Below are 72,089 nucleotides of genomic sequence, written 5' to 3'. Positions count from 1 at the left end.
AAAACATTTATATGCCATGAACCTCCCCTATTCACTTACTTTCTGTCTTTCACACACACACACACACACACACACACACACACACACACACACACGCACACGCACACGCACACACGCCGTATACCCTTCCTAATACCTGAAGTGGCGGCAATGTCACCCCTTTCCAGGTCACCCACAACACACGCACGCACGCACGCACGCACGCACGCACGCACGCACGCACGCACGCACGCACGCACGCACACACACACACACACACACACACACACACACACACACACACACACACACACACACACACACACACACACACACACACACACACACACACACACACACACACACACAGAGACTCCTTCGTGTTGACCAGGTATCTCTTATCTTCTCTCTGCACGTTTCTGCTGCTGATATACTGATTGGAGTAAAGATCATAGGTACAGTGAAGGTTACTCATAAAATACCAATGTGACATTCACCAACACTCATTCTGCCCAGTACAAACCAAGTCTTCCACCAAGCGCCACTGGGATAGTTTTCTACCGTTGGTCGCTGGGAGCTGACTAGTACAACCACAGTCTTCTACTGTTGGCCACTGAAGTGTCTCTTACTCATTATGTCATTGCTCTAAGACTATTTGGTAGTATTTACTATTTATATGGCTAAAGTGTAGGCTAGTATTATATACATCTGATCATCATTCCTCCTTATTCTATGATAAGAAACTCCGGTAATGGGAGTGCAATAGATTATTTCAGCTGCTATACCCTCTGTCATCGGTTCTGCGGCTTCAAGGGCCGTGTACCAGTAAGCTCCAACACAACTACTTCCCCCAGACCAGTAGTTCCCAAACTGGGGTGCATGTTTGGGTCAACAATGGTTGACATTTTCCAAGGTTTTTCAGAAATATCTCAAACAGCACATCTACAAGTTCACAATGTCACAATGCGACAAGTTGTGAGACTATTATCAGCTATTTTTGCTATTCATCATACAAGAAGTATACGTGGTTAACATGTCTGAAAAAACAATGTGTGCGTGTATGTAATGCATATTTGTGTGTATGGGCATGTGTGGGACTCTCAGTTTTTAAGATTTTTTTTGGGGAATCATAATTGCCCCAGACAACTAGGTCTATGAACATTTCACACTAAAGGCCTGTTGCCTGATTACACGCACACATCTACACACACAATCACACAATGTTTGGATTTTTTTTGAAGATCTGGACAATGTTATAAATGTTTAGCCCAATGATGTGCCCACAATAGTGTTGCCAGGTTGAAAGTGGTTAAAGCAGTGCCGTCAAATCATGTACATGGAGACCTTAAGGTAAACAGGATTCCAGTCCAAACAAACATGGCACCAGCCATTTCACTAATTAGTCCCCCCAATTAGTGAAGGTGTGTTAAATAAGTGAAGCTGTAGAGTCTGGTTGCATAATGTATGGCATGTGATTCAACACCACTATTTCAGAGTAAATGAACATAAACCTCACAGCAACTAACAATGATGATGCTTGTTGTGTAGGCCTACTTACAGTTAATTGTGGGGTTAATTACCAACTAAGCAGCAACAACACAACAAACATTAACGGCAATGTAAACCAGCGGTGGAAAAGGTACTCACATGTTTTACTTCAGTAAAAGTATCAATACTGCAATGTAGATGCATACTCTGTTACAAGTAGAAGTCCCGTATTAAAAATGTACTTCATGAGTAAAAGTACAAAAGTAATGGCATCAAAATGTACTTAAAGTACCAAAAGCAGAAAGTACTCATTATGCAGAATGTCCCATTTCACAAGTTTTCAAATGTATAAAACTCTTTTGAAAATAGCAGATCTGCAAGCTCATAATACGTCGCATTGCATTGTGAGCTTGTAGATCGGCTATTTTCAAATGGCCGAAATATATATCGGGTAATGTATGTAGGGTAATGTTTTGTAATAATAATAAATATCTACAAAGTAACCAGTATCTAAAGTTTTCAAATAATTGTAGTGGAGTAAAAGTATAATATTTGCCTCTGAGATGTAGTGGAGTAGAAGTAAAAGTACTGAAAATAGGAAATACTCCAGTAAAGTAAAAATACCTCAAAATGTTACTTAAGTACAGTACTTGAATATTACTTAGTTACTTTACACCACTGATGTAAACTCAATCTCTTATTCATGGTCTAGTTATTTACACTTGAAACCATAGAGTGATTAAGTCATTTGACTGCTAGTTCAATTGTAATTTCAGTTGTCATTGAATTACTTAAGTCTATCAATTATTTGGTGTGTAATCGAGGACAGCTTAGTGCACTGTAGAACGAAAGGTTCTGCGGGCAGGCCTTGCTGTGGTCTGATAGGCTGTTTACAAAGCTACATTATGACGTTTACCTGCGTCAGTAATCCGGTGAAAGAGATATGAACAGCCTTTGGAACGGAGACCCACTGCATTAACCACATTAACCCTGGCGTCCATGTTTTGGGCATGTCAAGATATTCAAAAATGTTTGCTATTTGCCATAAAAGTATAGGGCTATAATAGGCAAATACAGCATGTATGTGTAATACTGTGTCTAGGCCTAATATTACACAATTTTTTGGGCAAGCCATTATAGGTGAAAACATATTTTAATACCCCAAAAATAGCTGATCTGCAAGTTCACACCGCGTTACGATGGGACGCATTGTGAGCTTGTAGATCTGCTATTTTTGCCGCGTGACACATCGTATGACAAAGTTTAAAATAATAGGGCTTAAGTGATAAACGTAATGCTTCAAACTAAGCATTTTCCTATAAGTAATCCTTCTGAAGGGACGAGTGAAAGTGGAGCTGGGGTCACCCTGTCCCGCAGTGTCCCGGGTCCCACATCAGAGCTGGGTAAATAAGGGCCCTGCAGAGATAAGCCGTGTTTAACAGACTCCTGTACTGTGCGCTGTGTATTGCAGAGTCACAGCGTTATCAAGGTAATGTTATCAGCTCACACACGTTATTAAACCACGCATTAATGGGAGGAGAGAAAGGGTCTAACGTAGAATAGGGTGGAAGGGCAGACATGTGGTTCAGGAAAGACAGGAAATGTTTCAGAGCCACAAAAGGCCTGTGAACAGAATGTTTGTTATTATCATCACCAAACCAGGCCTGCTTCAGTAGACAGCTAGAATGACGTCAGAAGGTTGAATGGAATTGGGTGCTCGGGTGCCATGCACAGGGACAAGGAGGGAAGCTAGGCAGGGAGGGTGATCTTTGTCAGTACACGTAGGCCTACGTCGTAGGATACAACAGCAATGGCAACACAGACAGCTGTGGGGAGACATGAATTGGCACAGAGAAAAAGGTGTACAAATAAATTACTCAAAAAATAAAATAAAAAAAGTATGTGGAAGGAATGAAATTGTGTACCAAATTAGTAAGTAAGAAGTAGCCTTGCGAACCAATGGTTCCAGAACCATGTGGCCCATACTGTAGGTCAGGAGCCTATCTCCTGTTTCTGTAGAGTGAGGCAGCTTGATTTTGTACAAGTACACTCGCTTGACATGACACTAGTTTGTCACAGGACTGTCTTGCCCTCAATCCAACCTTTGATGCTGAGTGCCAAGCAGTGAGGCATTGGGTAATATTTTTAGAGCCCTACTGTATATGACAACAAGTTAAATCACTTATTTGGAACACATGTTGCAAGATAAATCACAGGATTTGAGAAATATCAGAGGTGAAATTGTTGTCTTTCAAGGTTGATGTAGGCCTTATAGGGCATCACAGTTCCGCCCACTTCCTGGTGCCGGAAGTAAATACTCAATGCATTTTTCCCATTGACTTTTCCAAAAATATTTATATCAATTAATTTAAGCCTAGAATCAAGCCATAAACCATAAAACCTTTTTTTCTGTGATTTCTTTTATTTTATATTTAATGATATGATATACTATATTTAATAAATACCCTTTGTTTTGCCGTTTTTTCACAGAATCAAACGTTTTATGGTCATGATTCACCAGGATCCTGGATAGCTTGATTCTAGGCTTAAATTAATTGATATAAATATTTTTGGAAAAGTCAATGGGGAAAATGCATTGAGTATTTACTTCCGGCACCAGGAAGTGGGCAGGAACTGCGATGCCCTATAGTTTGTGTTTTCAATTTCTAAATTAGACTCTTAAAGTAACGCTATAATAAACCAAAACGATGCAGAGTTACACAAGAAATGAACAGACCTTTATTTCATTTTGAGACCATTGTCGCAGTAGGCTATTTCAACTTGTCCACTGGGTGGTGCCATAGTATCGCCCAATAGAAAAGCTCTGAAGTGGAGTATCTGTCATTGATTGATTGATGGCTTGAATACTTTATAAGCAGTTTGCTAAAGAAAACACAGGAAAGTACAGCTCAATACAAGGTCTATATGCTTAGATGATTTGAAACGCAAGAAAGTCTATGGATGGTTTCCATTGGGGTCTTTTCTTTGTACTCAATTCATCGAAATAAAGATTGTCCTCCCCGTCGGGGAATTGAACCCCGGTCTCCCGCGCGGCCGCCGGGGATTCTTTAGCTAAACGGCCCTAAACGCTTTCCTATTCATTCTCTATGGTAGTGCTAAACCACTACGGACGTAATGCCATTTCTGGCCACAACGTGGGTGTCAATGCGCTGTGGCGCTGTTCCATTGACTCGGATGGGCCCCGTCCCCGCCCCCTCCCTCGTCTCTGAGTTTCTCGAACGGCGGCCATTGATGTTTACATGGAGGATGTATCGCTGCCTGTTAATGTTTACACCACATACAGTACAGCAGATGGAGAGACGGAGCGGAGGAGATGGGGAGCAGCAGCAACAGACAGGCCAAATGTATTTTCTTGACAACAGAAACTTCACTGAAGACATGTAACATAGTGTGTTTAAATTGACACATTGTTTTATTTGGACGGATGCTAATTGGATTAGCGTGTTAGCATCGTTGTAAACAGACGCGTTATGGCTCCGTGGGGCATGAATAGATCACCTTCTGACTCGCCAAAGGAAACGTTTTAATGCTTTGCTGTCTTGGTGATTTGGTGAATATAGTGGATTCGTTTTTAGATCGATCGGGGATTTGTTAATAGTGTACTGGGCTGACTGTACACAACACATGGGTCGGACGCTGCATAGCAACCAGCATAGCAACCAACAGTCCATATTAGACAGACAAATAACTAGAAAAAGTGCTCCTCGGAGCACAACTCTCCGCTGTTGGGAATGTTCTATCTGTATAAGTGTCCTATCCGTCCTGTCTGTATAAGTGTCCTATCCCTCCTGTCTGTATAAGTGTCCTATCCGTCCTGTCTATGTAAGTGTCCTATCCGTCCTGTCTGTGTAAGTGTCCTATCCGTCCTGTCTGTGTAATTGTCCTATCCAATTGTTACAGTATCCGCCATTTCTCAACCATTTCGTGATTGTTCCTGTCTTACCTCACTCTTACCAGACTTGTGTTGGGAATGTTGGGAATGTTCTAATTCTTATGTTCTAACTGTCCTATCCATCCTGTCTGTATAAGTGTCCGATCCGTCCTGTCTGTATAAGTGTCCTATCCGTCTGTATAAGTGTCCTATCCGTCTTGTCTGTATAAGTGTCCTATCCGTCCTGTCTATGTAAGTGTCCTATCCCTCCTGTCTGTGTAAGTGTCCTATCCCTCCTGTCTGTATAAGTGTCCTATCCGTCCTGTCTGTATACTGTAGGTGTCCTATCCGTCCTGTCTGTATACTGTAAGTGTCCTATCCGTCCTGTCTGTGTAAGTGTCATATCCCTCCTGTCTATGTAAGTGTCCTATCCGTCCTGTCTGTGTAAGTGTTCTATCCGTCCTGTCTGTATAAGTGTCCTATCCGTCCTGTCTGTATAAGTGTCCTATCCGTCCTGTCTGTATAAGTGTCCTATCCGTCCTGTCTGTGTACTGTAAGTGTCCTATCCGTCTGTGTAAGTGTCATATCCCTCCTGTCTATATAAGTGTCCTATCTGTCCTATCTGCCAATTATGTATCAGCCATGCAGCCATTTCGTGATGGTTCCTGTCTTACCTCACTTTGACAGTGGCAAGACACTGTCAAAGTGATGCCATGTATTTATACAGTATTTCACCGTATTGTCACGTGTCACGTGAGGCGTGACCAATCGGTGTGTCATATTTAGAAAGTGAAAACAAAACTCTCCTACGGAGAGTAAAAACAAAACTCTCCTACGGAGAGTAATAATAATAATGATTCATAGGACTTAATCATTGATCAGTTACTACTCCTCAGACCCTACAAAAGACTCGATGTTATGTTAATAATGGTCTGATTTGTTGAAAATAGCTGATCAACAAGCTCGTAGATCGACTAGTTTCAAATAGCCCATGTAAATAGTGGTTATAGCTGATGTTGATGCTATATTAAAAAAACACACCTGTGTGAAGGTAGCGGCGCCTTTGATATATTTTGTCATAGATATGTGTTTCTACTAGAGAAACAATATTAAATCTCTGTAAATTTATTTCAAGGCTTCCAGTGGCACTAAATAGTGCCTTTGGAAGCGAATCACCAAATGCATTCCAAGGTAAGTGGCAAAAACTGATCTGTCATAGCTGATAGAGTGGGTACCTAAAAAATAAACTTTGTGTGTGCGTGTGTATAAATGTGGTACCAGAAAGATATGTATGTGTTATGAAATAATCTATACAATTTATAAGCCGTACCCAGAGTGTTTATGTTCCGGACTTTTACAGTTTATATAAACCATCTAATTTTGTATTCATGATATAATATTGATGTCATGAATAGTTCCCTTGCCTGACCAATCAGAACGTTGACGGGCCTGACCAATCAGAACGTTGACGGAAAAGCCAGGTATAGAGCAGGACCATCGCCGTTAAAAATACATACAAAAAAGAAGGGGGAAAAGCATGAGAAAATAAAAATATATACAAAAAAAAACATGAGAAAATAAAAATATATACAAAAAAAAACATGAGGAAATAAAAAATAAACCTTGACAACATAGTGATGTCATGAATAGTCCCCTTGCCTGACAAATCAGAACCTTGACGGGCCTGACCAATCAGAACCTTGACGGGCCTGACCAATCAGAACCTTGACTGGCCTGACCAATCAGAACCTTGACGGGCCTGACCAATCATAACGTTGACGAGCCTGACCAATCAGAACGTTGACGGACCTGACCAATCAGAACCTTGGCGAGCCTGACCAATCAGAACGTTGACGGACCTGACCAATCAGAACCTTGGCGAGCCTGACCAATCAGAACGTTGACGCAAAAGTCAGGTATAGAGGGCTAATATCCGCTCTATACCTAAAGGTATAGAGCGGCTAGCGCCGCTAAAAAACAAAACAAAAGTCTGGGGTCCCCGGACCCCAGTCTGAGACTCACTGTGCTATTGTATATTGTGGTTATACTGTATGTCAATCAGTAAACACTGGAGTTGGTGCTTTCATGAAATTAACAATAGCACTCAATTCATTGATTCACAGTACCGGAATGCACTTTTAATTTTAATACATAAAGCAGATAGTGTGCTAATCTTTAGCACACTCATGGTTGCATCACACTGCAACCACACTGTGGTTACGTTTTTATTCACAATGCAACGTTATTGTGCTCCTATATCATGGTGTAGTCAACACAGTGGATTAATATTTTGATCGACCTGGGATGTTAAAATTGTGCAAAACTGTGTTCAATAAATTGCCTCTTCTGCTACATTAATAATAAGGTTATAATTGTTATTGAGACTCCTAGAGCATGTTGACATGGATAGCTCAGTGTCTAATAGCATCTGTGTTATAATTAATGGGTGATGAGAATGATGTCATACTGCACACTGTATGACATCATTCTCGTATAGATGCACTCTTTTGGGACATTTAGGCCACTATAGCCTCTCCCTTGAACAGGGGAGATATTTGAAGATGTAGTAATACTTTCAACTGCCTTTGACACTGTAATGGGCTTTAGACTGATAGATATTCACCCTATGTTTTCAAATGTTTAATGTTGATCTGTGGTGTAACAGCTGTATTCACACATGCAACTAAAGACATGGTGTTCTCAAAGCAAACCAGGCACTGGTAGTAGTACTTCCACTGGATACAGGGTGCGACTCCCTGCGGTGCCCTGCTCTGTCACCTTTGTCTTGTATGTTTAAATTAAATGTAAATTTCACTGTTCACATTACCAAATCTGAAACGTGATTGATTGATTGATTGATTGATTGAAAATGTTATTAGCCGTTTGCATAGAAAAGGTACAGTTTCATGACAGTACAGTTCACTGGTACAAGGTCAACTAAAAGGACACTCAAGAAAGCTGTTAGGCTTATTTTAAATTGGGATCCCTTTTTTAACTCATATAACATTGAATGACATACTCAGCCTCCTCCCTCAGCTCAGCCTCCCTCCTCTCCTTCACTCCAGCTCTACCAGTTTCCTGCTTTCCCTCCTGCTACTAAAGAAGAGGTGACTCCAAGTAGTGCATCAGAGCCTCTCACAGAGCCAGGTAAACGTAATGCAAGTATTTACAAAGTAGTTCAAAAACATTGTGACATTCCTGTTAAAACAAAGGCAACTTAGAAAATGTAATAATTTGTTAGCCTTTATATTTTTGCAAGGATTTATTTATTTATTTATATATATATATTTCTTTTTTCTTTAAAAATGTGCTTGATCAGATATAGGCTTTAATAATTAGTTTCATTACTTATTTTACTCTCTTGTAGAAACTACTTGAATGCCACCCCCGCTGCCCTTGCAGGCATCACCGAGCAGTGCCCGCACTGGACCAGTGAAGACTGGTGGGAGAGTGTTTGTGTTGGACCATAAGCGTTGGACATCCCCTATGAAGGAGGCCATCAACAACCTGCTAAACAAATATCATGGACAGAAGGACATGCTGACACGCGTGGACCAGGAATATGCTGCTGCTGTTAATAACTCTGCAACTGACCCAAACAGCATGCTCCACCCAACAACGAAACACCACATTTCGCAGTATGTGAAGTACAAGGCCAAGCTACTGAACACCAGCTCCTCTCTAAACACCAGCCCAGAGAATCTCCAGGAGAGACAGCAGCTATGGCACTCTTTGACAGAGGGGAGTGAGACCATAAGTGTGCCTGTGGTTTCCATGGCACCAGCGGTTGTCAATCCACCTGAACCTGCTGCAGCCACAGCTTTGACAGAGGCGTCCATTGAAGGCATTGTGATAGGCATCATGGAGAGGCAGCAGCAGCACCAACAACAACAACAACAACAACAACAACAACAGCCAGGGCGCAAGAAACAAACAAAAACATGTCTGTCCTGCGGTCAGCCAAAGTCCATGTTCGAAAATGACGGCTCCTCCATCCACTACTTCTACCAGCAAGGCACTGTTCGCTATTTCTACTGCTCCACTAAGGTGTACAAGGCCTATGGTGCTGAGGGTCTAACAAATCCTAGAATGCCCTTTAAAGACTTTGTACAGACCAAATTCTTTCCGCAGGAACTGGAGAACACAAAGAAGAGGGTGGAGGAGAGAGGGCAAAAGAGGAAACGGTCAGACTCCCAGCAACCCACAGGGCGTTTGTGCCGTTTCTGCCACAAGGCACTGAAGCAGGGACCAAACAGTCCTCATGTGCACACAGGCTTCCCTGGTGTTGCGGGAAAGTACATATACTGTCCAGCCAAAGTCCTTTCCTTGTACAAAGACCAGGGCATGGACAAGGAGATGACCTGGAAAGATTTCGTCTGTGTTTTATGAAAAAGAAAAACAGAGGTGGGAGGTGGAAATGGGGAAATGAGTGGTCTATACCAGAATCCAGACTGGTATAGACCACTCTCTCTCCCAGCCCGTCCCCCTCACCCTCTCACATACTCAGCCCCCACTGACTCTGGACTAGCACAACCCCCCCCCCCCCCCCCCCCCCCCCTAGACTCACTCTCTCTCACACACACACACACACACACACACACACACACACACACACACACACACACACACACACACACACACACACACACACACACTCTTGTCTTTTGCAATCCTCCAAATTGCAGGCCACGGAGCACAAGTTTGTGAATGTGGCCCAGACTCCCAAACACAAGGACAATAAGCTGACAGTTATATCCCAAGGCCATAATACGTTCTACCAAAGGCTGATATTTCATAAGTTTGGATGTAAAACAAGTGTCCATATACAAATCAAATGGGCAGCCTATTTCAAAGATAGTAAGTAAGTACGTTTTTCTATTTTCATTAATGAACACAATATCTGGGGTATTTGGAATATCTTGCAGTGAATTGACATGTGTGTCATTTTGATCAAACCAGTCTAGTTTTACAGTGCCGTGTTTATACATTTTTGTTGTCCTTTCCTGTACTTCTCTGATCTTATCTGAGACTAGGTCCACCAGACGGTCGTGTCTGGCAATGTACAGTCCTTTATAGTGGGTGCATCCATTTAAGATGTGTGCGACTGTCTCTTTATCATGTGGGATTGGGTGTAGGATACAGTGTGGGTCATGTTCTGATGGGTACCAGGTTGCCAAGTTGGACTTGGTCGGCAGCACTTGTAAACGAGCACACACACACACACACACACACACACACACACACACACACACACACACACACACACACTTGAGCCAATGAAAAGTAGTAAAAAGTGCTCCGGTCAAAACCTCTTAACTCCACTTAAGTTCATTTTCCCCGAAAATGAAGATTTGGGAGTTAGAGGTTTCGATCCGATATACTGTATCCTACTTCTTTTTTTTTTATATATGTATTTTATTTATTTTATAATACTATTTCTCTTTGTTTCGTTGTTTTTTTTTTAAATAAAGACTTTGTATTGAGACACTTCCCTAAGGTTCAAGGTTCTTTATTGTTACATCTTACATACTTGTACACAGAGTAAAATGTCTTTGTGTTTTCCGAGCTCTATGTTCAACAGCAGTAGATAGCGAAGAGAGGATAATTCACATTATATATATCACCATATACATAATCTTACACACACACATTTACATTGACTGTTCTGTCCTGACATACAATGCAGATATTTGAGAACTGTTGAAAATACGGTATACTAGTTTGTTCTAATGTTAGTTATAAATTACCCAGACGTTGATGTTATTTGCCAGTATGTTATTTACTATCAAGTATACCTTTGATCCAAGATGATGTTTAACAATATTTGAGGCTACAGATTAACTACCATTAACCTTTAGCTAATTAGCTACTAAAATAGCTGATCACCAGGCTTGTAGATCAGCTATTTTCAAATAGCTGATGCATAAAGGGTCTATAGTGGCAAGCTAATGTTGATGCTACATTAAACAAAATATGTATAATAATAATCTGGGCACCCCAGTCTGAAAATCACTGTGATATTAGATATTTTGATTATAGGACAATCAGAAGTAGGTGCTGTCATGCAAGTAAGGACAGCACTGCACTCCATTTATTGATTCATAATACCTGAATTATCTTCCATGAGGGGGAATCGAACTAGGCTCTACTAATCCCAACCAAGAAAAGTGCAAAATTCTGATTGGGTGAAAAGGATGGCAAAACTGCCTGGCAGCAAAGACACACCATTTTTTCATTGGCTGTCCGTCTGTGCCAACTATCGCGGGCTGGCCCCCGCGTGACAGGCGGGGATACTGACCACTATACTAACGAGGATTGACATTTTCTCAAAAGACAGACAGAGACTCAGACAGACAGAGACTCAGACAGACAGACAGACAGACAGACAGACTGACTGACTGACTGACTGACTGACTGACTGACTTCTACTTACTACGTATCTATGATAGCATTTGTACTTGTTCCATGTAGTTCTCATCTTACTAAATAAAGTACATCAATCAAGTACATCAGTCTTTGGCAATTGTCATTGGACATCTGCCGGAAAGCCAGTACTTCTGTTGTACAAAAAAACAACAACATATAAAGTACTGACCTGGTAGCCCCGGATGTTAACTCGACATCAGGATATGTGTTTACTTTTAATCCCGTCTGAATCGAATTCTGTCGGAATTGTTCCCTGTATTCTAATGGACGGTAGTGACGGGGCGCACCCGGTGAAAGCCGGTATTACACTCAATGTAAACAGGAAGTAAACGAGGGGGAAATGGCGTTCAGGCACATACGGGATTAAAACACATTATTTTATTTAAAAATACGGACTAATACATTGCACAAATATTTCGAATGCCGATTTAACATCTGGGGGTAACAGGTTAAGCACCTTATATTTTGCATTTGTACATATTTGGAGAAATACGGACTTTACGCTTGGATGTCAAGTGATAATTGGGGGGGAGTAGTAAAGCCCACGACGATCATAGATAATATGCAAATGTCAAAATCGATGATAGTCATGATCCAAGGCCACGATAAATAGATAGATAGATAGATAGATAGATATAATTATTATCATAAACATTTTCTTACCAACCACAAGTTGGTCCGCGGCCCACGTGACACCGGTGCGTGTGACGCAGTTTTCTTGCGACTGTCAGTCGCTCACACAGACAGCCAGCCCCGGCCCCCATGTGTGTGAATGTCGGATTTAAACGCCTGTATCCAGCCTTTTAAGGTAAAAAAAAAAATGAATTAAATGTGCATCAGACAGTTATACAGTGTCTCTACGTTTAAAGTCAGACGCGTGGTGTTGCACGTGGAGCAGAGAGGACATGGTGACAGCAGGGTGTTTAATGGTAACAGCGACGCTTATTCATTCATACCTGACGACAAGGTCAGGATTGACCTGAGATGTGACACCTCAGGGTGCTGCTTCACGTCGCAGGATCAGGGTGATAGTTATATGCTTGTTTATGTGTTTGTTTAGGTCGGTTTGGCATGGTTTGTGGATAGATAACTGGATATAAATGTCTGTATCTGTCTGCTGGCTGTTGTGTAAGCATTTGCATTGTGAGTTACACAACAGCTAGCTATAGCCACAGTAGCCAGACCAATTATGAATGGGTCTGTCTGGTTGCATGAACATTTAAAGTGAATGTTTACCTTAAAAAATGCAATTAATGCATTTAAGTGTTCCTTAGAAAAACATGTCTGGCTCAGAGATTCTCAGGCTTTTTCATTTCAAGGACTCCTTGATATACCTTAGGCCAGTGGTTCTCAAACTTGTTCAGGTCAAGTACCCCTAAATGAATGTCTATTTGGCCGCGGACCCCCATCTGAAAATATGTTGTGCCAAGGACACCCCATCCGAGATTAAAGTTAAAAATGTAAAAAATATTCAAACATTTTCAAAGAATGTCAAGATTTTTTTGAAAATAGCTGATGTATGTAGGGCCCTGGTGGTCCCCGGACCCACTTTGAGAACCCCTGCATTAGACCACGGACCACCATAACTCTGAGAGCTTACAAATGGAACCAAATGGACCCGTAATTTGGTTCCATTTGTGCACTCTCAGAGTTACAGCAACATAAGGTTCCATTTGGTTCCTAACTATCCAATATTTATATGGGTACCCCCTGGAACCCGCTCAAGGACCCCTGGGGGTCCCCGTACCCCACTTTGAGAACCAATGCCTTAGGCCACAGACAGACCATCTCTGGGGACCCCAATCACTGTGCAATCCTTTGTGTTAATTAAACTCAAGAGTGTACAAATGGAACCAACTGGACCTCTAACCTTAGGCCACTCTCTTAACTATCAATCATATAGGCCACTCACATCAATCATATAGCTGGGGGGACTCCCTGGAACATCCTCAAGTGCACCTTGGTGTTGAGAACCACTGGTCTAGCTTATAGTCAATAGCCATGAATGAGCTCTTCAGCAGTAAACTAACATGGTCTGAACAACCAGCCACAGCAGACTTTTTAAATGGCAGCTAAAAATACAAATGTAAAAGTTGCTGCGATTCATAATTTAATAACACACTTTTCTTTGAAGGGCCAGGTCTTGTTATCTAGTATGAAATAAATCCATTACATTCGAAAGTTCTGGCATGAAACGTATGTTATGCAAAAATAAACTTGCCGCCGAGATGAATCCCTCCACAAATGCATTGAGTGTTCTATGGCTGTATATGGAATACATAAAATGAATAGCTAATCTAGGTTAGGCTTTGCCAGGTTGCGAGGTAGAAAACAAAAACGGCACTCTGTCTGTATATAATACAGAGTGCACGATTCACAGTAAGAAAGTAATAGCTAGCACTCCGAAGTCCTTCTGGTACTTTTAATTCATAGACGCACAGTCACAGTGCATACACGGACACGTTTCGGCGTCAAGCCTTCCTCAGCGTGTATTTCCTAGGTTTAGCACGGAGGCTGACAGCTTGCCAGACTTGAGCTCAACATCTCTATAATGTCTCTTTTCTCCATCACACAGGTGTTATTTGGGATGTGGAGTCTGACCTCTGGATTGTGAGAAGCCGTTACATTAAACCGTCTCCCCCTCCCCCCCTGCTCCCATCTCCCTCGTCACCTGTGCGGTCTCTCTCCCATCCGTCCTCTCCATGACCGGCCGACTTCTGGGTAGATGTACCCGCCTCCTCTCTCGGGCTCACGCCCACGCCGCAGCCACCGTCACGACCCCCCGCTTGCCCGCCGGCCCCCTCGCCGCCGGGCCTGCTGCGGCGGAGCTGCTGCTGAGGCCCCAGGCCTCCTTCTGGCCGCGGGCTCCGGGGAGGCCGCTGTGCGAGCGGGCGAGTGCCGCTGCTAGCCAGGGCGAGGAGGAGTTCCCGCTCTTTCCGAAACGCACGCGGTTGGACGACCTGGTGGAGAAGGCGACGGCCGTGGAAGACATCCTGCAGGCCTGGACAGACCTCGGCGGAGACGCCAACCACGCCGCTATCGCCATGACTAAACTGGCTCGGGTACAGGCGGCTAAGGGACATTATGGTCCTGGGACGCACGATCCAGATCTGCTGGCGGACCCGCGGCTGCGGGAAATGATGGCAACAGTAACGGGACAGGTAGCGGCTCGATATGACTTTGGGGCGTGTCATACAATACGTTGAATTTGTACTGTGCATGAAATACAATTTACCTTTTAGGTGTTTAGCAGACGCTCTTAATCCAGAGAAACTTTCAGCAAGCAAGGTAAACACAAGGTAATACATCAAATGCATAGAGATAGTAGGATCATAGGTAAACCAAGAACCTATTATCAAAAAGATTATAATCTGTACATTGAAACTATACACACTATAGGCTAGGATGCCATGTCTGTACATGACCTGCCATCTGTCTACATCAGTGGTTCTCAAACTTTTTTGGCTCAGGTCACCCCTGTAAATAACCTTTTCATCCACGGCACCCCTGAATTACATTGTTACTTACTTACTTATTGGATCCTCCATTTATGTCATATTACGGTACTTAGAAATGTAAATATTTCCGCCTAAGATACAGTACGTCATGAGGAAAACTTGAGAGAGTATCAATTTCCATTAGGGCAGGTTGAAAAATAATTCTATACTTGACGTTTAACCACTCTGGGTGGAACATTCGTCAAAAATAGCAGATCTACAAGCTCACAACGCATCGCGTTGCGATGCGTTGTGAGCTTGTAGATCGGCTATTTTTGACAAAGAGATTTGGTGTTGGTCCAAAAGTGATATGGATCAATTCCAAATCAAAACATTCTGAGGCACCCCTGGACTGGTGTCACGGCGCCCTAGGGTGCCACGGCAGACGGCACCCACTTTGAGAAACCCTGGTCTACTGTACATAACATGCTATCTAAATGACATTTTAGCCTTTGCATAAGCCTGCAAGGTCGTCAAGGCTAGGGCAAGTTCTACGGCAAGTGCTGTGGGCTAAGGTGGCGTCTGTAGAGGTGAGTCTTCAGAAATACGAAATATGCATTCCAAACAAACAAGGTTTGACCGGTATGGAAAGTAGAAGGGTATGAATTTGCCCTATGGTATGGAATTTGACCATACTGTGCTGCCTGGTAGAGCTTGTTGTTTTATTTAGCTTTTTTCTTTTTTTCTGCTGTACTTGGAAGTCCATTTTTATTTTAACGTTTTTTACATTATTGCAGTTTTGCACAATATGTTCTTAAAATACCTCTGTACAATGTGAAATATCTCCTACTATATTACATTCAAGAGTACCATAATAGCTGTTAATGCAGTTGTCATACAATTGCTTTCAATGCTTCAAATCATACCGTGATATACATTTTGTTCCACACCGCCCAGTCGTACTGTAGTTTTGACCTGACTTATATAAGTCCGATTTATACTTTGGTGCGTGATGGTTCTGCGCGTCTAAAATAGAGGCTCTTCGAGCTCACAATGGGTCAACGCAACACGCTGTGAGCTTGTAGATCTTTTTTTTTTTTTTTATAATTTTTATCCCTCGATTTTGTAACCCTTTTTTCACCCGGTGCCAATTTGCTAAAAAAGTATTATTTTACACTTTTTGTGAAAATGTGTGCAAATCTTTGAATATATATATTGTTTAAAGCAAACATTTGTAAATCAAATCTTTGCTTCTGGGGGGTCCCTGGAACATAATATTTTGAGATGGGGGTCGGCGGCTAAATACATATCATTTTGGGTGTCCTTGACATGAAAAAATGTGAGAACCACTGATATAGAAACATACGTTTTTCATAAAACTGTTTTAGGATACATTTGTAGAATCGGCTTCAGGTCTTAATGGGCTAAAGGGATAACACCAAAAAAGTCCTTGCGGTCTTGTTTCCATTGGGGTCCTTTGTATTCAGCTCATGATTGACATTTGCAGCCAAAAAGTTATATCTTCTCACTTTTACGTGTGTGTGTGTGTGTGTGTGTGTGTGTGTGTCTGTGTGGTGTGTCTCTGTGCGTGTGCGCTCACTCCTAGGTTGTGTCAGTGTGGAATGGCGCTCTGGTCAATGTGCTGCGGGCTCTCCGGACCCTCGGCGTTCCCTTCACCGCTTCGGTACTGAGCTCCGTCCAGACGGAGGTGCTGTGGCGCATCCGCAGACTGTCCACCAAAAACCTGGCCTTCCTGGTGGAGTGGGGAGCCGGGCAGAAAGGCCAGCACGAAGAGGTCTTAATGACCGCAGTGTTCAAACAGCTGGAACTACGCTGGATTGAGATCTTGGACGTCAAGACCGTTAGTTCGCTGATGTCCAAAGGAAAGCACATGTCACCCACCCTGATGGACAGGCTAGAGGACAAGGTAGTACATGTCGATGAGGGCAGATTGTTGCTGTTTCATATTGTGTTAAAGATGTTAGTTGTAAAGGTGTAAGTGATGTTTTTAAGGTGTGGCTCTGCAGTAGTCTAGCAATCTTAAAGATGTGTGTGTGTGTGTGTGTGTGTGTGTGTGTGTGTGTGTGTGTGTGTGTTGTCTGTAGCTAATCTCACAAACCACTGGACCGATCAGCACCATATTTCTTGTGCACACTGCCAGTAGGCCACGGAAGTTCATCCACATATGTGTTAGGGTTCTTTTTTTAATATTTAACTTAAATAGAGCACCGAAGTCTGACGTAATTTACACATCCTACCTGGGTCGCGGTTTCCCCACCCCGTTCTGAATTCCCATAGACGTATTTAATATCGCGTCAAACAAGAACTGTGTTCCAAAAATAAACAAATGACCCCGGCGGTTTGACTCTTATGGATATGAAGCATCAACTGACGGTGAGAAACCGCTAATGTTACTTCTGCCAAATTAGTCAAATTTTCGCCATAAACAGATTAAATATGAGTGACTGACAATCATAAACGATACAGAGCCTCCTCCCTGACAATATCGCAGAGACAGTTTGTTTATTTTCGGACCACAATTCCAAATCACAGAACCTCTCTCGTGATCTAAAAATGCTTCACCTTCTGTCCATGTTCCAGGCATTGGACTTCTGGTCTTCAACGTTTTCAGCCCAAGGACCCCCTAGCTGAGAGAGAGATGAAGCAGGGACCCTCTATATTGTATAAATTGTGTTTCAGATTAAACTTCTCTTTTTTCCCTCTACTCCTATACCTCTTAGCCGAAAATAGCAGATCTACAAGCTCACAACGCCTCGCAGCGCGAGGCGTTGTGAGCTTGTAGATCTGCTATTTTCGGCTAATGTTCCCCTCAGAATAGGGATGCTAGGGTTCAAGTGGTTGATGAAAAAAAAGAAATCCTCTCACACAAAGATTTGGCAGACCCCCTATAGTAGCTCTGAGGACCCCCTAGGGGTCCCAGACCCCCTGTTGAAGACCCCTGATCTAAATGCTTCACCTTCTGTCCATGTTCCAGGCACTGGAGCTGGCGGAGAGCTTTTCTGCAGAGGAGATCCGCAAGGTCTGTGTCTCCCTGGCCTCCCAGAGCCGCCGGTCTGTCCCCCTGCTCCGAGCGTTGTCCTATCACCTCCTGCAGAAACCCTCCTCTGAACTCGTCACGTCTCTGCTCCTGGACATGGCCTATGCCTATGGTAATGCCACTCGACTGTACTGCGATTGCCAGGCATACATTATGCACAGTGGTGTGTTCTACCGTGGTACGCTGTATACGCCGTATACGGCCTGCAGATTTTTTCCGGCGCCATCGTATACATCCAAAAACAGTTCGAAACGGCGTATCTGATTCGTTGATACGCAATGATACGCTGCACCCAGGAGTGGCTGGGCTGGGGGGCGCAGCAATACAAACAGCAAGAATGTGGTCTGACCGTCTGACTAGTCTTAACTATGAGGTGAAGGCTTATCATGTGTGTGGCTATTGTTCTTGAGGTGATAATTAATAGCTACTGGTGAAGGAATTCACACATTTCAATTCACTTCATTGAACGTAGGTCACTGAATTGAGTACTTAATTAGTATTCAAATTTCGTGTCATAGCACAGCAAAATCTTGAATCTTCAATACAGTTTGTGTCTTCAATGCCAAGTTAATACTATTCTGTAATAGATACAGGAATGCTTGCTGTTAACACTGCTATTATATCTGATAAGCCTAACCAGCATTTATTTATAACAATCCTTGCACTTCTATGGTAATAAAAACAAATTAAAATGCATCCAAGGCTAAAAGCAGCTCCGAAGTGGTTGACTTTCAGGGTGATTAACATTAGAAACAGTAGAAAATCAGTACAAAGCATATTGTAAGTGTATTCAGTGTTACTGTGAAACGGCCGAGTTTGTTGTGAGCTTGTAGATCTGCTATTTTTTGGCAAAGAGGTGTTTGGTGTAGAGGGGAAAAAAGAGCAGACCAAGTAAACAAAAAAAGTTGAATCTGAAACACAATGGTATACAATATAGAGGGGGTCCCTGATTCATCTCTCTCTCAGCTAGGGGGTCCTTGGCCTGAAAACGTTGAAGACCCCTGCTCTAACCACAAGGCCACTGAGTTGGTAACAGCTGTATTGTTTATTAGTATCCGCATTAGCTGCTACATGGCAGCAGTTACTCTTCCTGGGGTCCACAACATACAAATACAATAATAGAAACATAATAAAGACATCCACACTGACATCACACATTATTTACATAAGTAAATAGTTTTAACCTGCATAAAGCAGCATCACCAATCCCCTTTATCAAACCCATCATTTAATATACTGTATGTTTCACCAATATACATTTTTAAAGACATTTTTTTAAACACATAGAGCTAGTATTTCTTAAAGCAGCTATATGTAGTTTCGGGCTATCAGTGGCCACTTTGGACACAAATAACATGGCAGCCAACGTCTTTGACTTCATTACCCAAGAGTCTCTGCAAGCATGTCCGGCGAGGACGCGCTGTGATTGGCCAGTCTTAATCGCTTGCTGCCTTGGCAAATGCCAGGATGAAACTCATTGTCTGCCCTGAACATAGTAATACATTCAAGCCCCTAGCAGGGACCCCCCTGAGTCTATACATCTATGGAAGGATGATTGTTATTGCTTAAACATGTAACTTTATGATTTTGTGGGACATAATATGCTATATAGTTGTTAAAAAGGTATCTGGCATTTGATCTCTAATGTTTTCTTGTCCTTTTTCCCCCCAGGGAGGTTGAATTTCCACCACTCTCAGGTGTTTCAGCGGATCTCATCAGAGTTATTACCTAGAGTTCCTGCGATGAGTTCAGCTGACATCACGCGCTGTGCGAAATCGTTTGGCTACCTCAAATGGCTTCACTACCCACTGTTTGAGGCCTTCACCGAGGTCAGTCCAAGCACTAGGACCAACAATCAAGCCCTCTCTCAATTCCCACTAAGGCGGCAACTATCAATTATTTTCTCAGCGTTTATTCTATTTATTACTTTTTTGATAAATCAAATAATTGAGGCTAGTGTTTTTTTTTATCAATTAGGTGATGTGATATTTTATTCTTAGCCTTACAACGGTGTCAAGCAAATGGCGAAAATAGCAGATCTATAAGCTTACAACGTGTTGTGATGCGTTGTGAGCTTGTAAGATCAGCAATTTACTCTCATTTTAAGCAAAATTGTTGCCATCATGAAAAGAAAGATGACCTGTCACACCCCTTCCAGACTCACCTTGTGTAATAATTAAACGCTAAACAAGTCATGTTGCAAAGCTGAACATGTATTTACTATAATGTCAGCCTCACTGTGTGTGTGTGTGTGTGTGTGTGTGTGTGTGTGTGTGTGTCTCTCTCTCTTTCCACAGCACTATACAGACAACAGTGGCAGGTACAACACTTCTCAGCTGTGTAATCTGCTCATGACGTTGGCCCGGTTGGGGTTCCAGCCCACAAAGGCAGCAGAGTTCTATAAAGAGGTAAACTAAAACATTTTTTCCCCCATTAGTTGCAGTGGTTCTCAAACTTTTCTAGATCAGGGCTAACCTGAAAAGTGGTCAGATGGGTGGACTCTGCTCAACAATTTATGTGGCGCTTAAGTCGTATTTTAATGTTGCTTGGCTGTGGAGTTTTTTAAAGTTGTGTTTCGGTGTTGTGTTTCAGGTCCACAGGGCTCTGGATGTGTCTCTGTCAGGTCTGGAGCCCTTCCTGAAGACAGATGTGGTCTGGTCTATGTGTGTTCTACAACAGGCCAAGACCAGCCACTTCACCATGCTCACACAACACAAACATATAGCCAAAGTCACAGGTAAGCGCACGCACGCACACACATTTTCTATGGTCTCGATTTTTTTAGACCACAACACGTTGTTGTGTTGTAGATCGGCTATTTTTGGCTAAAGTTCTCCTCAGAAAAGGGATGCTAGGTTTCGAGTGGTTATGGTAAAAAGAAAAATCTTATCGCATAAAGATTTGGCGGACCCCCTGTAGTAACTCTACCCAAAAGAACTAAACAGTATGGAGAGACGAGGGTTTCTGCCCGGCTGGCGAACGAGAGCCCCGGGTTCAAGTCTGTAAAAGTTGTCTCTCTCTCGTTCAACCTGCAGGGGGCAGCCCGTCTCGGGTGGAGAACTATCGACTGAAGCTGCTTCACATCGCCGCCACCCTCCGGTTGGAGCACCCCCCCGAGTCCTGGGCGTCCTCGACCCCCCCGCTGTCCCTCCCCCTCCCCTCTGCCCTGGCCCCTGGCACCACGCTCTCCCCCCTGCAGAGCAGCCTGAGGATGACGCTCCATAATCTGGTGGGAGAGCAGAGCGAAGCACTTAGAACAGCGGTTGATACCGTATACGGGTGGACTATAGGTAAACACACACACACACACGCGCACACTCACAGTGGTGTAAAGTAACTAAGTACGTTTACTTAAGTACTGTACTTAACACTTGGGGTGCCAGAGTTTTATTATAAAAGTGTACGTTGAGTGCCTGGATTTTTAACAATTTTTGAACCTTTTTCAAGTAGTCACAAAATATTTTCAGTGATCACCGTCCTCACGGTGATCCCCTCATTACACACACAGAGGTCTCGTACAATCCGGGGAAAAACATTAAAAACATTTGGTAATCCGTTCCATAGTTGCAGCCAGTTGAAAATAGTCAAAAATACATTGTAAAAAAAAAAAAAGTACACAGGAGCAGAGATACAGGCTTTTGAAGTCATAAGTTAACCAGGAAGTGGATTAAAGTCTAAATCTTTGAAAAATCTTTTTTTTCTCTCCAAAAAACGTATATATACGGTTTTGGCACTCGACGTCAGTTTTTGAAAAGAAGTATATATACGGTTTTGGCACCCAATGTGTTAAGTACAATTTTGTGGTATTTTTACTTTAGTGGAGTATTTCCAATTTTCTATACTTTAACTTCTATTCCACTACATCTCTGAGGAAAATATTGTACTTTTACTCCACTACGATTATTTGCAAACTTTAGTTACTAGTTACTTTGTAGGTTTTGATTATTATTATTACAAAACATACATTACCCACTTCAGCCCTATTCTGTATACATTTCGGCCATTTGAAAATAGGCGATCTACAAGCTCCACAAGTGAGCTTGTAGATCTATTTTCAACAGATTAAAAAAAAATAATGTTTTTTTTAATACATTTTGAAAACTTGTGAAATATAGGACATTCTGCATAATGAGTACTTTCTACTTTTGGTGCTTCAAGTAAATTGTGATACTAATACTTTTGTACTTTTCCAAGTTTTTAATTTTGTAACAACGCACACACACGCACACGTACACTCACTCTCTCTTATGAGTACATAAGCACCAAAAAAAGACTGTATTTAATGGCTGTGTGTGTGTGTGTGTGTGTGTGTGTGTGTGTGTGTGCTTGTCCAATCAGATGGTGAGTTGGTGGTGGACTATGAAAACAAGGCCTATTATTGTAGCCTGTCCTCGTTGACGGCTCCTCACTTGGCACAAGGAGGAGGAGGAGGCGAGCCTTTACCTGCCGGAGCACGGAGGTGAGAGAGACTCACAGAGAATTAACTTTACATTTGTTTCTCCTAGGGTTTAGGGATCGTTTAGGATCTTAACGATTCCGGTTCATTAACTGTCCCTTTTAACGATTCCTATAGGGGTGTTCCAAATGGACACTTAGAGGTCTGTTACTCTTGAGAGTGTAACAATGGAACCAAATGGACCCATAAAAGGTCCATTTGGTTCCATTTGTACACTCTGAGTTATGGTGGTCCTTGAAATTAAAAAGTTGAGAACCACCAGTGTTGTAGTTGTGCAGCAGTGTTGATTTCGTCGACTAAAACTATGACGAAAAATGTTCGTCGACCACCTTTTTTCACTGCCGAAAACTACATAAAAACTAAATAAAAAGCTATGATGACTAAAACTAAGACTAAATATATTGACAATTTTGTCAACAAATAAAAACTAGACTAAAATGTTAGGGAGGTATTAGTGGAGAAGAGATCCAGTAGAACTAAGACATGTAATTTTATGCTTGGTTGCGCTCGGGTGTTGCGCTCTGAAAATAGCCGATCTACAAGCTCACAACGTTGTGAGCTTGTAGATCTGCTATTTTCAGCATTCAACCAAGTGTAAAATCAGCCATTACGACGCCACCACCGCCAAAATCCATTTTAGTCGACTAAATCAACTGTAGATTTAGTCGACTATAATCGTATGATATTTAGTCGACTGAAACTAGACAAAAAACTAAAACATTTCAGATGACTAAAATATGACAAAAACTTAATGGAATTTTATTCAAAAGACTATTGACTAAAACTAAATCAAAATTTGCTGTCAAAATCAACACTGTTGTGTAGCAGACATGAAGTCCACGCATACGTACCGGCTCCGACCGGAAAAGGAAACGCTTCCAAATGTGATTGAACCGATTCCAGTTCCTCAATGTTGGATCCGGTTCCTTCGGATCCCAACCCTTTAGGGGTGTGCCGATACACTAATTTCACGAAACGATACGATACGATATTTGGCTCACAACTTCGATACGATTTCGATACGATACGCACTTTTTTTATTATGAAAATAAATATGGGAGAAAAAAAGGAAATGCAAACAAATAATTCTGTTTTTGCATTATTCAGACATGCAAACTTGTAGCTTTTCAGCCGTTTTGAATCCAAATAGGGCAATAGTGTGACACCTGACCCGAAAAAAAACAACATGTTGTCACCCTTTTCACCTCGGGGCTGTTTGCATGCCTGATTATTTTGATTGGTATTTGATTGTTTTTTTTCAAAACGATATTTTTTTTTCCCAAAACGATACATATCGTCGCGAAAACGTATCGCGATATATCGCGGGACGATATATCGGCACACCCCTACTTGCAACTGCTTCCCTTCTGAATCCCTTTTCAAAGCTAAAGTTGTGATGTCATCATCTCAAGTACAGTACCATGACGTTTTCAACATCAAGGGCTGGACGATATGGATAAAATCAGATCTCGTAGTATTTTTGACCAAATACCTCTATCGATACTGTGACGATAATATCGTATTGACGATATGATATATATTTTCTTTTTAAATGTAACTGTTTTTGTTCAAAACAACAAAAAAGAAAGCCAAAACAGGCGAGCTACAAGCTCACAATGCCTCGTGATGCGTTGTGAGCTTGTAGATTGTCTTTGTTTGCCATCCGTGAAGTGTTTGGACATATTTGGACCAACAAATCCTGACATCTTATCTCTCTGAAAAACTGTACACTTCAGGGGTCTGTATTGTTGGCCATAAAACCTTTCCGTTTGATTTCCACACCAGAATAACGTTTCTCTTCTGAGTATTTTCCATTACCCCTAAACACGCTCATCTCTCCTCACCACATCCTCTTCTCACTAAGTGGTTACTCGTCTGGTATTCAGTTTTTCAGGATGTATTTCAGAGGGCCGTGTTGAGCGGACTGGAACTCAGAGAGGCAAGGAGAGAGGGATGGGCCATGTTGTTTCTCTCTCCCTCTAGTGGTGGCAGGGATGTCATCACATCCTAATCCATGGAAAACATGAGAGCATTCAGTGATGGAAGATGTATCATATTTTTTTGTACATTTTTAAGTAAAGGTATCAATACCACAATGTAAAAATATTCTGTAAAAAAAAAGTGAAAGTCCTGTATTGAAAATTGACTTCAGTAAAAGTACAAAAGTATTGGCCTAAAAGTGTACTTAAAGTACCAAAAGTAAAAGTACTCATGCAGAATTTCTCATTTCACAAGTTTTCAAATTATTTTCAAGTATATAGGTCTGAAAGTGGTTAATGTATCTTCGTAATAATAATCAAAATCTACAAAGTAACTAGTAACTAAAGTTTTCAAATAATTGGAAATACTCCAGGAAAGTAAAAAATCCAAAACACTTAGTTACTTTCCACCACTGAGTGTATTCATGTTTCAATTCCAACCAATCACTCGCTACACCTCATTGAGTTATCTAATAAACAGACCTTCAACCAGAGGGGAGAGAAACTAATGAATGAATTCCTTTCAATTCAATCATATTATAGTGTCAAATCACAACAAGTTGTGTCCAGACACTATACATATAGAGCAGAGACCCGACATCGTCCCACGCTGAGCAAGCAATTTATTTGCAACGGTTGTAATGAAAAACTCCCCCTTAACTGGAAGAAACGTCAGTCAGACCCAGACTCTTGAGGTGGGTGGCCATCTGCCTCAACCATGTCGGCAAGGGGAAAGAGAGAGAGAGAGAGAGACCAAGAGAAGGAGAGACACATGGATATCATCTCTGTCGGGTGGTCATATTTTCAGAGCGTGACACCTACAGTTCGTTCAACCAAGCATAAAATGACATGTCTTATTTCTACTCCGCTACTCCTCCCTAACTTCATAGTCTAGTTTTTATTTGCAGATGAAATTGTACATTTTTCTGTCATCATAGCTTAGGTTTCATATAGTTTTTATTTGGTTTCGTCAGTGAAAAAAGGTAGTCGACAAACTTTTTTCGTCATAGTTTTAGTCGAGGAAATTAACTCTGCTCCATGGTACATGATGAGTTGTGTGTTGGTTGTGTTTGCTCCATGGTACATGGTGAGTTGTGTGTTGGTTGTGTTTGCTCCATGGTACATGATGAGTTGTGTGTTGGTTGTGTTTGCTCCATGGTACATGGTGAGTTGTGTGTTGGTTGTGTTTGCTCCATGGTACATGATGAGTTGTGTGTTGGTTGTGTTTGCTCCATGGTACATGGTGAGTTGTGTGTTGGTTGTGTTTGCTCCATGGTACATGATGAGTTGTGTGTTGGTTGTGTTTGCTCCATGGTACATGATGAGTTGTGTGTTGGTTGTGTTTGCTCCATGGTACATGATGAGTTGTGTGTTGGTTGTGTTTGCTCCATGGTACATGGTGAGTTGTGTGTTGGTTGTGTTTGCTCCATGGTACATGGTGAGTTGTGTGTTGGTTGTGTTTGCTCCATGGTACATGATGAGTTGTGTGTTGGTTGTGTTTGCTCCATGGTACATGATGAGTTGTGTGTTGGTTGTGTTTTCAGACTAGCCTTTCTGGCCTGGGAGTTTCCCAACTTTGGCTCGAGGAGTAAAGAACTTCTTGGTCGATTCGTCATGAAGAGAAGACACCTGCAGCTGGCTGGCTTCATTATTGTGGAGGTAATATGACCACACACACACACACACACACCTCCCCCACACACACGTGCGTGACGCATGAATGCACCATAACCTTAACCACTATGTCCAACCATAAAGGATAAGGCCAGGCCCTCCTCTAGACTGAGTGGCAAAACATTGAGCAGCATGGAGCATTGGAGTTTGGAAGCGCTCGTTGTAAATCACTCAACGGTCCTGCTTACCACCTGTTTCTAAATGGCACATAATGCAGGAGGCAGCAGGACGTTGGGTTATTGAAAACGAGCGCTTCCAAAACCTGATACTTAGAAAAATAATCACCGGCACAGAATTTATTGACAAAAAGTAGCTACGTTGTATTTTTATGAAACAAAAACTTTGCATATAGAAAGAGGATAATTCAAGCTTTCTGTACAGCTGCCATGTTGGTGAGTTTAAGATTGTTTAATACAATCAGATAGGACCTTTCTGTTTGGATGTATTGGCTGTCAATGCCAGAAAGATTTTTTTTGCCACTCAGTAGGCGTTCCCGCATAACTTCTGGGTACGATGATGTCACACGCATAGGCTCTATATCATAAAATGCATCTCCTACTATATGCTCAGTCTTGCCAAAACAGATATAGGTCATATTCCTATAAGGTAGAACTGGGGTGGCAGTAGCTGAGTTGGCAGAGAGGCTGTCTGGGAATCGGAAAGTCACCGGTTGGCCCTGCGGTCTGCCCAATCTATAGGTTGAAGAACTTGAAGTGTCCCTGAGCAAGACACTTGAAACCCCTCACAGCCCCCCCCCCCCCTTGCTTTTGTCAACGTCATTCATCATAGTGTTGAACCTGGACAACCTGCAAGAACTCAATGAAGCGACGGTGTAAACATAGAGAATGTAAACAGGGCAATGCACATTGGAACAAGAGTTCAGTGCCGTTTCATAAAGCTGTTCCAGGAATATTTGTAATGCCCAGGTTCCTCCCGATGATGAATCATACTGACCAGAGCAACGGTACAGCTCTGGGACAGGTTTTACAGCTTTCTGGACAGCGATGGAGTTCCACGAATGTACAAATGTACAGATGTTCTTCTCTCATCCACTTGGGTATTATTACACATAAACAGACCCGGTACCCAAGGTTAAAAATAATCTGAACCGACCCAGACCCTGATGATAAAACATGGCCCCGAATATTCTCTTCTGGAGGTCTCTGGCACAACAACTTCTCAGATGGGCGTCCGCGGCCAAAAATACATGAATAAATGTGGTGGTCCTTGACATGAAAATGCTTGAGAGCCACTGCTCTAAAATGAGTGCACAGCATTGCCATCTAGTGTTGCAGCAGTGATAAGCCAGTCAACAGGTCTTAATAGAGCCTACGCAGAACTCTATAAATCACTCGCTGCGTCGTAGACAGCTACTATGTAGCTACAGCAACCTCTAGACACCTCCAGTCTGCACACAATAGAACCATGAAATGTGAGGACCACGTTCACTCTCCAAGCTTTTTCTCCTGTCCTTTTTTAATCCCCAGGAGGATAGGATGGAGGAAGGGCGGCACTACAAAAGCATACGCAGCGCACACACACACTACTTGGAAACCTAGACCCTGTCGGTTAAAGTGTCACTTTCCACTAACACTACACCTGACACACACACACACACACACACACACACACACACACACACACACACACACACACACACACACACACACACACACACACACACACACACACACACACACTCAGAGAGTGATTGATTGTAGTAACACAGGGAGACAAGCCACCCCGGCTGTTAGCTAATTGGTTCTCACTGAGAACGGGCTTCACCTTTCACTTCATCTCTTTGGGTTGACCTGTTTTATTCTTTTAAACATATTCTAAACAGGTTAAACTGAAGAGTACTTCAGTTTGACCAAAATGTCCTTCTCAGAGATAAATAACGTGTGTGTTTTATTTTCTTGTGTTTTATTTATTTTATGGGTAAAAACCACAATGTATGTACTATGTTCTTTGGAATAGAAATGGGGCGTTCGGGTGGTACGAGGTAAAGTCATCATCGCGCTTGGCCGAGCGTCTATACGAAGTTACGATCACATTTGGCCGCGTTCGAGAGGAGTGAAGGAGGATCCCGGGGAGGTTGATCCTGGCACCACAGAAATGTGTGTGTGGAGGGTTAATTAGCATTAGCAATGATTAAATTGGGAGACAAAATGGTTGAAAGTAATTGTCTACTCTAGAAGAAAAAGATCAAATCTAATCATTTGGTGAACTGATATCCAATTATCTTTAACAAAAAGCCAATATATTGATAGGCCGATCCATCAATAACATCTGTTTTTTAATTTATCTTTAGACAAAGGTGTTTGGCTTGTCTAATTATGTGCAGTGAAGCGGTCATGTCGCAGGTGGGCCCCCTGCACTGTCTCCATGTATGAGGGACACCCTCTTTCCTTGGTGTTTCGCCTTGATTGTGCTTAAACCCCAACATTTAACTTCCCCAAAACTATGGCTAAACCTAACCTTACCCCTAACCTCACAAACATTATGCTATAACCATAACCTTATAACCCTATAACCTCACAGAAATAATGCCTAAAAACCTAACCTCAAAACCCTGTCCGCCTGGGCCAAACACCTGGGAAAGACACCCTCCCCCTTGTATAAATAGAACAGTCAAAGACAGCTAGCTTAGCAACAGTAGCATTGTCTCATCTAGGCCAATCCAAGCTCTCCGGTCTCATCTAGGACAAGCTCCTTAAGAAGCGTTGGCACCATGCCTGATCAAATTAGATGCACACTTAATACTGTTGATACACTTTACTTGATCCCAATGGCAGTGTTTGCATACCGCTCTGTTTGTCATATCGTTGCTGTTGGGAAGAAACCTCTCATCTCCATATTTTAACCTTTTTTGTGTGTTTTTTTTTCGCAAATTAATGCCCTACTCAGTGGTGTAAAGTTACTAAGTACATTTACTCAAGTACTGTACTTTTTTACAGTACAATTTTGAGGTACTTTTACTTTACCAGAGTATTTCCAATTGTCTATCTATACTTCTACTTCTACTCCACTACATCTCAGAGGCAGATATTGTACTTTTAGTCCACTACAATTATTTGAGAACTTTAGTTACGAGTTACTTTTCAGATATAAATTATGATATTATAAAACATACATTAACCACTTAAGTCCTATTTTATACCTAGGCTATTTGAAAATAGCCGATCTACAAGCTCACAACGCGTCGTGATGCGACATGTTGTGAGCTTGTAGATCTGCTATTTTCAAACATTTTAGTACTGTTACTTTTGGTACTTTAAGTACATTTTGATACCAATACTTTTGTACTTACGGTATTGATACTTTTACTTAAGTAAAACATTTGAGTACTTTTTCCACCACTGGCCCTACTTGATCATACGACACTAGAGCATCACACAAAAGCATGACAAGTATCAGATCCAGGATTCTAATTCAAAAGTAGCAAAAGCAGCAGATCTACAAGCTCGAGCTCGTAGATCTGCTGCTTTTGAATTAGAATCCTGAAAAGTAACAGCGTTCCAATGGATCCCAATGTAGTTATTATTAAGCTAGTAGCTGTTGTTAATACTTCTCATTGGTTCAATATTAATAAACAACCCACACGCTTAACCACTGTCACCATTAATGTTTAGAAATAGTGAAAATAGCCGATTTACAAGCTGCGATGTGTGTGTGTGTGACTGTTGTAAGACGGAAGTAGGTCATTCATTCACGAACGAAACAAACAATTTAAACTATGGAGTAGGGCTGGTAAATGAATATTCAAATTTAGAATATTCCTCGAATATGGGGAAAATATTTATATTCTAATATGAAAATTAATATTTGAATAAAAAAGAAAGAAATATATATATATATATATATATATATATATATATATATATATATATTATATATATATATATATATTTTTTTTTTAATATGTTTATTTGACAGGGACGATACAATGTATCAAGTTATAAAAACAAACAAAATATATGTTTTATTGGATCCGAGCACTTGATACATTGTTTTTTGTATTGTCCCTGTCAAATAAACATAAAAATGTTTTTTATAATAATAATAATAATAATGATAATATTCCAATATATTTGAATATCTGCCAATTTTTAAGACCAATATTCGAATATAATTTCTGAGTAAAGTTACCAGCCCTATTATGGAGATGCAAGGGTTCTGCCCCGACAGCAACAAGATACTGCATTTGACCCGGTAACGTTGATTGTGTTTGTCATCTCGTGTCCGCGAGTGTAGCCTGACAGCATGAATCTGGCCCAGCACAGAGGACCTACATATCACACCGACACACAGGTGGATGGAAGGGTAATGGGCGCTCCACAGAGCACACGTTGGGTTCACTTAACACATTAAGACCAGGGAAAAGCATCCGTCGTTTTCGACATTTTTACCATTATTTTATACTTTGGCTGTTCAAAAATAGCAGATATACAAGCTCATAGCGCGGCACCGAGTGCCGCGCTATGAGCTTGTAGATCTGCTATTTTTTTTATTTGCAAATCATTGAATATATATATATTTTTTAAAGCGAACATTTGTAACTCAAATCTTTGCTTCTAGGGATTCTACAAATGTCTTCTAAATCCTTTTTTATTTTATTTTTTAATAATTTTTCTTTATCAGTGGTTCAATTTGAGTTACACATATTCGGTTTAAAAATGTATATATACACTGCTCAAAATAATAATGGGATCAAAGTGTTCCCTACATTTCTTTGAGCAGTATATATACTGTATATATTCGAAGATTTGCACTCATTTTCACGATTTTTCAAAAAATAACAGATCTACAAGCTCGTTCTGCTATTTTTTTAATAGCCAAAGAAATCTAAAAATGACACAGATGCGTTCCCGGGCTTGATGGCTTAATAATAGGAAGAAAAGAAAGGGGATAAAAATAGACACCTCTCCCCGTGCTCCTGTTCAGACTGGTCCTCCGTGGATGCAGACCTGATAAAACTAGGTCACTGAGTCTACTTGAGTCTCCTCACCGGCTGGAACAGCCTTTTATATACGCACGCGGATGGCCGCCTGGGAACCGGAATGTTCCTGGTTTCAATCTAGCTCTTCCTGGCTTCGTGTCAGAGAGCTCGGAAGTGTCCTTGAGCAAGGCACTTGAAACCTCATGAGCCTTGCATGTAGGGGTGTCAGAAAAAATCGATTCGAATACGAATCGCGATTCTGCTGTTGGACGATTCAGAATCGATTCTCATTTTCAAATAATCGATTTAAAAATATTTCTTTTTTTATAATTATTTTTTATAATTTTGTTTCCTTATCAACTAAACACACAAAGGTAAATCCAAGATCCCAATCTTGGATTTACCTTTGTGTGTTTAGTTGATAAAACCTTTACAATTATAAAAGCTATGTAAATGTACTCTGCTCTCTTGGCAGCATACTCGAGTAGATCCTGAAATCCTATCGTTTTGAATCGGAAAAAAACGTTTTTGAATCGGGAAAAAAATAGTTTTTGAATCGAGAATCGTTTGTTTTGAAAATTGGAATCGTGACCCCAAGAATCGGAATCGAATCGTGAGATAGCAGAAGATTCTCAGCCCTACTTGCATGGTTGGGTCGCCAAGTTGGTAGAGAGGCCGTCCCGGTAATCAGAAGGTCACCGGTTCGACCCTCGTTTCACCCACCTACCTATATGTCAAAGAAGTGTCCTTGAGCAAGACCCACACAACCCCTAACGGCTCCCCAATGAGCGCTCGTCAAAAAGCCACCTGAGCAAGCCATCTGCTGGATGAATGCAGAAACGTATAGTATACCATACAATTCTCCCCTTGCCTCCATCATTGGTGTGTATGTATGTGTGTGTGTGTGTGGCGATATTTGCTGTTCTACTGTATGGCTTATGCACTGAGAAACTCAATGTGCTTCACAGGAAAAAATGAAATCCATAGAGAAGAAGATACAGAAATAGTTTCTATAAGGCTGTAGGGACGTGTGCATATATGTGATAAGAATAGTTTCTCATTCCCTAGCAATTTTGGCACCCAGCACCCCAGCGCAGCTGCACTGTACTCCTCCCTGTTAATTTATATATTTGTAACTCGGAGAGGGTGCAATTGGTTTCATTTTGTGTAAGGGTGTAAGTGATATCTTTTGTTCATACGAGTGTTAAATGGCGCTATATTCCGATAGCAATCATTGCTATAGAGTGTTTGTTCAGTAACAGGGAATCTCGCTGTCTCTCCGTACCTTAAACGAAAAGTACATTCTAACGGTTGGAATACAAATTATATCCAATCCGAGGTTGAACGGCGAGCGACACTGTGTTTTATAAATCAGGCTTTACGGATTCAGTGTTACCGATAGGCCTGTCACAATTATTACATAATCGTCTAATCGCAATTCTTTTTGCATAATCGTCATAATCGTTTCCACGTTACCAAAATTCACAAATTTTCAAATATTAAAAATAGCAGAAATATCTACAAGCTTACAACGCGTCACTTTGTGACGCGTTGTAAGCTTGTAGATCAGCTATTTCTGCTACTATTACATGTATAAAATGATTAAATGTCTATCATTTCACTTTTTATATATTTAACTTATTTGTCATCTGCCCTGTGCAATTTTTGATTACGACACATAAAAGGCGAACAGAATTTTTTATTCCATGTGTTCCAATGTTCAATGCCAAACGCACAATTAAATCGTTAAGCACAATTATTTGAGGGACATTTAATCGTCAACTTAAATTTGTAATCGTGACAGCCCTAGTTACAGATGACGATGAAAAAAAGTGTTGTATTTAACGCTGACTGTGTAGTGTGTACAATCAGTGTGCAACACACAATTATGATTATGAAGACATCTCCCCAGTGTCCCATGACAAGGAGGAGAGTCAGGTGGGAAAGAACACCTCCCCGAAGCATTTAAACCTGTGGTTCCCAAACTCTTTAGCCCGAGACCCAAGTTTTGTCTTCCCGTGACCCAAACTAGTGGAAATAGCAGCTGTGAGCTTGTGGATCTGCTATTTTCACTACTTTTTTTTGGAGGAAATATTTGAAAATCTTTTTAAATAATAACTCAAAACAAAATGTAAAAAAATGAAAAATAAAGGGACATTTACTCGTGACCCCTAAAAATGGGTCCCGACCCAGTGTTTAGGAAACACTGATTATATCATGCAGATTATATAGTTGAGGCAGGTCAAACTCCAGAAATAATATAGCCCATACATGGGCAACTGGCGGGCCGTCGGCCACATGCGGCCCCCACCTTCACTTAAAGCGGCCCGGACGTTAATATCGGAATACTGATCTATTATTGATTTCAGCTGTTACAATTCCAAACATGCAAACATGTGTCCACAACCTTCATACTCATAATTAAATTAATCAGATGGAGACGCACAGCTCAATACACAGGAATTGCATCAGTCTATATTAGTAGCTTAATGACTAGTGTTACTATTCTACGGTCTTTTTTATGTCCAATGTATTTGTATTTAAGTTCATAAAGTATGTCCAATGTATTTGTATTTAAGTTCATAAAGTTAACATAAGTATAACTAATTTGAAATTAAATATAAATGTTACTTTTCAGGATAATAATTCAAAAATAGCCGATCTACAAGCTCAAAACGCGTCGCACTGCGACGCGTTTTGAGCTTGTAGATCGGCTATTTTTGTGTGACAGAATGGTAAAGTACGGCATTAATTTAAAGTTACAATACAGAGATAAGAGGTGTCTGCCCAACAGCATATGCAATGTGTGGCCCTCTGGAGTGAGTGTGGAAATATAGTGGCCCTCTCCATCATCAAAGTTGCATCACTGATATAGCCAAACATTTGCAGCCCTATGTGTGCAGTCATGGAGGATGCGGTCGGTCAGTGTTGGTCCAAACATCAGTGTTTCCTAAAGCCGATTCCTCTTTTTTTTTTTTGTGACCAACTTTTTTTTATTTTGTCTTTTTTAAAACAAGCTTTCAGAGGTGACAGACATTACATCACATTGCTGTGTGGGCAAGCAGTTCATACAGTTTCTACGATGACATACGAAAGTGTCTTTTCAGTACATAGATTGTCCGTCAGTATAGTCATGTACTGTATAGTCTGCCTGTTGGCTGTTGTGACAGTCGCTTCCTCTGATCCTGAGGCTGCTAAACAGCCCAGGTCGCTTCTTAATCCCCCTACCAGACCCCCGGGTTCGCACAGATATTATAGGAACGGTAAAACCATGATGTATACATGTAAATAATACAATATATATATATATATATATATATATTTTTTTTTTTAGATAATGCAATGAAATGAAGGACCAAAGTAAATAATACTTATGTTTGTTAGATACCCTCTAATCTTGTTACAGAGTGCATGGAAGGGAAAAACTAAAACCGATTCCTCTTTTTTTCTCGTCCTCTTCCAGGTGCCGTATTACGAGTGGATGGAGCTGAAGTCCGACTGGCAGAGGGTGGCGTACCTGAAGGACAAAATGGGCAAGGCCGTCGCCGAGGACATGGCCAAGTGATGACACACAGCACGCTTGTCGAACTGCAAGCTTTTCCACAAAAACAGGACTTTGGACACACACACACACACACACACACACACATACAGCATATACTCACAAACACCTACATGAAAACATAAAAATAAGCAGCACGGCTCTCTCCAGACTTCCAAGGCATCCAAAAAGCTATACATATCCTTCACCCTGGTTCCCTTGGCAACGTGCGTGGGGGGGCTTTCCCTGTTACCATGGAGATGTGGACAGAGAGCTCCGGAGCCAGAGAGGGAGAAATAAATAAGAGAACAGAAGGCAAGAAAAAAGTCCCTGAACAGAAAACCATCCGAACAAACAGTTCTGTTGCCAAGGAAATGTTCCCCGGGCGGCGGTCCCATTGTCACAGACAACCACCGGGGCCGAGGGGTGTTGAATGTAGATCAGTGGTGTCCAGTCATTAACTAACCACTACAGCAACTGATTTAATTCATTAGATCCTTTTCTCTCTGATTACCCAGGCCGCTTGCATGCATAAATCCCTTCAGCTTCAACCACTTCCAAAAATAGTACAGTAGCCGATCTTGTATGGCATTACTATTAAAAATGTAATTTTCAAATGTTTGAAAATTAAAAGGGAAATGAAAAATGTGGAAACGTGTCGCTTATAATGACACAAAATAGGTGACGCCATTTTGAAAGTGGTTAATTCTGTTCATTGTTATCCCAATTTAGCTGTTATTTAATCCCCCTATGTACATAATCCCTGTCATGCCAACCCCTTCTGTTTGGTCTGGGGTCAGTGTAGAGTCTGTAGACAACCACTCGGTCTATCCAGACAGGCTGAGACCATTTTCATTCAACATCGTGTACATCGAAAGTGCTGAAAAGCCCGCCGAAAATAAAGCAGATGTCCCGCCTCGCCCCACTTTGGTTTCGCCTTTGCGCTCACATACAAATCTACTGTATATCAACATTAGTTGAAGCCTAATCTAGCTTGCTGTGTAGCAGACACGGAAAATCACAAAATATATTTCAAAGATATTTTAAAATATATTTTGGTGAACGGAAATGACAATCGGAAGACTGCTTCCCGTGTTGAGCTTTTAGGGGCCATAATTACAGACTCTCTGTATCATTCAAAGATTGTGGAATAGAGTCATCAGGCTAGAGAGACTAACAGCCACATGTCTCCTCTGATACACATGGAGTCGGCCAGCCGCTTCTTTTCACTTGACGGTGAGGAATTTCCCTCGGAGGACGTAACGCATGCGGAGGAACACTTCCATTCCTCTCAGTTCCGCTCCATGCTAGTCTCGCGTGGCCAGACTGTTGCCTCCCACAATTGTCAAATGTTTCCGGTCATACAGTCTGGGACTCGGAAGCTCCGATCGTGATTAGAATATAAACCGGATCTGAAGCCTCCTCCCCACTTCCGTTTCGTCTTTACAGTCACGCAGATTTATCCTAATATAAATACAAATCATCTAAGTATATTTAGCTTATATTTTCGTGAACGGAAGTGCCGGTTTCCTCCCTCGGATTTGGGGAGGTGTAGTTCCAGACTCTATATAGCATTCAGAGATTGTGGAATAGTTGTCTGGCTATGCGAGACTAGCTCCATGCTGAACAGGCATCCCCAACAGACCTGTAGGAGTCACTAGTGCAGCGGAGTGGAGATCACCCTCCCCTGCTGGTGGCTTCCCACCAACCGTGTTGGGTCGGTGTATCCGGCCAAGTCGGCTGCTGCTGCTGCACACAGTAGGGAAATCGAAACCCTTGTAGGAACTTCACCCCGGCACCACCCAGACAACCCAACCTATGCATTTTATGCATGACGGAGTATAGTAATTACTCCTGTCTGTCTTGAGATCAACTTAAGTTGAGACGGGATGGGTGGAATGTTCAACAAATCCGAAGGCTGCGCTGAGGAGATGATTGCATGTTATAGGTTTAAAAAACATAAAGGTCACGTTCAGTGTTTGAACTCCTGGCACCCTTTCTAGACTCTCAGAGTTAGCGATCCGTCACCCGGGATTTTACTGTGCAGCTTAGGTTTTAATTAAGTGTTAATCAATGAAATCAGTTGGTGTTTGGTTGGAAATGAAAACCTGAACTCATTTGATTGGACACCACTGCCGTCGGGTTTGTGTGGTGTACTGTGTATTGAGCTATGTGTGTCTCTATCTGATTAATTTAATTATGAGTATGAAGGTTGTGGACTCACCTCGTAATGGAATAAAATATATTGACTCTTGTCCTCTTGGTCTATAAAATACTTTTGAAATTGTTTTTCAGTAAAATGATTGAATAGTTGTTTTTGTATGGAAGCAAATGTCAGTTGAAAGACTGTGTGTGTGTGTGTGTGTTTATCTCTAGTTGTCTGCCTGATCTTCTGTCCATGCTAGTGTGGTATTCCGTTACGGTCTGCTTTATTTCACACCTAATGACTAATAAAACATTCATTTGTTCCGCTGACACAGTGCTATGAGTGCCGAACCACAGTGTGTTTGAGTGTGTGTGGGTGTGTGTGCGTTGTGGGTGTGCGTGAGTGCGTGTCCTAATAGTGTTGTGTTACAGATCTGTGAAGGGAAGAGTGAACAGCTCCTTCCTCCATTAATGACTGCTGTGGGTATGAACACACACACACACACACACACACACACACACACAATGGAAAAGAGCAGAGAAGTGGCAACACACTCAAGACCTATTTATAGTCAGTTACATGACCGTGTCACCAGTTGTAACTAAGTACATTTACTCAAGTACTGCACTTAAGTACAATTTTTAGGTACTTTTACTTTACATAAGTATTTACATTTTTGAATACTTAATATTTATATTCCACCACATCTCAGGAGCAATTATTGCACTTTTTACTCCACTACAATTATTTGACAGCTTTAGTTACTTTGCAGATTTAGATTATTATTACAAAACCTATACATTAAGTGATTATGATGTATATTATACAGTACAGTAAACTACCCAGCAGCACATAAGCCTGACATTTAGTGATGAACACATTAATGCATTGATAAATACAATCCAATAATAACTTTTACTCAAGTAACATTTTGAGGGACTTTTACTTGTAACAGTATCTCTGAAGAGTGATATTGCTACTTTTACTAGTTATATAATCTGAGTACTTCCACCACTGAAAATACATTATTTTTGTCAACTAACATACCTGATGCACTGGATAAATTTGATTGAGTCCCTGCAGGAGGAGCAGAGGACACAGAAAAGGAAACAGACTGAAAAACAATCCATTGTCACCCTGATCAGACATCTTGCTAAGTGTGGAGAGACTGGAAACGAGGTGAGTTCATCACTCACAGTGGTGTAAAGTAACTAAGTACATTTACTCAAGTACTGTACTTAAGTACAATTTTGAGGTACTTTTACTTTACAGGAGTATTTCCAATTGTCTATGCTTTTTCTTCTACTCCACTCCATCTCAGAGGCAAATATTGTACTTTTACTCCACTACAATTATTTGAAAACTTTAGTTACTAGTCACTTTGCAGATATAAATTATTACAATATAAAACATACATTAACCTCTTTAGCCCTGTTTTATACCTAGGCTATTTGAAAATAGCAGATCTACAAGCTCACAACGCGTAGCATCGCAACGCGTTGTGAAGCTTGTAGATCTGCTATTTTCAAACATTTTAGTACTTTTACTTTTGGACTTTGTACTTTTACTCAAGTACATTTTGATTTACGGACTTTCACTTGTAACAGAGTTCTTCTACATTGCAGTATTGATACTTTTACTTAAGTAAAACATTTGAGTACTTTTTCCACCACTGCATATAACCACAGCATACGTACATGAAGTGTCGCTCTAGGGTTAAATAGCATATAGGGAACTAGTTAACACAGTGGTCTTCAACGTTTTTCAGGCCAAGGACCCCTTAGCTGAGATGAAGCAGGGACCAGGTTAATTTTTTTTGAGAAAGCCTTCCATGCAACTTGATAAGAGGCTTTCAAAGCTAGTTGAGAGATTTGAGACTAGCTTGGAAGTATTCCACATGCAGGGGAGAACCAAGGGGCCAGCTTCCAAGTTGTAAATTGAGGCTATATAGGAAGTGACAGTGACGTATGAATGGCCTGTAGTCTCGGTGTTTCACCCCTGCTGGTGTCAGAAGCAATTTGGCCCTATTCAAGCGGATGGGTTTTTGCCGAACTTTACACTTGATTTTATTGCCAGAATGAAATTAAACATTGTTATAAATACTATATGTAATTTATAACAATATCTAACATTGTCCATCACTTTGTAGCTTCATGTTATTGGCTTCCTTTGAAAAAGACTTGCAGCCTGTCACCTTGTCGCCGCTAGTGTGAACGCCGCATGAGGCCCGTGCAGGTGTAATTCTTGGCTGCCTCTGCCTCTGTTTTGGCTGGGTGTCCATGAACACAATACTGTAGGCTCTATGCACAGCAGCCATATTGGAAAGAAATTGGGCCTCTTCCTTACTTCCTTCACAGGTTTTTACCAATGATACTAATTAAGGCTCTGTTCCATATAGTGTAGCACAGTGGACCCCCATAACTCTGAGAGTGTACAAATGGAACCAAATGGACCCGTAAGGGTCCATTTGGTTCCATTTGTACACTCTCAGAGTTACACACCCGCAAGGGCCCATTTGAAACTCCCTCAAGGAACCATGAGGGTCCCTGGACCACACTTTGAGACCCACTGGTGTAGCAGAGTGTTTCCAGTGAGCCAACATGCACAATATCAGCACCCTGACTCTGTTAGACCAGAATGGAACAGAGCCTTCGTTAGTATCATTGGTAACACCTGTGCAGGAAGTATGGAAGAGGCCCAATTTCTTTCCAATATGGCTGCTGTGCATAGAGCCTATTGTCAGTGTCGGCAGGGGATTGTGTCCTTGTCGCGCTAGTGATCCCTGGGGGTGTGAGTGTGGGTCGGGGTAGTATGTCGCTCCGTGCAGGCCATGCTCTCCCAGTGATCTCGCCAGGTGAATCCATGTGTATCTGAGAACCACTTGTGTAGAAAACCACGACTTCTCCAAGTCCGGGGACCCCCAGGGGTCCATGGAAGGGTTCTAGGGCGTCTCCAGCAAAATGAGGAAATAGTTTTTCACCGGCTAGAAGTTACTGTAGCCCAATGAGAGAATGCATAAGGATGACTAACAAACGAAATACTTTGTGCCTCCCTGGCACAACGTATTTTCAAATGGGGATCTGTGGCCTAATGTGTATCAATGTGGGGGTCCTTCACATGAAAATGAGAACCACTGCTCTGCGTAGACTATGACATCAGTGGGGATTAGCGTTGACAGTCAGGGACCACAGTGTCCAAGGGGAATCGGCAATGACTATATTGAGGATGCAAAATAAACTAAGAGCTAAAAAAAACTAAATTTACAGTAAAAAGATGCGTTGATCTTTTTTTAGTGCTGACCCTGAGGTAGAAGACAGACAGACCTATATTTTTATGCATATAAAAATATAATATTTAAGAGGTATTTGGATGAGGAGGGGCCGTGTTAACCTATTGAGTCCTGGCATTCCCTTTTGCAATGTGGCCTGTCATGGGCCCGTTGGATTGACTGTTTTCGGATATAGTATCTACTAGTAGTAGGGTTGGTTTTATTTCGTTTTATCTCTGTTATTACTGCGGTTAACTTTATTGTTCTATTTTTATGGGTATTTTTAAACATGCAGTGGAAATATTTAAGTTGTGAATACAATTTGGAGAATTGTGAAAATTACCTGTGAAAAAATGGATAGGAGTTTATACATTTAGACTTCATCTACTTGTTTTCGGACGTTGTTGTTTTCTTCTGTTTTCTGTTTTGTATCTTATTTGTCTTTTTTAAAACACACACACACACACACACACACACACACACACACACACACACACACACACACACACACACACACACACACACACACACACACACACACACACACACACACACTATATGTATGTATCTCTGGTACAGGGTGTGTGAGTGTGCAGGAAGCCATATTGTTTTGTGTACCAGTTGGCAGGTAGTGAAACTGTCACCGTGGAAACCAGTGCTGATTCTACACAGAGAGATATTTTCTGCTGAGCTGGCATCCTTATCGTGGGAAGTTTGCACCTCCATTGCCATGGAAACTGCTGCCGCTGATTTCCTTTCTTGGCATGGCCGCCCTCTCCCTTCTCTGCCTCCATTTGTGACTGCCTCCTCCTCCTCCTCACTTCAGTTCAACCACGCCAACCCTATATACCAGGGGTCTTCAACCCCTAGGGGGTCCTCAGAGTTACTACAGGGGGGGCCGCCAAATCTTTGTGTGCTATGATTTAGTTTTTACCTTAACCACTTCAACCCCAGCATCCCTTTTCTGAGGAGAACTTGTGAGCTTGTAGATCTGCTGTTTTTGGCAAAGCGGTATAGGTGTAGAGGGAAAAACAAGTCTAATCTGAAACACAATTATACGATATAGAGGGGCTGTCTCAGCTAGGGGGTCCTTGGCCTGAAAACGTTGAAGACCCCTGTTCTATATACTGTATTTAGATGGCCGGAGTCCACCAAGTGTCCATTCTAGGCCCCCTCCTTTGTTCCCTCTACACCAGGGGTCTTCAACGTTTTCAGGCCAAGGACCCCCTAGCTGAGAGAGAGAGATGAAGAAGGGACCCCCTCTATATTGTATACAATTGTGTTTCAGATTAGACTTGTTTTTCCCTCTACACCTATACCGCTTTGCCAAAAAATATTTTTGGCCGAAGTTCTCCTCAGAAAAGGGATGCTAGTGTTGAAGTGGTTAAGGTAAAAACTAAATCATAGCACACAAAGATTTGGCGGCCCCCCCTGTAGTAACTCTGAGCAGGGGCGCCGATATTTGTCAGCTCTACTGGGTGCGCTACCTCTAACTTAAGATCATCATTGCCTCCACCGTTGGTGTGTGAAGGGTACTGCTTAGAACACGTAATTCGTGTTCTGCCGTTGCGGTGGATGTGACTGGATGAGTGTGAATTACATTGTAAAACACATTTGAGTAACGGAAAGACTAGAACAAAGCACTATATAGACGAATCCACAGGCGCGCTGCCTGTAGCTGCCTGTAGGCGGCCATTGCTGTGGTGTCGCGGCCGCGGAGCGTTGACACCGCAGCAATGGCTGCCTACAGGCAGCGCGTCTGTGGATTCGTGTATATAACAGGTGTTTATGAAAACCCTTCACAGCCACTTTGCTTTTTACAATGGCAATGTCAGGGAGAAACTATTTTAATAACTGTCCTGTGTTTCAAGCTTATTGAATTGTCATGGTGGACATGGGTAATGATGAACATGGCATGCATTAATATTTATGCATTAATATGCATTCATATTTTCTTGCCCCGTGCCCAGCGCTAGAACATTTTCGGTTTCTGGGCGGATATTTAACTTTTTTGGGGGGGGTTTTGTAACTTTAATTCGGTTTAATTACCTGCTAGGTGAAGACAAAGCCTGGAGCCGGCAAAACATAAACAAATGGGAGCGCCCCCCTCTCCCACTGGGTGCTCGTCATTTCGCCTGGGTGCTTTAGCCCCGAGGCACCCGCAGTATTGGCACCCTTGACTCTGAGGACCCCCCAGGGGTCCCGGACCCCCTGTTGAAGACCCCTGCTCTACACCAAATCTCTTGAAAATAGTCTTAAGAACACAACCAGGTTTAAATGGGTGACAGGGGGGGATCAATTCCTCTGCTTTTGATACCCCTCCACTGGTCCTTTATTTTTAATGGCCGGTGGCGATATGTTTTATCTTTGCCTCTGGTCAGACAGAATTCAATACATGGATTTCCTTGGGAAATGTAGACCGTCTGATATGTTTGATATCACCGTTTAATAAAAAAAATGTATGTAACCACATTAAAAAGATTCAAGTTTTCAAATTGTTTAAACACGTTGCGATAGAACGCTTTGTGAGCTTGTAGATTGGCTATTTTCACGATTTGTCGTAGAAAAGCTTTAGTAGTTAAGACACTGCCCCCGCCCTCTGGTTTTATTTCTTACGAATCGAGCACTGTGACTGCACACACAAGTACAAAAAATAAGAGAGAGAGAGAAAGAGAGAGTACTTATTGTGTTAGAAGAGACACAAGCACTTAACTCTATCTGTTTCCATCGTTTCCTCATGTCACTTAAATTTATGTTGATGGATCAATAAGCTACGATATGAGAGAGAGAGACGGCACATATCTCTGCTCTGTCTCCCTCTGTTTCCATCTGATCAGTTATACTTATACAGGGAACAGAGGAAGAGTGAAGAAGATGGTAAACAGTGAGTATTAATGATATTTTTTAGTTGAAATCAATGTTAAATAGCTCTATACAGTAAGTGTTTATTCAGTAACATGGATCTCTCCAGCTATATATATATATATATATATATATTACATTATAAAACATACATTAACCACTTTAGCCCTATTTTATACCTAGGCTATTTGAAAATAGCAGATCAGCGATGCGACGCGTTGTGAGCTTGTAGCTTGTAGAGCTTGTAGAACATTTTAATACTTTTACTTTTGGTACTTTAAGTACATTTTGATACCAATATTTTTGTTCTTTTACTCAAGTACATTTTTTATTCTGGACTTTTACTTGTAACAGAGTACTTTTACATTGCAGTATTGATACTTTTACTTAAGTACTGCCCACCACCACGAAGGAATCGAGGACTTGCCCCCTCTCTCGTTTACACTTTTCCTATCTTTTTATTTCCTTAATTCCACTTCAATGTTTTCCTTTCTGTCTCCTTGACCTGCTACAGTTACCGTTCACGACCTGGTGGGGGCAGCATTGAGAGAGCAGCACCAAGAAATCTGCTGACATCACACAGAGAGAGAGACAGAGAGAGAGAGAGAGAGAGAGAGAGATGAGAAGGAAGGGCGGAGGGAATCAGGAGCTGGGTAATCAGAGAGAATACTGCAGCTCCCTTTTAGATTACACACACACACACACACACACACACACACACACACACACACACACACACACACACACACACACACACACACACACACACACACACACACACACACACACACAGAGGAAGTGCATTGTGAGATCTGAACACACCGACCACAACAACAGCATCTCCACTGGTCTGAAAAAAGACTGACGCACGCTTGCTTCTCTCTCTCTCTCCCCCCTCTCCCTCTCTCTCTCCCTCTCTCTCTCCCTCTCTCTCTCTCTCCAACACACACATACAGGCAGACACGTGCTGCAGGGAAGGATCTAAGTGTTGGTTCGATGAGCATTAAGATACCCCTCCCTCTCTCTCTCTCTCTCTCTCTCTCTCTATCCCACACACACTCTCTCCCTCTCTCTCTCTCCCTGTCTCTCTCTTCTCAGTTCACCTTGGCTGTCCAGGCGGTAGCAGCAGCGTTGTGGTTTATTTGTTGCGTCAGAGACAGATCCAGGCACCGACATGCCAGGGGACAGCACTCACAGATCTGTCCCCACAGCCAGACGCTCGGAGCGGGGTGCCGAGGAGGTGCCGGGGCTTCCTGGACCAGGTAGGACCCCCCCCCACCCCCCCTTCCCCCAGGGAAACGACCGACGCAATGACCAGGGGAGGAAGGGAGAGAAGATTAAGGGGAGGATAACATTTGTGAGAGGAGAGGAGAAGAGAAGAGAATAGAAGAGAGGACAGGAGAAGAGAAGGGAAGGGAGGCGTAGTGTAAAGGGACGGCGGTGAAACAGGAGGAGAGATGGAGGAAAGGGGAGGAATTGAGTGAAAGTGAAGAGAACGATGACAAGGCAGGAATCAGGCGGAGGACGCATAGAGAGCGACAGAGAGAGAGAGAGTGAAAGTATATATACAGCAGACAGACTGTTTATCTGGACGCGTGCTTAAGCTGCCATGTGGAAAACAGACAGACAGACAGACAGACAGACAGGCTGAAAGACAAGCACACCTGGCTGGCAGGTAGTAGCCTGGCCCTGTCTGTCTGTCTGTCTGTCTGTCTGTGTGTCTCTCTGTCTGTGTGATGGTGAGTCTGTCTGTGTCTCTCTGTCTGTGTGATGGTGAGTGTTTAAGTTGCGTTGCGACCGCGTGTTCACTCCTATACATCGCATGTTGCACCCCCCCCCCCCAACCTGCTACTGCTGTCTCGTCGTCCTCCTCTCTCCACCCCTCCCCCCAGCAGCCTCCCCTGAGACCCCCCCCCCAACACACACACACACACACACACACACACACACACACACACACACACACACACACACACACACACACACACACACACACACACACACACACACGCAGACACACATCTCACACACACTCACACACATGATATCACACATCTCACACCCAATTAACCCTTCCAAGCAGCCCCCATCGTCCTACCATGAACTGTGTTTCTGGTTCCTAAACCGGACCCCCTCCTCCTTCCCTCCCTCCCTCCCTCCCTCCCCTCCTCCTCAGAACAGTAACCTTGTTTCCTTCCACCAAAACAGCCCCCCCCCCGTCCCCCCCAACCAGCAGCGGTGTGTGTTTTGTGGGGCAGTATTGTGTGGAAAGGCTCCTCCCTTCACAACCCCCCCCCGCGCACCATCCCAACATCAGCAGCAGTACCATGACACAGCAAGCTAACCATGCAGCAGTGTAGCACACACACACACACACACACACACACACACACACACACACACACACACACACACACACACACACACACACACACACACACACACACACACACACACACACACAGCCTTAGAGAAGCATCCTCCTCGTTAAGTGTTTACGTATTAGTGTGGTGCTGGTGCTTATGGGAAGCTTTGAGAGCAGGAAGGGATAGGCGAGCAGGAGATGGATGAGGAGATGATGGAGGGAGTCAGATGGTCTGTGGTTTCACATCGTTTTAACAGACATGGGTCAGAGAGAGAGAGAGGCAGCAGTTTAGCAGTGCTTTGTGACCCAAACGTGGTTTGTGAGAGCTTCTGAAATGGTGTGGAACAAACTCTACGTTTATATATCTTATACAACCATGTGATTTCAAACCAGAAGTAGTGATTCCAGTCACTCTATTGTATGGATGAAGCAGGTTTCAAAATCACAGCTTTAGCAGGTAAACAATGGCAAACAAAGGAGATTTTGCAGATATATCAAACGACTTTTACTGCCCATTTCTCCCACTCATGTTACACTGACAACGGTGACCTAGCGATTTTGTTGTTCTAGAGAACTTCTGTTAAGGCTAATATAACATGAATACAGCAATGTAACGTTCCTAAAGTTGTACTAGGTCTAGTTTTTTTTAAATGTATATACTGGCAGAATCTCCTTTGTTGTCATTGGTTTATGTTCGTATTTGTGTGCATTTATGTGTGATTTTGAGACTTGTTTCTCCATGCAATGACAGTTAATGGAATCTTGCTCACAGAGCACAGAAGAAGCAACAGATAAAGATGATCGACAATCATCATTACCAGCCAGTGGTGGAAGAAGTACTCAGATCTTGTACTTAGCAGTTCACCCATTTTCAACCAAATCTAATCATATAATAATTGGAAATGGCACCATTTCTGTCTACTCTGTCTCTGATATTAGGTGGGCTGTGGACAGTTCAGAAACCAATGACATCATTGATATGGATTATCAATTACTACAGCCTTTCTCTTCCTGAAAAGTTACCATGCTGAAATAGAAGTCATTGTTTCAATAAAAAATACATTAAAAAAAGTTTGAAAACCTTACCAAACCTGCCAACCAGGTTACCAAACCTGCCAACTGAGGATGTCTTTGGTAGCATAGGTGCTTGAGTACAAAGGTGTACTCAAGTACAGTAGCCTGCTGGAGCATACATCAGCCGAAGGTTCAAATTTGCTTTAATATGATGGGATCTTGGGTAATGTAAGAAAAGCAGTTGAAAGCGAGTCAAACAGTTTATTTCTACATTGGTCAGGCACACCTGCACTTATATAACTTGTAGGGCTGTTTGCATGGAAACACATTAGACGAACCACAAGACTATAAAGTGAAGATTTGCAAAATATGATGATGATTGAATGATAGAATCAGAAACACACATGCACTGCTTTCACTTATTTTTGCAGTGATGGCCCAACATTAAAGGAGCACTAAGCAATTTCCCCTGAAATGTCCTTTCTTACATATTAAAACAGGCATTCTTAAACTCTGTGCTGACACCCTTTGGTGTCAGCACAGCCATAGCTTTCTATAGTAGTACTAGAAAGATATCGCTTTCTATCGCTTTCTAGTACTGTGTGTTAACCTTTCTGGTCACATGGTCTGAATCTGCCTTCATTGCAGGTCAACCATGCTATTTAAAATAAAACATAATTTCAAGCCTACAAAACAGGTTGAATCTCTTGTGAATGTAACATACGTAAAACATATTTTATGATTTATGGTCTAAAACATATCCTAGTGCTTCTTTTTAGCATAATTATAACAAGAAATGCAGTCCTACCACTACAGTCATGAATACAGCATTCACATTAGGGAACATGCTGTCCATACAGACAGACATTAGAGTACTGTTTGATTCGAGGAAGACGCAAGTCGAAACGTCAGTCACCCCTGCTAAATAATACATACGTGCAGACCAGTCGAGTGCTCTAGCATTTTATTTGGGCAGTCTCTTCCGAAGTGCCCAGGTATTATTCTCTCCGATTCAAGTTGTCCCTGTTGAGCACCGACGAGCCCTTCTACCTTCAACTGGCTGAAGCATGCTGGATTTATCTTTGTACAGACATTAGAGTACATCAGACAGTAGCAGTAAAAGCATACTGCTATACTACATATTTACTTACTAGTCCATGTCTAGACAACAATATCAGTTGCTTTTTTCATATAATTATATGGAAAAGGAGGAAGAGGTGCTCCGGTGCTTGGCTGGTACCTAGCTTACTTAGACATGGTGTGAACCACGGGAAGTCAACTGTTTAATTAGCACAGAACATCGCGACTGCCCTTGTTCGGTGGCAATAATATCGACAAAGTCATATTATGACTTCTTCCCGAAAACTGATGGCAGTAAACACAGCCAAACTGTCTTTGTTTGGCTATGCTAGCTACTGTAGTTAGCAACAGAGCTGGCCGGCTTTGATTAGCAGTGCTAGCCACATAGCAGCTGCTAGATTGACAGTGTTACTTAACACAATAAACAAACAAAATTGTGAGTTTATCATTGGCTAACGGATCTGTATTGTATATAGCAAGAAGGGATCTAATGGCGGCATGGCTTTCCTGTGGATTTCTAACATCATACTGATGACATTTGTTCGACTCCATAGTGATTGGTGGCGTTGGCCAAACTTTGCGTTTTCTTGTGAGAAATGTTCTGCTGGGGGACGAAGAGAATCCGTTCTGCTGCTTTGGCAGTAGGTATATTCCTTTGGAGGGTTATGTAAAGGGGAGATGGACATGAACAGCTGGGATGAGGTTGGTGCGCACATTTTAAACACAGTGTCTTTGCGCTGGGTGACTTTGTCCCCTGTGAGAACTGGAAGAGAACTTCCCCTTGACGTTCCCCCATGCGTTAATTACTACCACACAGCTGATATCGTCTACATCTGGGGCTGGCATTAGTGCATTAAAGTACTGCACCATGCGTTATGCATTTGATGTCAACACCCACAAATGGTTCAAAGGATGTGTGGAAATTCGATCCAGGGACCTCCTGGAAGAAGGTTGAGCCCAAGGGGAAACACTGTGGTTGTACTGGGCCGTTCCTAGTCGTCAACAGTAGAAGACAGTGGTTGTACTTCATGCCATGGTCAGCAGTATCAGGCTAAGCAGTGCGTTATTAAAAAGAGCATTTGCTCTCAGCAAGCCTACCCTGGAAGAAAGATTTGCAGTAACCACTTATATATACCGATATACTTAGTTGACTTTTCTAGGTCCACTCCTAGTGAAAATATCCAGTCATGGCTATTTTCGTGTGAGAGTTCAAAAAACAAGACAGGGACTAATACAGGCCTGGCTCCCATAGGCATCTCTGACACCTGCAGCTTCTGGTGTTTCTGTCAGGCGAGCCTTTTGTTTGCTTTCTGCTTCTATTTCTCTGCGATTTGCATGATTCTATTTGTAGCGAGGGATTGTATTTTAGATAGAATGCCATAACGCCTTTTCAGAGCATGCCATAAAAAATTAACACAGTCTTAATTCTAATCACTTTCAACTAACGTCCCTATTTTGCGGATGGCATTATAGGCAAAACATATTGTGAAAAAAGCTGATGTACGTGTTGTGAGCTTGTAGATTGGCTATTTCTGAAAGAAAAAACAAACAAAAAAAAACATAGTGGGTTAAAAGCAGCTGGTTTGATCACCCGGACTGGTATGCAAAGATCTGGGATGGGTGGTCAACAGTAGAAGACAGTGGTTGTACTTCATGCCATGGTCGGCTCCCAGTGGTCAACAGTATCGGACTTGAAAGTAGAGAATTGAAAAAGAGCATTTGTTCTCAGCAAACCTACTGTGGAAGAAACATTAGGCTCTTTACTAGATCCACTCCTTTTTTCCGTTAGTGAAAATATCCAGTCGTGGCTATTTTCGTGCTAGTGTTCATGTGGTTCAAAAAACAAGACAGGGTCTAATAACGGCCTGGCTCCCATAAGTATCTCTGACATCTGCAGCTTCTGGTGTTTCTGTCAGGCGAGCCTTTTGTTTGCTTTCTGCTGCTATTTCTCTTTATTTGTGGCGAGGGATTGTATTTGAGATAGATTCCCAATAAAGGCGAATGCTCAGCTTTTATTAATTATTCTGGCATAATCAATATCAATATTGATGCCGTCATATCAATGGGGTCAGTCATTTAAAAATTTGTGGCAAGGTTTCAGCCCGATTCAATTGTAAAACAAAAGTTAAATATTAAAAGAATATATGAAACATGCATGAGTGAGTGGTACTAAGTTAGCCTACTGGCAGTAGGCACAAAAACTATACTAAAAATATTATAGCTCCAGAAAAAGAGAGAAACACACACACACACACACACACGCACACACGCACACACGCACACACACACACACTCTCTAACCATCTCTTATAGACGGCTAGCTCCTACAGAGGCCCCGCGCTGTAAAATAAAGTGCTTTCTTGGCCTGAATGTCAGTAGAGGAAGGCAGAGAGACGGACTCGTCTGACAGACAGGGAGAGAGAGAGAGAGAAGGGTGAGGAGACCATGTGACTGCTGATTTGTGCTCTCTCGCTCTCTCTCCCCTATCTACAGTATCAATTCCTATTTGTCTCCTGTTCTCTTCCTGCATCTCTCCCTCTCTTTCTTTCTCTCTCTCTATCGGTCCCTCTCTGTCCCTCTCTCTCTCTCTCATTAAAGACTGTAACAGAGGCTCTCCCGTGGGGCTAACAGGCCGGCACTGCAGCCTCGTATGACGCAGCTCGGCCTGCATGCCTTCTGCGGCCTGCCTGCCTGCGAGCGAGCCAGGCGCTCGCTTCCACAGCTCTGCCTCGGAGGAGGCACCCTAACCAGGGCAGAGAATTAAGAGAATTGTTAAGTCTGAAGGGGCTCTGCTGCAGAGACCAGTGTCGTTAATGATATTAGCAGGGTTCCATTTGTAAAAATAAAAACAGAGGGGTGGTGGGACAGTTTCTTTACCACTTATTAAGCCCTATATAGTTTTTTATACGACAAATAGCAAAAAATAACCGATGTACAAGCTCAGAGCGCATTGCTATATGACTTGTGTGCTTCGAGTTAAAAAAGCTTTGAATATTTAAGAAAAGAAACATTTTTGACTAATTCGTCCAAAATAGGAACACCATGGGTGAATGTGGCTAACACACGTTTTTAATTAAATTGTTACATTGTGAATTTGTCAAACGTAAATATCAAACATATCATACAGTCTACATTTCCCAGAAGGAAATGCATATATTTAATATTTAATCTGACCAGAAGCATAGAAAAGCACATGAATGACTGGGGGGGGGTCCTCCCCATCCCTCCCAGCTAGTGCAGTGATGCTAACAGTGGTGATCAACAGCATGGGATGATGCTAGTAGCATCCAGTGTTGCCAAGTCTGCTCATTATAAGCGACTTTGGGCTTGTTTTTCTGTACAAGTCGCCCGTAATATACAAATTGACATGTATTTGTCCACGGACATTGACTGAAAATATTTTGTGCCAGGGAGGTGTTGTTGAAATGTTTCAAAAATATTTAAGAATATCTCACTTTTCCCCCCAAGATTCTTTTGAAAATAGCCGATCTATAAGCTCACAACGCGTCGCATCGCGACACATTGTGAGCTTGTAGATCGGCTATTACCAAATGGTAAAATTAGTTGCTTTTTTTGGGCTTGTTTTCGTAGACCTGGCCGATGTGCTACTGTACACTGGTAGCATATCCCCAGCCCCTGGCACAGCATCAGTGCTGCTAATGTTACTGTTTTGCGTCTGTGCAAACAGGCCAAGAGGACAACGTGTACCTCACCCACCCTGAGGAGGTGATTATACGCTACGTTCATGTTAGTTGAGGTTCATCAAACTCATTATGATGATGAAATGCATTTCGTGTGACGTTCAAAATATATTGTTTGTCTGTCTGTGTGTACATGACTGTGGGAGCTTGTCGCCTTGACGCTGGACTCTGCTGGGAGATGATGTCTCTCTGACAAACGTGTGTGTGTGTGTGTGTGTGTGTGTGTGTGTGTGTGTGCGTGAACGCATGTGCTTAGCCATATGTTGACTTGCACAGTGAGTGACAGGGTTTATTCTCTGGGGCATGACTCAGCAGAGACACATGGAGAGAAAACTGCACACTGAGACACACACACACACACATACTGTACACTCACACGATGCAGAAACAAACACACACACACACACACACACACACACACACACACACACACACACACACACACACACACACACACACACGGAGAGAGTGCCGCTAGGTGCTGATGCCTGCATCTTCAGTAAAGGAGGAAGGAGGAAGCAGGAGAGGAAGGAAGGAGACGGGGAGACAAGGAATCAGAGGGGGGGGGGGGACAGTGAGTTAAAAGGGAGAAAGAGGATGGAGTTGAAAGAGAGCTGCCACCGCGATGGAGAGTCCACGTTTTAACCATTCACTGTAAGCCCTATATGCTTCATCCGGTAGAGCTTGTAGATCTGTTATGTTGTTTAGATGGATATTAGGTATGCTGTTTACTTGTTGACAGATGCTATTCATATCAGTGGCGTAGCTTGACTTTTTTCCGCAGGGGTTTTCAGATCAAAAGGGCCCTCTATGTATGTAGGTATGTATGCATCAACTCATTTAGCTGGTTTAAAAGGCTTAATATAATAACACAATTTTATTTATAATGCGGCTGAGAAAATTAGGTCAACTTCATTATGTTTGCATGATAGCCTACAGTTTGGTTTGGTTGCAAAATGACTTACTTTAATATAATTACGTTAAGCATTTCAAATGTCTTTTACTCTCAATCTTTAGCTAAATGTTTCATTTTGACGATATAGGGAACAAACACCGAGCGCATCGGAAGAATCAACCATGACAGCGATTATAGTTAGAATAGCCTCCTTGTTTTATTGCTGCATGCATACATACCTAACCAACTCCAACTCAATCATATTTCTGCATACAGTATAACCATCACTAGTACACAAATAGGCAAATTAGATTAATACATGAATGTGCACTGCTTATTGGAACAGTGAGATAGAGCCGATATAAAGTTGAGATGTTAGCATAAGCTCGGTGCGTGTCATTTGCGATTAGGAAAGGCAGAGTTTGTAGAAAACACTGCTCCATCGGGGAACAGGCGTGTGTAGATGTCTCTGAACGTGCAATATTCATTTCATACAGATGCTCGCTTAATATCGACCTGTTACTTTGTGTCACTTACTTGTTTTTCTACTACTCCGTTTATTAGTGCTGTTACTCTTGACAAAACCATTGAAAACATGAAGTCTCTGAAAAGGTTAACTAACATAAAGTCACCATTGACTACAATGGAATGAAAATCATTTTGCAGCTGGATGAGGGGAAACAGTGATGTAGTAGGCATGAGTATGTCAATTTCAATATCGGTGGTATTATTAATAACCAAAAATGTAGTGTGAGGACTTCTCAATATCTTAAGGATAATCAAATGAATAACCATACATTTGGAATTTATGAGTATTTAAAATTAAGAGTCAAAAATTTAACGAGGCACCATGAAAATCAACTTATGACTAAACACAAGCTTAATTTGTATTTAACCTTAACTTTAAACCACCAATAAAATAATCACTTATTATTTTATTTCAATAAATCTACACGATCTGAAGGGGAAAGCGTTCTTTTCTCGGCAGAGCCTTTTTAAGACGTGTGTCAACATATGTCAATGTTCTATAAGGAATAATAATTCAACTTGAGCAATGACCAAACTAGATTTTATATTAAAAATATATTAATTTATTCAATCAAACCTAAGCTAGACATACAACATTTAATAAAAAAGGAAAATCTCAACATTAAATCTAATCAAGGTTTCAGCTGGATTCAGATGGAAGCTAAACCTAACTTTAAAATCCTGTAAGAAAACAACAGTTAAATGAAATAAGAATGATATGCCATGAGCAGCTGAATTGATTTCAAGAGTTGTTCCTGTGTTTACCGCACATCACAGTTGTCATGTGATGTGTCCGATGCCCAGTGATGAACGTTGTCGGTTTGTGACGACGTGGTGGAATTCACGCTGGTTTTAGGGTGAAAACGTGTAGTTGTAGATCCCACTCAAGCTTGGACTTGAGGAGCCTGTGTGCGTGGCAGAATGCTGCCCATGTGCTGTGCCTATGTTCAGGCAAGAGCGCAGTGTCGAGCAGGGTTGCCGATACGACAGCCAGTAGAGAAGAGAAGCAGCGGAGACGCAACGTAGTCAGGTCAGGGTCAGATCGTCTGGGGGACCCCAAGCTGTTGCGTCTGGTCTGTGGGAGAATCAGGCCTTCCAGTCACGGAGGTGCGGTGTGAAGAGCTTTGTGGGCATCTTCTTCTTCGCAGTCCCTTGCTTCCTCGCAGATGAGGGGGGTTAGGTCTCGTTAAGACCCCTGATATACTGTATAGGTATAGGAGCCTACATATAACATGATATCCTGTTATTCCTCATATTTTAAAGTTCATAATTGAATTATTCTTTATTTCTTCAAAGCCTCTTTGAATGGTCTTTGTGTATGAAATGTGCTGAACAAATAGATTAGCCTTGCCTTTGTCTTGTGATGTGATTACTGTGATGGTGCTGTTTGGGTATATAATCATATCATATCATTATGGTTTATACACGCGATTGGAATATATCTGATGGAGATGCACATGTGCTTCCATATGATATGGAGCTTTGTTCTCATTAGGTCCTTAGTATGAGCGTCATGCAAATGGCTTAACCCATTAAGACCGGGAAAAGCATCTGTCATTTTAGATTTTGAACACATTATCTTATACTTTGGCTTTTCAAAAATAGCAGATCTACAAGCTCATAGCGCGGCACCGAGTGCCGTGCTATGAGCTTGTAGATCTGCTATTTTTGAAAAATCATACAAATGTCTTCTAAATCCTAACAGTTTTTTTTTAAATAAATGTTTGTTGAATGTTAGATAGCAGATCTACAAGCTCATAGTGCGGCACCGAGCTTGTATATATGCTATTTTTTTTATAGAAAATCTAAAGTGACACAGATGCTTTCCCGGATCGAATGGGTTAATCACACTAATGTCTTAATCACAGTATTGACATTAACCTGTGCTTTTTAATGTACACTATGATGGGAGAGAGAGAGAGAGAGATATGATGAGAGAGAGAGAGAAGGGACTAATGGAGAGGATGGAGGTTGAAGAGAGAGAGAGAGAGAAATAGAGAGAGAGAAAGAGACAGACAGACGAGTGGAGGAGTGAGATAGGGGAGGAGGTGGAGGGGTGATGGAACGGAATCCATTAGTAAGTGATATCAGGATTCCTGGCAGAATGTGTGTGTGGTGCACAGGCACACACACACACACACACACACACACACACACACACACACACACACACACACACACACACACACACACACACACACACACACACACACACACACACACACACACACCATGTGTTACTATTGCATCCATCGACTAAATTAATTTCCAACCTCTGTCCTTAACTGTAACCCTCATGTCATCTAACACTGTCTAACCTAAGATACATTAGTACAGTATCTCACCTTACCATTAGTTGCCTCTGGTCTGTTTAGTCTGTTGACTACAACTCACACTATATACTTGACATGACTGCCAAACTGTTTTCATTGTTTGGTTTTCGGGGAAGCCACTGGATGCCATTCATTTCAAACAGTGGTGTAAAGCAACTAAGTACATTTACTTAGCTATTGTACTTAAGTACAATTTTGAGGTATTTGTACTTTACTGGAGTATTTCCAATTTCCAATACTTTTACTTCTTCTCCACTACATCTCAGAGGCAAATATTGTACTTTTACTCCACTACAATTATTTGAAAACTTTAGTTACTTTGCAGATATACATTATCACATTATGAAACATACATTACCCACCCCCGCATCATCATGAGCACCGACATTGTTACTGCTGTTGAGCTAGAATAGAGAGCATGGTTGGGAAGGCGAGTTGTTTACATTTGTCAAACAGTATAGTGGTTCTACTGGAACAAAGCATCTAAATGTCTCAATAGAAGAGCAGGTAGACTAACTATTGCAGTTGTGTTTGTTATATTATATCGCCGCTGTCTGGCAGAAACCAGCTATCTCCATTTTTCTACTTTTTTTTTTCTTTTTTTATGAATCAGTGCTATTGAACACCCTTCACGTCTGTGTGTGGGTTTTACAAATTGAACCAATTTGTAAAAGTATTAAAAAAGTGCGTCTGACTAAACCTAAGTCCATTGGATCCTCACGCTGCCGTTCAAACCACCTAACTCCAACTTGTGGAGTTACAGTCGGTGGTTTGTCCATCATTGATTAGAATGACGAAGTCAGACGGATAAAAACCCTATCTCCACATTAATGGTCAAAAACCTCCTATAACTCCTCTTGAGCTGTATTTGGGTAAAGTGATGATGATATAAGGACACGTTCAAGTATCCGACAATGTATAAAGTCTAAGTCACCATACCGACTTTGATGAGGCAGTGTTGTGTTGTTCTAAAAACATGTTTTTTAATTTCCTGAAAAGTTAATATTTTCGACATAGCTGGTTTCTGCCCGACAGCAGATATATTGGCATACTCATCATAGCATTGTAAAGTGCAGATTGCGTAGTCCTTGGAGGCTTTGTTGGTTTACGAACCAAAATGAAACCTCAGTGACTTCTTAACCACACAGTAATATTTAGCCAGTGTTATTCGGGTAAGTTCAGTAACAGTGACTTTGGAGAAAAAACATAATATCTAATCTAAAAGTAATGAACGGGAAATGGTTTATATGAACAATATATATGACACCGGCATGATCATTTAACCACTAATCTTTAATCTAATCCTAAAACTTAAGACCTTGTAAAAACAAGTAAAGACTTTATGCACACTGAATGAACAGGTCCTTAAAACCTCTTTAAGTAGTTTTAAATTCATATTGATTTAAAATAAAATCTTTAAAAGGTGATGAATTCTGTTAAATATTTTCGGAGGCGATGTATTCCCGATATTTAAGTTTATGACTACTTTGCGTCCATAAATGTTACTGCTGCAACATTTAGGCCAGCATGGTCTTCATCAGGCAAAAAACAATATCCTCATATTCAGTGGTGTAAAGTACATTTACTCAAGTACTGTACTTAAGTACAATTTTTCAGTACTTTTACTTCTACTCCACTACAATTTTTCAGTACTTTTACTTCTACTCCACTACATCTCAGAGGCAAATATTGTACTTTTACTCCACTACAATTATTTGAAAACTTTAGTTACTAGTTACTTTGCAGATATACATTATTACATTATAGAACATACATTAACCACTTTAGCCCTATTTACCTAGGTTATTTGAAAATCGCCGATCTACAAGTTCACAACGGGTCGTATTGTGACGCGTTGTGAGCTTGTAGATCTGCTATTTTCAAACATTCTAGTACTTTAACTTTTGGTACTCTTTTGATACCAATACTTTTGTACTTTTACATTTTTTATTCTGGACTTGTAACAGAGTACTTTTACATCGAAGTATTGATACTTTTACTTAAGTAAAATATATGAGGCCTTTTTCCACCACTGCTCATATTCTAGGATGTGAGGACTGGATGTCCTCACAAAGATAGAAGTCATTGAGCACGCGTAATCACATCCTGGTGTGTGTGTGTGTGTGTGTGTGTGTGTGTGTGTGTGCGTGTGTGTGTGCGTGTACGTGCGTGTGTGTGTGTGTGTGTGTCTGGCACCGAGCTGAGCCATTAGAGTGTCGTAATGTCCAATCAGCACATGGATTGAGGTCATGGCGGCTGTGGGCCAGTTAAGTGGAAGAATGGCGATGTTGTTCGCAGCGTGAGTGGGTCTCTTCCATACAATAAACCCCATGGTGCTCTGATGCCCGTATACAGTCACACACTGTTCATCAATCCGGCCGTAAAGCAAAGCTTTCAAACGAGCGGTGGAACTGAAACGGAAACATATTGTAGACTACTGTATGTGAGGAAGTTGGTACTTTAATCCATGTAGACCGGGAACGCAGCTGTGTGTCATTTTAAGATTTCTTAGGGCTATTTTTTGAAAAATTGCGAAAACTTTGTGCAAATCTTTGAATATATATATATTTTTAAAGCATTTGTAACTCAAAATTTTGCTTCTGGGGATCTCTGGAACAACATATTTTGATATATATATATTTTTTATGTTTTTATATTTAATATTTTGTATTTTTTTTTTTTTATGTTTTGTATGTTTTTTATATAAAAAAAAAAGGATTTAGAAAACATTTTTAGTATCGGCCTCAGTTCTTAATGGATTAATGAAGATCAATTAAGGATTAAGCACTGGCATTATTATTTTGGCCGTGTCATACTCATAATAGGTGAAAAAAAAAGTAAAAACTATTTCCTAAAGATTTTATTTTGATTATTAAATTCAGTAAAAAAAATGTTTTAAAAACATTCACATTTAAAATGTTCCCAAATTTTCAACAATAGCGAACATAGCCGATCACAATTTCTGCTATTCACTATACAACAAAGTATATTGGGCTTAAAGTATAGGGCTTAACCACGTAAACCCTATATACTTACCGGGGTCCCCCAGGGCGTCAGTACTTGGTCCCCTCCTTTTTTCCCTTCTACACCAAATCTCATCGCTGTGAGCTTATAAATCTGCTATTTTTGTCAGATGTTCACCTATTATAACATGCCCAGAATAGGGCCGCCAGTGCTCAAGTGGTTAAGAGGTTAAATTGACGAATGGAAGCTTCGGGGGGGAAAGGAATACGATGAATAATAAAAACGAGCAAAGAATGAACAGTTCTCTCTCTCTGTCTCTGTATCTCTTTGTCTCTCCCCCTCTCGCTCTCGCTCTCGCTCTCTCATTATGCAGAATGTCCCATTTCACAAGTTTTCAAATGTTTAAAATGTATAAAAATCTTTTGAAAATAGCAGATCTACAAGCTCACAATGCGACGCATTGTGAGCTTGTAGATCGGCTATTTTCAAATGGGCGAAATGTATATAGGGCTGAAGTGGGTAATGTATGTTTTGTAATAATAATACAAATCTACAAAGTAACTAGTAACTAAAGTTTTCAAATAATTATAGTGGAGTAAAAGTATAATATTTGCCTCTGAGATGTACAGTAGTGGAGTAGAAGTAAAAGTACTACAAATTGGAAATACTCCAGTAAAGTAAAAAAAATACCTCAAAAATAGACTTTATAAGCACAAATCCTTAGCTGCATATCCTTCCAAATCTCTCTCTCTCTCTCTCTCTCTCTCTCTCTCTCTCTCTCTCTCTCTCTCTCTCTCTCTCTCTCTCTCTCTCTCTCTCTCTCTCTCTCTCTCTCTCTCTCTCGCTCTCTGTCTCTCTGTCTCCCTGTGTGTCTCTCTCTCTCTCTCTCTCTCTCACCCTGTCTCTCTCTCTCTCTCTCTCTCTCTCTCTCTCTGACCCAGGACTGTTTCCAGTCCTCCCCTTTGACACCATTCTGTCATTTCCACTCCTCCGTGTCATTTCTTATCTCTGACTCTCCTCATTCCTGGAGAGGCTTATGGAGTTGACGTGGTCATTTAGTGAAGGGAGATGACGCGCTCATTCACTAACTGTTCCTCCAGCCTCTGACTAATTTAAGCATATGATAGTGTGTGTGTGTGTGTGGTCCAGTGTGGTATACTGATGGTCCAGTGTTCCGAAGAGACACATTGTGAGCTTGTAGATCAGCAATTTTAACTATTTCTGAAACAGTTTTTTTATATACCCAAAATAGGGACGATAGGTTGAAAGGGGTTAACAACAGTGGTTGAAAGTAACCAAGTAAATTTACTCTTAAGTAAAACTAAATAAAATGTACATGAGTATTTCCAATCTTCATACTTTCACTTATTATTATATTGTACTTTTACTCCATTATTCGACTTAGGCTTTAGTAGGCCTATAGTTACTTTGCTGATGTAGATTATTATTATTACAAAACATAGATTGACCACTCCCCCCCATATTTTATACTATTCGAAAATAGCAGATCTACAGTTCAAGCTCACAACGTGTCGCATTTTCGAAAAACACATATTTGTAACGGGGCTGAAATGGTGTTTGTTTGATGAGTAGCTGAGTGACATTTAGGTGACATTCTCTGCCACCTCCTGGGGTGATGAGTGGCAGAAGAAGACAGCTTTCGAACACAGCACATGAAAGCACTGAAGCAGGCCTGCAGGCCCTCATGTTTTCAGCATCTTGATGTCTCTGTCATGGCCACAGACCGGTGACTCCCATCTCCACTGGTGGTTTTCGTCGGAATGCAAAAGTAGTTTTGATGCAGGGTTGCGGACGAAGAGTTCCAAGAGAACCCATTGTGTTCTTTAACTACGTTATATTGGCAACCTAGTGGCTAGACTCTAGTCTAGAGCAGTGATTCTCAACCTTTTTAATTGTATGGAAATTAGGGATCCTAGTTTTTAAACCATGGACCACAATGGTAAAGGTCCATTTGGACCGCTGGTGGTCCCCGCACCCAAAATTGAGAACCAGTGGCCAAGAGTAAACTGTTCCATAGACCCCCCCCCCTTTTGTGTCCTTGAGCCAGACTGTATACACCTTCAGTCATTTTAAGTCACTCTATAGCAGGGTCTCAACGTTTTCAGGCTAAGGACCCCCTAGCTGAGCGAGGGATGAAGCAGGGACCCCCTCTATATTATATAAAATTGTGTTCCAGATTAAACTTTTTTTTTTTACTTGGTCTGCTCTGTTTTCCCTCTTCAGCTATATCTCTTTGCCAACAAATAGCAGATCTACAAGCTCACAACGAGGCGTTGTGAGCTTGTAGATCAGCTATTTTTGGCTAAAGTTCTCCTCAGAATAGGGATGCTAGTTCAAGTGGTTATTGGTTAATGTAAAAAAATATCATATCACACAAAGATTTGGTGGCCACCCTGTAGTAACTCTGAGGACCCCCTGTTGAAGACCCCTGGTCTAGAATAGCTAAGCATCTGATATATTCCCCATGAAGTCACTGTTGTAGCCCGCTGGGCTGATGTCACTTGTCTGTTGACTCATTGCTGGGTCGTACGCATACTGTATGCATGTGGGAATTTGTGTGGGAAACTGTCCAAATGACAATGACTCAGTGTAGCATCAGAGGGTACATTAGTGTCTGACCACACTTGTATGTTCATGTAAATGCAGGGTTTGTAATATACAACAGTACATCGTTTATTAATGCTTTTAAGTGACACACTCTCTCGCAGGACGCTATTGGGGTCCTTAACCTCTTGTGTTGCTCCTGTATCATCAAGTTGACATTGAAAGGAGCACATTTTCACTCTGGGGATGAATCATGTTTCATCCTATCTGACCTTATACTTTAAATGCTCATTTTAAATGAATACACTAGCTCTAGCACAGATACTTCTTTTCAATAAGTCAGACTCCCAGGCCTAGAGAAAATGTGCATGTTGAATAGAAAATTGTCATATTCCTTATTTTTCTGTTGTTAATTTGAATTTGTATTCACTTTTATAAGCTTGTAGTCTAATGTGTTTCATGCAGTGGTGGAAAAAGTGCTCAATTTCTTTACTTAAGTAAATGTATCAATACTGCAATGTAGAAATACTCTGTTTTAGTACTTAAAGCACCAAAAGTAGAAAGTACTCATTATGCAGAATTATGTATGAAATCTTTTGAAAATAGCAGATCTACAAGCTCACTGTGATATATAATATATAATAATTGTAGTGGAGTGAAAGTACAATATTTGCCTCTGAGATGTAATGGAGTAGAAGTAAAAGTACTTGAAACTGGAAATACTACCAACCAGGTCAGACTCTTTGTATGAGCAAAAATACTTCAGTCAGAAATCATCAGTGTTCTTTAAAAAAAGAAAAGAAAATCATAATGCAAAGCCTCATTTTCTTCGTCTTACACACAGTTTTATCTTATCGTGTGTTTGCAGGCATGGCGAGACACCCCTCTACCGTCTCCTCCCCTAGCGACAGTGGCTCCGCCCCTAGCGACAGCGGCTCCACACCAAGCAGCGACAGCGGTTCCAGCCCCTCCCCCAGCACCCCCCAGAAGCTGCTCCCAGCATGCACCTCTCCGTTCGGGCCGCGGCTGGTCCGAGCCACGCCCAGCTCCTCCGTCACCCAGCGGCCCCAGCCGGAGGGCTCCGACCATCGCTACGGCAACACGAACACGCCCAGGCCTTCCGCCAAGCTGGGGGGCCACGGACCCTGTGGACACCGCGTTCCTGTCAAAATGGAAAGAATTAAGGTGTGATTTGAAAGTAATAACCAGTGGTGGTGGAAAAAGTACTCCCATTTTTTTACTTAAGTAAAAGTATCAATACTGCTATGTAAGAAATATTCTGTTACAAGTAAAAGTTCAAAATTCACTTGAGTAAAAGTACAAAAGTATTGGCATCAAAATGTACTTAAAGTACCAAAAGTAAAAGTAGTCATTGTGCAGAATTTCCCATTTCACAAGTTCAAAATGTATAAAAATAATTTGAAAATAGCCGATCTACAAGCTCACGATACGTCGCGATGTGACGCATTGTGAGCTTGTAGATCTGCTATTTTCAAATTACCGAAAGGTATATACAGGGCTGAAGTGAGTAAGGCATGTTTATAATATTATAATATTATAATAATAATAATAATCAAAATCTACAAAGTAACTAGTAACTAAAGTTTTCAAATAATTGTAGTGGAGTAAAAGTATAATATTTGAGATGAATGAATACTCTGAGATGTAGTGGAGTAGAAGTAAACGTACTGCAAATTGGAAATACTCCAGTAAAGTAAAAATACCTCAAAATTGTACTTTATTATAAGCACAAATCCTTTGCTGCATGTCCTTCCAAATCTCTCTCTCTCTCTCTCTCTCTCTCTCTCTCTCTCTCTCTCTCTCTCTCTCTCTCTCTCTCTCTCTCTAATAAAGGTTTGAAAATGCCCCCCCCCCAAATAAAAGAAATGTTAATACAAAAAATAACAACAAAATAAAGATAATAATATAATATAATGATGGAGATAATAATAATTAAAGTCCCCACATTTTTCAACATCCTCAAACATTATCGAGGGGGGAAAAAAGGCAAAAGGCGGTGTTGTGAGCTTGTAGCTGTTTTTCTAAAAGCCATTTCCCAATAGGGGGGCCGCAGCTAGAGGCTATGGCTATTTGGGTGTCATTGGCATGGACGAGTTTGGGAATCCATTTACTCTAATCTTGCACTTTGTAAGTCACTCTGAATAAATGCCTGAATTGTAAATTGTAACTTTGGCGACCAGACAGACCAGGTCGATTCTCACAAAGGTCAGTGTTAAGTGAAAGTGACAGCGAACACAGCAGAGCATCGTTTTCTTCCCCTCAGCCTTCACCTAGACAATCTACTCAAATCAATCGAATCAATATTACCAATATTTCTACATGACCAGTCTTCTTCAGGGTGTTGAGGGACATACGATCAGCTATTTATAGAGGACAGGGCACAGGTGTGTTGTATCAAGGGGAGGCGTGGGTAAATCATTGACCCACATATCAATTAAACATGAACACAGACAGTTATACAGCACATTACACATTTAACCACATTAACCCTGGCATCGCTATTTAGGGCATTATGCAAAACAAATAAAACAATTTCCCCTGATTCTGGACGATTTTGACATTCGGAAATAGTAGATCTATAAGCTCACAACATGTTGCATCATGCTATGTTGTGAGCTTGTAGATTGGCTGCAATGGAATCTCACGTAACGGGTCCAGGACCCCTAGGGGGTCCTCGGGGTTACTACAGGGGGTCCGCCAAATCTTTGTGTGATATGATTTTTTTTATTTTACCTTAACCACTTGAACCCTAGCATCCCTTTTTTGAGGAGAACTTTAGCCAAAAATAGCAGATCTACAAGCTCAAAACGCCTCGCGCTGCGAGGCGTTGTGAGCTTGTAGATCGGCTATTTCTGGCAAAGGTGTAGAGGGGAAAAAAAACAAGTTTAATCTGAAACACAATAGGCCTACGCACAATATAGAGGGGGTCCCTGCTTCATCTCTGTCTCTCAGCTAGGGGGTCCTTGGGCTGAAAAACGTTGAGGGACCCCTGATCTAAACATTAACATGGTCTTCTCCAACCTTCACTCCCAGGTCCTGACTGGCTCCGAAGTGGAGAGCGACTACCAGGAGCCGGAGACCATGGACACCAGGGTGGTGATGGGCCAGGAGGCCCTGCTCAAGACCATCGAGTCCCAGAAAGAGAGAGCCCTGCGTGGGCGGAGCGGCCAGGCCATCCCCCTGCCAGGAATCCCGGGGTCCTCGGATCCCCAACCCCAGGGACCACCGGAGACCCAGCCGGCCTCGGGCCTCGGTTCACAGACCGACCACCAGGGGGAGGAGAGAGGCTCTCCCATGCAGCCGCCGGCCTCCCTCCTGTACCCTCTTCTGACTCCTCTGATCCCCGCCCCCTCTCTGTCCCCGGAGCCAATCGCGGCGGAGGACGACTCGACAGACAGACAAGAGGAGGGACCGCCCCTCTCTCAGGAGCCGGCCTATCCCGTGGCTTTGTCCTTCTCCGAGCCCGCCTACACCGTTGACCCGCTGAGAGTGGGCGTGCCCTCGTCCCTGGACCCCGACCTGTATTACACCGCGCCCTCCACGCCCATCAAGATGGCCGCCCGCCACTCTCACCTCAAGCATCGCTCCTTACCCGGCTCCCCCGCCTGCCCCCTGTCCCCCGGCTCCCCCTCGGACAGCGAGGACCTCTGTTCTCCTCTCACCTCTCCTTCCGGCTCCTACGTCACAGCGGAAGGGGGTAGCTGGGCCTCCTCATACACCTCCTCCATATCGCCCTCCACTTCGCCCAACCCGCTGCTCACCGAGGAGGCGCAGGAGGCGCCCGCGTGCTTCGTGGGCTCCTTGTCGGAGATCGGAGACGAAGTGGAGGAGGAGAGGGCGCGAGGAGGAGGGCTGGAGCGAGACGAAGAGAGGGGAGGAGTAGGAGCCGGCAGCTACCGCCTGTGCCGGAGCGAGGGCTCCACTCTGAGCTCCCGGGCGGGAATAAGAGAGGCCGCGATCCTCGAGGAGGAGGAGGTCCTGAGAGGCGAGCGGATCCGGATATCCAGAGGCAGCTGCCGCCCCCGCTGGGTGACGGAGGACACCTCCCCTCTGAGGAGCAGCAGCGGCCGGAGCAGCAGCTCCCAGGAGGACGGAGGCGAGTCTGAAGGCTCACTTTGCCCGTTGGAGGAGCCTGGTCTGAGGAGGATAGAATACTCTAGCCCCATGCTGCAGACGGGCCTGGAATTGCGACTGGAGGCCTGTGCATCAGAGGAACTGTACGCGCAGATGGACCAGCCGCCAGAGGGGAGGGTCACCCACCCGGAGCTGGCCGCCGCGCCCCTGACCCCTGACACGGACAACCTCACCATGGCGTCGGACAGCCTCAGCCCCGATTCTCCCATCCTGCCCCTCAACGCCTTCTCTCACCTGGGCCTGGACGTGGACGGGGACCTCCCCGGTTCCTTCATGCTCTTCCCGGGGGCCTTTGGCGATGACGGACCGGACGAAGAGAGGATGATCCCGGCCTCGCTCCTCTCCTTCCCCCTCCACACCAGCCTCATCTTCCAGGCCGACTCCATGGAGATCACTCTGTTCCCAACGGAGGAGGAGAACGAGGTCGGGGAGGTGAACCACAGGAAGGATGACATCGACGCCTACGCCGACGGAGAGGAGGAGGCGGACGCCGAAGACGACGATGACGACGAGCAGGACGACGATGAGGAGGACGATGAGGAGGGCAAGGAGGCGGGGGCCGAAGAGGCTCAGGTGGAGGTGAAAGTGGTAGAAGAGGAGCAGGGGGAAGGGGGAGACGTAGATGACGAGGACGAGTGCGACGGCAAAGCGGTGGACCCCGCCGAGGAGGAGGAGGACACCTCCGCCTCCTTCCTCCATTCGCTGTCGGAGACGTCCATCAACGAGGCGCTGAACGACTCCTTCTGCTTCCAAGACGACACGGACGACTCCCTGGACTCTGCCTCCTATAACGGAGAGGAGGACGAGCGTCTCTACAGCACCGAACGACACGCTCAGTCACCAGAACCCAAGCCTCTGGACCAACCGGAACCCACTGAGCCACAGGCTGCCGGGGCGGCCGGTCCGGCAGAACCCGCAAAGACGCAAGAAGAGCCGAGACAAGATCCAGATCCAGAACCACAGCAACTGTCCGAACCCGTCCCTGCCCAGCCAGAGTCCTCCAACAGCCTGAGTGGCAGTGAGAGCGAGATGGAGATCTCTTCTGGGTCCTCGGAGCCCCCCGACCCGCCTAAAGAAGACAGACGCACTGCCACAGCAACTGACCAACGTCCTGCTAATCGTCCGGTCATATCGGCTGACATTGGCACCGCTTCCAGTGATCCTGCAGCCGTTGAGACCCACAGTCCCTGTCCTCCTGCCAATCCCCCAGAGGACAAAACGGATCATAGCACCCCCGCCCTGGTAACAGAATCCAAGCCAGACGTACAAGAGCCAGAAGTGGAGGAGCAGACGCAGCATGACGGCACAGAGAGAGGAAACGACAAAAAGAGTGACGATAAACCACAGGAAGAGCCCGAAGATAAACCAGAAAGTGATTCGTTCAAGCTGCTCATCAAGCCTCGACACTCTCAGCCAGGAAGCTACAGGGGTTTGAGGGCAGATAGACTTTTTTTGCACAAGGCTGATTCTCATAAGACACCTGAGCTGGGAAGGGCTGTGGCCGCGAGTGGACCCAGCAGGCACAAAGAGTCTGAGCAGGACCTTGACCAGAAGAATGGGAACGCCTCAGTTCCTACTCTGGAGAGCGCAAGCCCCGAGGGCACTCCCCTCAGCCGCAATCTGGGGCTGACCACTGCCACCAATGACTTGAACAAAGGTGTTCCTCTCCTCTCCTACCCCAAGGAGCCTGGCTCCAACCCCAGTAACATCCCCATGTCTTCCTCCCCGGAGGGCCCCTTAAACCTGGCCGATAACCTGACTCATACCCCTGAACATGGCCCATGTGATCCTGCCCAGGAGAACCTGAGCGAAAACACCCTGAGTGCCGAGGAAGGGGGGCCAGGGATCCTCGGATCCCCTCACTCCCCCCTTGCCATCTCTCCCAAGAGGGAGAACTCTGAGACGGACACGAGCAGCAGAATGGGTCCTGGAACTGGGTCATGGGGGGCTGAAGGTATGGGCGTGGCGTTAGGCTTGGCCTTAGAATCTGGGGCCGAACTTCACGGTGCCTGGGGAGCAGGAGAGTCTCTCTCCTTGTCATTGGGAGAGAGGTATGATTTAGTGGCAGAGAACCTGCTGATGTGTGACGTGGAGGCACAAAGCAGGCAGACGGATGTGGCTCCCAACATCAGCGCTGGCACAAACAAAGATGACAATGACCATGTTCTCGGAGATGAAGACGACAACAACAGGGATGGCATGGCAGACGTGGAACTGGTGGCCGAGGGAGTCGCCGAATCCAACTTGTCCCACTGGAGGTCCATTGAGGAGATCTCAGAAGCTGGCGGCGGTGAGGACGGCAGCTCCAGATTCCCAGAGGATGACGTCAGCAACCTAAAACCAGATGATGACAGAGATAACACACGAGAGCAGGACGACAACAACAGTGACTCAGCCTTCAACTCTCTGGCAATGCCAGGGTGTGGAACTCTCAATGCCCTGTCAGAAAAGCCAAGACCTCAGAGCGGGAATGTCGGTGTGACAGAGTCCATCTCCAACATTCCACTCAACGAGGCACCGCTTCAGCCTTCCTCCGACACAGCCTCCAAAAGGCCAAGAAAGCTCGTAGAGCCGGGTGTGGAAACACAGGAGGACACAGACACGGGAGGGCAGCCGTCCGTTCCTGCAGCAGACACAGCGTGTCAGGCAACCTCACCTGTGTCTCACGCAACCACACCCGTGTGCCAGGCAACCACACCAGAGCCCAGCATCTCATTGTCTCTGCTGGGAGGCTCCTTTGGGTCCTTCACCCCTAAACACAGATCCAGTGAATCCAGACCAGGTAGAGTTTCTCAGGAAGCTACACTTCCAGCTGCCTGCAAGGAAGTGCGGGTAGAAAATGTTCCTTCTCAGCCTAAATCGAAGGCTGTTGCTCCACAGGCTGGGGGCAAAATGGAGGGCAGGGTCAGTCCTGTGACTGACAGAGACATTGACCAACCAAAGACTGAAGATGCCTTTACGGGACTGCCGAGCGATGTTAGTAACTCAGGGGAACCAGATAGGGTGAAAAGCAGAAAGGACCAAGAGGAGGAGAGTGTGGAGGAGAAAGATAAGGAGAAAGAGAAAAGGAAGGAGAGAGAAAGCTGTCCTGCACAGAAAGTGGAGCACTCGTCACGTCACACCCCTGAAGGGGACATTTGCACAGATGAAACTCACGCTGCTAAGAAAGGACGGAGAGGAAAACAGAACAAAGACAGCCCACCCCAGACCGACAGACGTGCCAACACAGGCCTCCCGTCTGCCGCTGATCCAAAGCAAACTTCTGCCCCGTCCAAAGCCGCCAAGGACGGACACCGCTCGACGGGGGACCCGGGCACAAGAGGGCAGAAACCCCCGAACCGAGCTTCGTCTGAAGACGCGCCACAGAGGGCACGTGGGAAAGGCAAAGGCGTGGACGATCCGCAGAGAATCGAGAAGAACTGCCCGTGCCCTAACCCCCATGTTCCCAAGCCTGCCACCCACACCCCCGGCAACCTCAATGTTGTTGCAGTAGTAGTAAACCCGGAGGCAGAAAAACTACAGGAAGTGCTAGATAATAGGCCCTTACCTGCAGATGGTCAGAATGGCGGCATGAAGGACGTTAATGACAATGACGTCGGGAGCGGCCACAGCTCCCCGACGCTGGAGGACGCGCAGTCGTTGCCTCCGACTCCTCCCTCGACCTCACCGCCTCCCCTCTCTCCTCCTGTCTCCCGTGCCTCCTCCCGAGTCCCAGAAGACGACCTCCCCGCCCCTGTCCAGGAGTCCCAGCCTGCTCTACACCAAGGTTATTATAGTTTTGCATTTTTTTATTAGTTCAAAAAAATTGAAAAGGCTCAGTTTTAGTATAGTTCTTATTCGTTTTAGTTTATTGTAATATGGGGTAGCAGGTGCGAGATTCTACAAGCTCAGGAATCTTTTTTAAATAAGCAGATCCGCTATTTGAGATGTAAGCTTGTAGATCAGCTAATTTTGATATTTAAAAAAAAAAATCTTACAGGGCTTAAAACTGTCAAGGCTAAATGATTTACAGTATATGAAATATTGACAAAGACTATGATTTTAGTTTAGTAAACAGACAATATAGTTTCAGTTAGTCATATTTTCTTTTGTAAAGCCTCGTTTTTATTTTTATTTCAGTTAACTAAAATGCTTATTTTTTTCCAATTCTAGTTTTCGTTATTCCGTTAACTTGTCTTTAGTTAACCACTTAAGCCCCAGCATCCTGATCGTGGGGGAAGACTTTCGCGGGAAAATAGCAGATCTACAAGCTTGTCGATCGGCTATTTCACAGCGAAAGCTTTCCCCCGCAATAACAGAAAACAGAAAAGACACTATAGTGTACTGCAGAGCCCCCACGAGGGACTCCAGGTCAGCCATATAGGGTTTAAGTGGTTATTCTTAACACATTTAGTGCCAGAGTTTTTTAAAAACAGGGTACATCCAGTGCCAGCGCTTCTTACCGTTTACACTGATCTGTTTAGAGCTGCAGAATCCTCCATGATGGGTTTTACATCCCTGCGTGATGGTCGAGGGTCCCGTCTAACAACTGGAACAATAATATTTCTAGCGCGATCCGCCATTGCAGAGCGATCGCCCGTCGAAAAATGGGTGTGTTTGCAAAACCGTAGATCTACGGTTTTGGCACTCAATGTGTTTTAATAAACCCTGTTCTCCCCCCCTTCAGCGCCCCAGTCTACACCCTCCATCCTCCATCCTGTTTCTACGTCCGCTGCTGCCGGTCATCATCTCATCAGCCGCACCCTGCAGGAAGCCGGCGGCAGCGGCGCTCCTCTCGTCCCTCCGCTGCGCTCCGCCTGCACCCGGACGCTCTCTCCCGTCCCGCCGGCGCCGGCGGCGCCGCCGTCCCCCGCAACTCAGCAGCACATCAGCCTCTCCCGGCCAGTGGTGGACAAAGTATATACTCAAGTAAATACTACTATAAGTGTTCGAAAGTACAAATTATATACAAAGTGCATTTCATTTTTTTAAATACCAATGCATTGTTGTGTTGTGATTTACATTCCCCCCCCCTCCTAAAAAATCATAATATATTTTTGTAAGTTTGTGTCCTGAGAGTCCCTTCCTAGAAATGTATAGTGGTCAAAAGTACTGTTTTTCTATTTGAAAATGTAGCCGAGTGAGTCATGTGCTTGTAAAAGAAATTAATACAAAAAACTCAAACTGTACTTAAAGTAGTAGTTCACCCCAAAATGACTTATTTTCTATTAATTACACACCCCATGAAGCCTTGAATTCACTGAGATTTTTTTTGTTTTTGTCGCATTCCTGAGCCAATAATTTGATAACCGGGTCATCGGTCAGTAGGTCATCAAATTATTGGCTAAGGAATGCGACAAAAACAAAAACAAAAATTCAAGGCTTCATGGGGTCTGTAATTGATAAAAAAAAAGTCATGTTTTGGGTGAACTACTCCTTTTAAGTACGGTACTTAAGTAAATGTACTCAGTTACTGTCCACCACTGCTCCCAGCCCACCCAGGAGTCTCTGCAGGGGGTCCGGGGGGCTCCAAACTCAGTGCCTGTTCCAGATTCTCAGTCCCCTCTCCACGGCCAGGTGAAGCCGGGTCACACGCGGAGCTCACAGGACAGGTGCAGAGGTGAGTGATCTGTTAAATGGTGATATTTAAACCCATTCAATTGGCTACTTCTGAACAACGCGATGAGGAATAAAAAAAGATGAAACAAGCTGTCTTTCGTCCATTTATTAAATCGGAGACATTACCCAGAGGAGACGAACCTAAGGTGTCCTTGGGCAAAGCACGCAGGCCCGCCAGGCACACACAGACAGTCCATTGTGAGAACTTGATGTTACTATCGGGCACACTTCTACATATACATGATAATAAAACATATTGATACTATGTATGACAAGAAATTGAACAAAGAGCGCTAGCATCTCCTTATACATGCCAGCTTACCCAGAGCCAGAAGGGATAATAGCAATGATATCACATGAACATGGCCGGTCATGAACAGGTCATGACCCTGCCATAGATAGCTCTGCCATAGATACAGTAGCTCTGCCATCTGCCAATCTACACATTAGTAACAGATGTCGCATCAGGCGGTCGGAGTTCATCATGACAAAGTCACATAGAACCTATGAACAAGGGTAGACTGTTTAACACTAGATGTTCAAGCTTTATATATATATATATATAAATCAAACGTTAGTTCATGACAGTTAGGACAGAGCTTACTTATATAGAGGGTTGGTATGGAAAATTCCTCAAAAGAACGCATCTGTGTAATTTTTTATTTATTTGGCTATCTAAAAATAGCAGATACTGTATATAAGCACCAAGTGCCACGCTAATTTGTGCAAATCTTTGAATATATATATTTTTAAAGCGAACATTTGTAACTCAAATCTTTGCCTCTGACGGCCCCTGGAATATGCATTTGGTCAGCGACCAAATGCATATCATTTTTAGGGTCCTTGACAGCAGATATACAAGCTCGAAACAAGCTTGTATATCTGCTACTTTTAATGCTTTTGTGTGATGCTGTAGTATGATCAAGTAGGGCATTAATTTACAAAAAAAACGATGCTATTCCTTTAAGACAGTGGTTTTCAACCTTTTTCATATCAAGGTCCATTATTTATTTGGTATTTGAGCCACGGACCACCGTTTGATGAGATTTAGCCTCTCAGACCCAATACTTAGAATATTAATTCATTAAGATTTTGTCCACAATTCCATGCTGTATTGATGTGGTACCATAGGAGAGATAACAGGCAAACGTGGATCAAAATAACGATTCTTCTACATTCTCTACTTGTTTAGACTTCTTGTAAATTAAGTAATGCAGATGTTTAACAATAGTTTTAACTCTTGAGAGAAATGAAACCAACAGAATGAAACCAAATGGTTTCATTTTACGCTCTCAAGAGTTAAAGATCTAATAAATTAGGGTCCATTTGGTTACCAACTCTCCATCATTTAGCTGGGGACCACCTGGATCCCCCTCCAGGGCCACAGTTGGTCCCGGATCACTGGTTGAGAACCACTGCTTTAAGATTTGGACTGTGTTGTTGCAGTGTTGATTTTGAATGCAAATTTTGATTTAGTTTTAGTCAGAGTCTTTTGAATAAAATTCCATTTCGTTTTTAGTCATATTTTAGTCATCTGGAATGTTTTAGTTTTTGTCTAGCTTCAGTCGACTAAACCTACAGTTGATTTAGTCGACTAAAATGGATTTTGGCGGTGATAATGGCTGATTTTACACTTGGTTGAATGCTGAAAATAGCCGATCTACAAGCTCACAACGCGTCGCAGCGCGACGCGTTGTGAGCTTGTAGATCTGCTATTTTCAGAGTGCAACACCCGAGCGCAACCAA

At 42.8% G+C, this 72,089-nt stretch overlaps 3 protein-coding genes across 4 annotated transcripts in view; 2 read left to right on the top strand and 1 right to left on the bottom strand.

Moving 5' to 3' along the window:
- Positions 1-28, bottom strand: part of LOC311041526 (potassium-transporting ATPase alpha chain 1-like) — a 15,899-nt gene extending 15,871 nt beyond the window's left edge. The window contains exon 1 of the mRNA XM_084051934.1: positions 1-28. This exon is cut by the window's left edge and continues 198 nt beyond it. The gene's annotated coding sequence lies outside the window, so the exon portion shown is untranslated.
- Positions 29-12,510: 12,482 nt separating this feature from the next.
- tbrg4 (transforming growth factor beta regulator 4) lies at positions 12,511-37,123 on the top strand. Of its 2 annotated transcripts, none has more exons than XM_084053652.1 (11): positions 12,511-12,593; positions 14,361-14,946; positions 16,829-17,149; positions 18,218-18,392; positions 19,952-20,109; positions 20,578-20,688; positions 20,873-21,017; positions 21,316-21,570; positions 22,619-22,739; positions 26,260-26,374; positions 34,792-37,123. In XM_084053652.1, the coding sequence occupies exons 2-11, from the start codon at positions 14,488-14,490 to the stop codon at positions 34,891-34,893; spliced, it is 1,962 nt and encodes a 653-aa protein (XP_083909778.1). In that variant the 5' UTR covers positions 12,511-12,593; positions 14,361-14,487; the 3' UTR covers positions 34,894-37,123. The 2 variants fall into 2 exon arrangements, with proteins under 2 accessions (XP_083909778.1, XP_083909779.1); XM_084053653.1 differs by having other exon boundaries at positions 12,582-12,714.
- Positions 37,124-44,279: 7,156 nt separating this feature from the next.
- Positions 44,280-72,089, top strand: part of nacad (NAC alpha domain containing) — a 56,336-nt gene continuing 28,526 nt past the window's right edge. Inside the window, exons 1-5 of the mRNA XM_084049538.1 lie at positions 44,280-44,407; positions 61,459-61,775; positions 63,645-68,511; positions 69,412-69,653; positions 70,218-70,344. Of these exons, the coding sequence (XP_083905664.1) occupies positions 44,320-44,407; positions 61,459-61,775; positions 63,645-68,511; positions 69,412-69,653; positions 70,218-70,344 (5,641 nt within the window). The 5' untranslated portion in view covers positions 44,280-44,319. The remainder of the gene's footprint in view (positions 44,408-61,458; positions 61,776-63,644; positions 68,512-69,411; positions 69,654-70,217; positions 70,345-72,089) is intronic.

This window comes from Gymnoscopelus microlampas, assembly GCF_963454915.1.
Source record: "Gymnoscopelus microlampas genome assembly, chromosome: 3".
In the NCBI taxonomy this organism is placed as follows: domain Eukaryota; kingdom Metazoa; phylum Chordata; class Actinopteri; order Myctophiformes; family Myctophidae; genus Gymnoscopelus; species Gymnoscopelus microlampas.
The sequence above is the reverse complement of the archived record's forward strand: the minus strand, read 5'-3'. Positions and strand labels throughout refer to the sequence as shown.

Excerpts from the sequence above, each read along its gene's own strand:
- tbrg4 (XM_084053652.1), top strand. The coding sequence starts at position 14,488 with ATGACCGGCCGACTTCTGGGTAGATGTACCCGCCTCCTCTCTCGGGCT. Across the intron at positions 21,018-21,315 it reads ACATATAGCCAAAGTCACAG|GGGGCAGCCCGTCTCGGGTG; the intron begins GTAAGCGCACGC and ends TTCAACCTGCAG. Across the intron at positions 22,740-26,259 it reads TTACCTGCCGGAGCACGGAG|ACTAGCCTTTCTGGCCTGGG; the intron begins GTGAGAGAGACT and ends TTGTGTTTTCAG.